This window comes from Pinus tabuliformis, chromosome 8 (genome assembly GCF_031772625.1).
Source record: "Pinus tabuliformis cultivar Carrire ecotype Pingquan chromosome 8, CPIR1, whole genome shotgun sequence".
NCBI lineage: Eukaryota > Viridiplantae > Streptophyta > Pinopsida > Pinales > Pinaceae > Pinus > Pinus tabuliformis.
In genome coordinates, this window is record NC_142294.1 from 801,980,675 (window position 1) to 802,046,204 (window position 65,530).

Genomic DNA, 65,530 nt, shown 5'->3' on the forward strand with positions numbered 1-65,530 from the left:
TGCCCGAAGGTGCCACCAGAATCATCCAATTATTTAACAGTAAAAATAAGTATCAGCTTCAGGAATTGGAAATAGAAGGCAGAACAGAGACAATTTTGGAGGTGAGAAAAGTCCTTTCCAAGAGAAATTTAATGCTAAAATTGGAGGACAAGTGTTAGAATATGCAGGTAGCTATTGATAGATTTATGGATAAGTTTCAAATTTTGAGAGAGAAGGGTTACGCAGTCCCTTAGTAATAAATGACAATCTCATGACACAGCAAGATTACAACAACAAAATTAGAGAGCTAGCAAAAGAATATGTCAATACATCATCAGTCAAGGCATTGCCAATAGGCAAAGTACTCTACCAGACGTTTCAAAACTTGTTTTACCTCTAACATGAGGTAAAACACTTGTTTATTAATAAGCCTAATTTTTCCAAGTACATCGAGGCAGATGAAATATATAGGAGGATGATAAAAATCCAATTACCTGATGCTAAAGCATGGGAGAAATTGACAGATTTACTGTGAGAAATCTGCAGTAAAAAGGATAATGTATAGTAAAAGTAAAACATCCAGGTAAAAAGATGAAGACAAATCAACAAAGTCAAAGTGTATCAGATGAAAGCCTAAAGTAAATGAAGCTTCCAGTGTAAAATATCAAACAACAAAGCAACATAAAGGGCTAAAACCAAACCATAAGGCCAGCAGTACCAAAATAAAAGGGATAGCATGAAGCAGTTCAATAGTTGTCTCTATCTTCTTACAAGAAGATATTTTTATTTCCTAGATTAAATCTCAAATTAGTTTGAGATATTTTGTAATAACTTTTGTATAAATACTTCACAATTTGAACTATACAGTGTGGATTCTATTAGACATCTCTATAGACTTTTTTTATCAAGAAGAACCAGAAGGTTATTGTATCAGTTGATGAGCCAGTAAGCTGGATTAATTAATAAAGATCAGACTATTCCAAGGATTCATGTGTTGAGCGAATATCAGACAAGTATTTTCATGTGTCCTTGTCAATTTCTCAAAGTTATTCATAATCTTATATGTGTTTCAATCTAAATGCTATAACTTGAAATATAGTTCAGAACTTGTTTAAATCACACTTTGTTTTAACAGTTAAGCATTTGAATGTTTTCTTATGATATTTAAATGAAAGAATTCTTAATTGCTCTTTAGTTTAAATTGATTTCATAAATAATCCATATTAAAGGATTCTTAACTGCCCTTTGATTTCGATTACCCATGCCTTTCTCATTCATTATCCGGGTCTGAGAACGCTTAACTGCTCTCTCACCCTGAGTGAAATCCTTTCACCCTTATGTCTCAAACATCTGAAATACATGCTACTATCTTGCCCTTGGAACATCCTCTTTAGTGAGTTTATCCAGCCTTGCTTCCTGATCAGTTGACTCCATAGCCCAATGCTCTAAAAGACATCAATTTATCCATCTGTTTAAAATATCCCACCACCCAATTTCAAACAAAATCAAAACCATTTGAAAAATCATAGCTAGCCTAAAACATCTTAACTAAAACAAAGTTAAATCTTAAAGCGAGAGCCCTCCCTAAGCATCAGGAAAGCTAGGTCCTGATCTCCAAAAGTGGATAGTGGTTACCTTTGGTTTTTCCTTTTTCTTACCTGAAAGGAATTATCGAAGTGATAAAACCACCAAACCCCCCGCCCTTTTTCCTATCCTAGTCCCTGCACTAGTATTTAATAACCCTCCCTTCTTACAATTGGTTCCCTTTCTTTTTCCTCCCAAAACTCATCTTAACTGACCCTATCTTTTGTGCGCCCCCCTCGCTCCCCTTATTCTCATCTCCTTATTTCAACTTCCCTTGTCTCTTTATTATTAACCATAATAACACCTCTTATTAATAACTCCATATTAATCATAAAAAACCCCTCATATTAGTAATACTTCTAATTTAGTATAACTCCCCTTGTCAATTTATTTATCTAGAAAAACCCACATATTAAAAAACAAAGCAGCGTATTAACTTATTATCTATCTTATTAACTACTATAACAATACATTAAGAATATTAATATAAAGATTAACACTAGGATTTTTTATATCTTAAGATGATTAATTAAAATATACTTTTTAAAATTCTTAGATTCATTAATTATATAGGCAGGAGTGTCCTAGTAACTATATAAATTAATTAAAGCATCTCTATTCACATTAATATTATTGATAATAGTATGTTTGGTCATTAGATTATAATAGTAAAATGGAATTATTTATTATTCATTTTAATATTATTGTAATTAGATCATTAAATTGTAAAAATAATATTGAATTTATTATTAAATTATAATAAATATAGTTAGGTTAAGCTTTAATAAGTAATTTACTTTATAAACAAATTTATCATTATTATATTAATATAGAAATAAAATAATTGAAATATTCAATAAATAACCTATTTCAATGTGTTGGTCGGCTCTTTTCTCCCTTTCTCATCCTTCTCGTATTTATCCCTCCATTTTCTCTTTTCTTTACTCCAGGTTTTTTTCCTCATGATGGATCATGGTATTGACTCGAAATGTCAAAGACTCAAAATGAAAACTATGGAAGTTCTAAATTCTCAAAATCAAAATACCCAGAAGTCTCCAACTCTACTATTTACATTATTGATAACAATATGAAAGAAATTATTTTCTCTGTTTTCTTACATATTTTAACATATATTATTGTATGCAAATTCATCCCTGTAGGAAGACTCGAGATTCCTAATTACGAAAGAGTGATATTCAACCTTTTGTCATTATCGAATTGTATATAAAAAATTCCTATAATTCCCAAGAATGAACTAAATGATAGCTACAAGTTATATGAAAAGTTAAATCTTTGGATGACCGAAACCAAACGAAAAGATGCATAAATATGAATTGCAAATTGGTTTGTCATTTCTTTGAAAACTATTTGTACTATTTTGGTTATTTCCTGCTATTATTTGTAACAATGAAAATAGAGAGTACAACCATCTGAGGTTTGACAATTATTTGAGAAAGGAAGAGGAACCTAACACCTTTTCATGAAATGACAGGTCACGAGGGAATAGAAATTAACTGAAGCACTAATATAGCATCTAAAAAAAAGTATTCTAAAGTATCAAGAAACTTGAACTAATTGAGAGAAAATTATCTGTCTCCATAAAGTGCAAATAACGTCAACTTTTAAACCATTTATACAACCAACACTTCAACTCACTCATTTATTATGCAAAAACTTGGATGTGATGTACACATTTTGCAGTTGTCAGACTTATGACAACATGAAAGCCAATAAAATTCCTTGAATATAGAAGATGTTGGTATACATTCCCAACACTTTAGCATTGCGACAGATCGAGTGGAAAATATAGGTTGTGTACCCAGTTCCTTTGCTTTGGGTTCTAGTAAAACATTGTTTTGGCAGAAGAAATTCCATATCAAAATCATGTATTTCTCACAAGACATTGCTACTGATTCTCACCTTAGGGTAGTATCATTCAACTCCCACAGAGAAATAAAAAAGATCCAGTGAAGGAAAATAAATGTACCCATATATGAAAATTAGTATATTAAAATCAACATTATGTTTTACTTCTACTATAACTAAACCCTATCCAAAAGTGGCCAAATTTATTTATTTCAGTCACTATTGAGACATCCCTTATATATAAATGGATTACATGAATTTTTTCATGAAAGGCGAATAAATGGAGTCAAACTTTAATGAGTTTTTGAATGTTGTATCATGTTACCAAACTGATAGTCATAATCTCCCTTCCCAAAACTCAAATATGGGTAGCACAATTTGGTTATGAGTAATACCATTATGATTGAGATGGATCTTTTAAACTTTCATCTTCACATGCTATGGTTTCCACTAAGCTAAATATTAATTTTTGAATTGATTCCCAATAGGCATTGCTCGTCCAACTTTAAACTTGAAACCCCATGAGAAGAATATTTTTTAACAACGTAAACAGGGTTTAAAAAAAGAGAACAATATTGTCAAATCCATTGATTTGAACCAAAATCGTAACAGATCATTCAAATCTTCCTCATGATTCTACCTCCATCATTATAGTATGAAGAAGCATTTGGGTCCCCAATGAACATATGGACAATCTACTCATCATACCCACACACATGTATTGCAACAAAAACCACTGGGGACTTTCCAATATTCCACTGGAGACATAGTTCACTTTCCTGAAATCAATAAATTCTCATATTTCTCCAGAATATTTCAGAAGGAAGCATTTCCAAAGAATTTCCATAAAGCATAACCAAATTTACATCACATTTATTTTCATCAGAGGGATCACTTGCCTGCCCTCTTTGCAGAATAATCATTTGAAACCTGAAAGGTCCCTCAATTTCTGAAAATTCTTTTTTGGTCACCATTTTCCTACTCCTATAACAGACATAAACAAAGGTGTTTGTGTATGGAGAAGTAGGAACAAGTGCATACCAAGCACCAATAGGAATATACATTGAGCAATGAATATCTAGCACACACGTTTCTCTACATCCTGGCACTTCCACAACACATTAGTATAATAGAAAAACACTCAATACAATCATTATTTTATCCTCATGATCACTTACAAGTGCTCTCAAACTAGTTCCCTCAACCTCTGAGTCAGAGTACTCAAAACTTACTCAGGACAATATAGTTGGAGAAGCAGATTTGTAACTACAGGTTCGATAACCGTGCTTTTCTTTTCAGTTCGTGGATAATCTTTTCTTGCTAAACAAACTCAAATCTTGTTGTACATGAGAAAATGGACTCAAAATATGGGTGGATTTAGGTGAAAATATGAAAGCCTCATTCCTTTCCATAATCGAAGAGTTTGAATGAAAATCCAAACATACTTTTACATTACATTGTCAGGGATACGTTTTCTGTAACTTTTCCTCTGGAGAAACTGTAAATGTCTTCTGGAATAGAGCTTCGAAGCTTCCCTATTAGAGCTTTGGCACCAAAGCCCAGCTTTCCCCATGACGCATCTGGTACTCTATGCACATTTTTTACTGCATTTAAACGTAATCCATTAATTGAAAATGCAAGCAAACACACAAGAACCTACAACAAGTTGCTAAAGTTATACTTAGAGTTGGTCCAAAAATTTGAGGCCAAATGCTCGGCCTTCTTGGGCCATTTGTTGAAGTTGTGTAGAACTTACTTTCAACATTTCACGAGGTATATCCTAGACTAAATACACACTTGAAGGGGAAAAATTTTGTTGTCAAAGTAGGAGACGAATGTTATCCCGAAGACAAAAGGGTAGAAGAAGGTTTCCCTTATCATTTTGAAAAGAGTCTCCTATCGGCATAAAAACTGAGGTAATATTATTACTATGAATATCAATAGATGGGAGGGGAAGTCTCAATAGAAAAGCCGTATATTTCACAGAATGTGATACAAATCCTTCATATTTATATTTCAGACAATGCCCTAGTAGTTCTATAAAAGGGTCTAACATCACTATTAAATATTAATCACTCTTATCTACTTTGAATTTTTTCATATGGTTCTCAGGAACTTTGTTAGGTCCCTATAATACTAGTGTATTCCCCCATTATTATTGTTATTGTAGCCATTATTTCTATTGTTCTGCCCATGTTGTTCCTATATTGTTATTATTGTGCCTCATAGAAACCCACTATTGTTATTGTTGTTCCCTTACATTATTACTGTTATTTCAGCTCTAATTATATTGTGACCACTTAGAATTCTATATATAGAACGGATGTTTTTTCATTTGAATCATCCAAGAATTGTTAATGTGTGTAATGTAAATGAGTTTTCCCCCTTGAAGAGACTGATTTTAATGTCGTTGATCTATCTTTTATATCTTTTTGTGAGCTGGTTGCATGACATTTGGAATTAGAATTTTGGATTCTAGGGTTTCGCTGCTTCAAACAGGCCCTCCTGGAATTTTTGCTATAACCTTTTTCTATGAAGCTTTAGAAGCTAAAAAAGAAACCCATTTGAAAGAAAATCGTGATGAATGTCGTTTCAAAATTTCAGATCTTGTCTCACTATATTTTTCAAAGATATGATCCAAGGAAGTTAGGGTTTTTATAGGCTCCCAGATTCCATCTCAAACAGTTGACCTTAGGAGACTCGTCATAACTTTCTCTCTGAGCATCGGATTTGAATTGTGTAAAATGTGACAAAAGGAAGATGGACTATAGTTTGTTGTGTATTGTTTTCAGGTCCGAAGGTCGAAACAGTGACACGTGGAACTCCATACAAGTTCACTCTACTGAACGAGTCTATTATTAGGTCATTGTGCGAGATTGGGCATAACGCTTTCTTGGAGGATCCAATATTGATAAGACTTATGGGGTTGGAAAGAGGACACATAGGGATACCATAGAACGAAATTTCACACCTTGGAGATCCGCCATTACAAAGATACAATAGATTCAATATAGAGCTCCTACAAAGAAAAAAAAAAGGTGTGTATTTTTTTAAAAATTACATAAGTTTTGTTTGAAAAAATAATTTGAATTGATTCAAAGGCACAGTGAAGTATAATACTCATTAATTGATGCCCCAATGAAAGAAAATGGAAACACTAGTAAGAAACCTAAAATTTCTACTATGACGCGTGAAGAAGAAGAAGAAATGCAATATGATATATCAAAATTATGAGACCAAGTGCAACAATTTTCGCTCTCAAAAAGAGTAACCAAAAATGAAATGGAAGCTAAGATGGATGGTTTGAAGAATAGCTTAAAATCAGACATGGAAGGATTTAAGAATGGCATGAAAGCTAATATGGATGACATGAAGGCTAATATGGTTGACATGAAAGATAATATGGAAGATTTTAAGAATGGTTTAAACGTAGACATGGAAGCTTTCAAGGAAGGTTTGACAAGGTTTCTACAAGAAATGCTTCCTAATGGAGAAAAGGTATTAGATGAAACTCATGATGAGAAAAAAGAAATGTTAATGATGATTTCATAGACTCTAACATTGGATCGAAGACCCACCATGTTCTAGAGATTGATATGAGGAATTTTGATGGTAAGGATCCTGTAACATGGATACTACATATGGAGCAATATTTCGATCTCCATAATGTGAAAAACACACAAAAGGTACGCATTGAAACTTTATATTTGGAACCCAATCAGTTTGTATGGTATTGATGGCATTTCTCTCGTAAAAAAATTGTCACTTGGTCAATTTTTATGGAGGAAATGATGGCACAAAGCAACACCTTATTTAGTCAATTGATAAATCTCAAACATAAGGGTTCAATGGTGGAGCACATTGAGGACTTCCAAAAATTGAATATAAGGGTAAACGATATTCCAGAAGAGTATAGGATTTATGTGTTCATAGGGACCTTAAAGGATAACATCCAACATGAGGTTCACCTTTGGGAACCTGATTCATTGGAAAATGCATTCAGGTTGGCAAGAAAAATTGAAAGCAAAACTATGATAAAAAAAAAGCCTACCACTCACAACTATAAAGATGGAAGTTTTGTTGCCCTTAGCCTTCCACAACCTACAAGGTTGACACCACAACAATTGGAATAAAAAAGACAAAAAGGGCTTTGTTATAGTTTTGATAGCAAATACACTAAAGGTCATAAGTGTGCTAAGAAGAAATTATTTTACATAGATTTTGAAGAAGAGGAAGAAAAGGAACAAGAAATGTCAAAAGAAGAAGATATACACCAAGAACCAGCCTTGGAGAAAGAAGAAATGAATCTGACCATACCTTGTAATGCATTGGCAGGAATTACCACTCCTAAAACTCTCAAGATAGAAGGACATATTAGGAAGAAAAATGTAATAGTGTTGATTGATTTGGGTAGTACCCATAATTTCATTCATTTTAAGATAGCTAAGAAATTGAATTTCTTCCTATATCCAGCACTAGAGTGTCAAGTGATGGCTGCAAATGGAGCAACCATAAATTACTCTGGAAAGTGCCATAATATCAAGTTATCCATGGGAGAATATGTATTGAATAGTCCATTGCTTTCCATTCAAATGGGTGGTTAAGATGTTGTACTAGGAGTCTAGTGGCTACAATCTTTGGGTACAATTGCATTTAGTTTTCAAAACTTTTCTTGAATTTTTTTTGGGAAGGAAAGGAATTTGAATTAAGGGGTATCACAGGGAAACCAGGAAATATAATCAGATCTAACAGCATGACAAAGATTCTAAAGAAAGAACAACTAGGAATAATTGCACAATTATGTTCACTAGAGGTTCCCACATAAAAATCATCTATTTCTCCAGATCTGCAAAAAGTCTTGGACAATCATTCCAAGGTATTTGAGACTTCCAAAGGCCTCCCACCTATTCGTGATCATGACCATGCTATTCATTTGATGCTAGGAATTTTTCCTCCAAACATCAGGCCTTACACACATCCCTATGCCCAAAAGATTGAAATTGAACGTATGGTTGCAAAAATGTTAGAGGGTAGTATAATTCAAGCTAGTCAAATTTCTTTCTATACTCTGGTAGTATTGGTGCACAAGAGGGATGGATCATGGCACATGTGTCCGGATTATAGGGAGCTCAACAAACTCACCATTAAATATAAATTTCCCATTATAGTCATTGATGAATTACATAGAGAAATTTACTTCACCAAGTTGGATCTTCGTTCAGGATATCATCAAATCAGAAAGAGTGACCGAAGACATTCTGAAAACAACATTCAAAACTCATGAGGGTCATTATGAATTCTTGGTCATGCCTTTTGGCCTTACCAATGCACCTTCTACATTTCAAGGTTTGATGAATTCCATTTTCAAACCCTTAGAAAATTTGTGTCAGTAGTTTTTGATGATATACTAATCTACAACAAGTCTTGGAAGGATCATGTTCAACATGTTGATAGGTTGGTCAAACTATTGGAGGAGAGACAATTACATGGAAAACCCTCCAAATGTTTCTTTGAAGTACAGGAGGTGGAATATCTGGGTCATATTGTATCTCATGAAGGTGTTAAGGTAGACCCTAGAAAAATTAAAGCCATTAAGGAATGGAAAATTCCCACATCCATAAAGCATATGTGAGGATTTCTCAGGTTGACAGGGTATTGTCACAAGTTTGTTAAGAATTATGGGAGAATAGCAACACCTCTATCAAAATTATTGAATAAAGATGCATTTTCTTGGACTCCAGAAACGATGATGGCCTTCGAACATCTTAGAGAGGAAATGTTCAAAGCATCGGTATTAGCTACACCAGAATTCACAAAAACCTTTATTTTGGAATATGATGCCTCAGGAAATGGAATTGGTGTTGTTTTAATGCAAGAAGGAAGACCCATTTCTTTTGAAAGTCATCCAATCAAAGGAAAGTATTTACACAAACCTATTTATGAGAAGGAAATTTTGGCAATACTACATGCACTTACTAAATGGCGAACTTACCTAATGGGAAGACACTCCAAGGTAAAAATGGATCATGATAGTCTTAAATACTTTTTAGAACAAAGATTATCTTCATAAGAGCAACAAAAATGGGTCACAAATATGTTGGGTTATGAGTTTGAAATCATCTACAAAAAAGGGAAGCAAAATGTTGTGGCAAATGCACTCTCAAGAAAGGATAAGGATGTGGAAGCATTGTTTTGTGCCATTTATATTATCCTAACAGATTGGATAAATGAAGCAAGGGATGAATGGAAGAATGACAAAGAAGTGTGGGAACTCATTCAAAAGTTGCAGCAAGATCCTACTACATCTAACACATTTATATAGAAAAATGATTCACTATGGTACAAAGATCACTTATACCTTTGTAGGAATTCTCAACTCAAACAAAAGATTCTTCTCGAATTACACACCTCTCCGTTAGGAGGTCACTCGAGATTTTAAAAAAATTATCATAGGGTTAAGAAGGATTTGTTTGGGATGCCCTTAAATATGATATTCAAAAGTTTGTGGTGGAATGTTTTGTTTGCCAAAAAAATAAAGTTGAAATAATTAAGACCCCAGATCTATTACAAACTTTATCCATTCCAAGTCAATGTTGTTGATGGGCCTCGATATTGCAACAAGAATGCTACTACTCGCAATTCTACTAGCTTTAATTATCAACCCGGGGTTCGTACAAGCTTAAGAGGTATCGAAACTACATGTGCAGCATACAATTTTTCCTTCCTTTGATGTCATGATGTAATGGAGTGAATGTAATAAAATTATATCCTAAACTAATTGCAAAAAATGAAATGCACGAAATGGAAACCTTAACCTATTGCAAGAAATAAAGTACAAGGAAAGAAACCTATTTTAATTGCATAAAGTAAATCTCATGAAGTAAATGTCAATCACTACATTTCAAAGAGTTTAGGTCCATTAACATAGTTCATTGGATGTGCCAATCATCATTGTATTATCCATTTCATAAATCTACCCATTAGCCCAAATCGCTGAAATGTTTTGCATGGGTAATGAGACAAGTCCTAAGTGGTATTTAGTCTTCCCTAATCATTGATTTAGAGCCTAGGGGTCTTTATTCAACCCTAAGGGACAATAAAAAAACTTATTGAGTGAATTTGGGCAAGTATATACATGTTGGAAGGCTGCTACATGAGATCATGTAGTTACTATAGGAAACTGAAGATTTATTATAGGAAACTGTAATTCACCGAATGATGAAGAAAATAAAATCCATATTGGATGGGACAAATTTTTTTATTGAATTGGATGTCTTAGGTATCCATTCCAAGTGGAATCACTCAAAAATAACTCTATTAACCCATGCTAAAAAATAGCAAAAATTACTAGTGTAAAATCTTAAAATTCGAGAACTAGTGAGCTAGTAAATCTATCAAATTCCTAACATAATCAACTGAAAATGAAATGGGTAATTTCTTTTATTAACTAGAATGTTTTTTTGATCTAATTCAAGTGGAATAAATGTTATTGAACCTCGTTAACATTCTCTAAAAATAGCATAAATTTACTGTTATTTGCCACAAAGGAATTCCAGAAATCTAGATTTGGAAATAAGCAAACGAATCCAAGTAACTCAAGGATTAGTATGACCTTCCAAATCTGTTCCAAGGATGAAATGATGCTTGTGATCCTGAAAAATAACTTACTTCAACCATTTAACCCAATACTACAACAAGAAATCATCAATACTAAATGCAGAAATAGAAAAAAAACAATAAAAAGAGATGCATGTGAATAAGAAGTGAAAGGAAGAAAAGTAAATGATACAAAAGGGCTTTGAGGCTCTTGGGATGGCCAAGCCCAAGGAAACTCAGATTCCTATGAAGGAGACCAATATTTAGAAGTTTAACATGTCACCAATATTCATTATTTCCATCAATACAATTACATCCTTGCAAGAAATGAAAGTGGAGTTGTAAAAATACGAGTTATTTCCACAAGAAGACTAATAAAAATCCACCCCTAGAGGAAAATTTGACTTGGTACTTATAAAAAATGATTATGAATAATTCACCATGAAAGGAGGAATTTTTCCCCACCAAAATACCTTGATTAGTGGATCTGGTTCCCAATACTAGGATGCATTAAATGGTAGGAAAGACATTCCTAGATTTTCTCAATCATTGGAGATCCAAAATTTGTGCCATAATTCCATAATATCTTGTTGATTTATTATTTAATATTGATCCTCTTGTAGTAGGGATTAGGTCCCTATATTATCTCCTCCTCCGAATCTCCATAATCTGCCCAATATTCTCACAATATTCCACAAAAATAATAATATTAGGCATAAATATGCAATTATCCATAAACCTTCCTAATGAACATATTAAAGTTACAAATACATTATCTAATGAAAAAATAGAGTTTAATGTGCTAAGGGATGGTCAGATGGGCCATAATTTATGTCTAATTGAGAGGCCCATCAGTTGGGAGGAGGTTTCAATGGATTTTATCATAGGTCTACTCAAGTCTGAAGGAAAGAGTGTCATGATGGTGGTAGTTGATATACTTACCAAGTATGCACACTTTTGTACATTATCTCATCCATTTAAAGCCAATAGATTTGCTACTGCATTTATGGAAACAATACAAAAGTTACATGGAAACCCAAAGATTATTGTAAGCAATAAAGATCTCATTTTCGCTAGAAATTTTTTGGATGGAATTATTTTCTTGTTTGGGTACTCAATTAGCTCATATCTCATCTTATCATCCCCAATCTGATGGGAAAATTGAGATAGTGAACAAATGTTTCGAAGGATATCTTCGTTGCTTTGTAACTGATAAACATACACAATGGGTCAAGTGGTTGCCTCTGGCTGAATGGTGGTATAACACTTTCTTCCATACTGCAGCAAAAATGACCCCATTTATGGATATCATCCGCCTTCCATCACATCATCTTTAAGAGAAAATTCTAAGATTCAAGCATTGAAATATCACATCAAGCATCAACAAGAAGTTCTTGAACTCTTAAAGGATAACCTCACTTTGGTGCAGAATAGAATGAAAAAACAGGAAGATCAACATCGCAGTGAAAGAATTTTTTATGTAGGTGACTGGGTATTTCTACAACTACAAACATACAAACAAATGTCCCTCAAGTAGGCTAAGAAGGGTAATAAATTATCACCAAAGTATTATGGTTCATACAAGGTGTTGCAAAAGATTGGTACTATTATTGGAGCTTCCTACGTCTTCCCGAGTGCACCCAGTTTTCCATGTTTCATGCTTAAAGAAGGTTATAGGTGACAAGATCCTCGTTCAAACAATATTGACCAAACTTGAGGAGGAAGGAAAAATCATATTGGAACCTGAAGCAGTGACAAAATCAAGAACTCGATAGCTACAAAATCGATCAATTTCAGAGTATCTCATCAAGTGGGAGAAATTACCCGATGTAGATTCCACATGGGAGGATGATAATTTTATACAGAAGCATCCATAGCTAATTAAGCATTGAGGAAAACACTTTTTTGAAGGAAAGGGGCATGTTAGGTCCCTATAACACTAGTGTATTCCCCCATTATTATATTCATTGTATCCCTTATTGTTATTTTTGTGCCCATTTTGTCCCCATATTGTTATTATTGTGCCCCATAGAAGCCCAAAATTGTTATTGTTGTGCCCTTACATTATTAATGGTATGTCGTCTCTGTATTGTGACCCCTTAGACTCATATATATAGAAAGGATGTTTTGTCATTGGTTTCAAGAATTGTTCATTTGTGTAATGTAAAGGAGTTTGCCCCCTCGGAGAGGTTGATTTTGAATTCGTTGATCTATCTTTTCTATATTTATGTGAGCTGGTTGCATAACAAAGTCTTAGTGAAAACATTGAAATTAGATACCTATTGGGTGTATCTAGCTTATCATCTATAGCTCCCTCCATTGAATTTTTATATGAATCTGGTGATCTTAAAGACACTAGGTTAGGTTTAATAAAAAAACTAGTCTTCCTACCCATCTTTTTTTCCCCCATACCATCCTCAATCAATCCATATACAAAAACAAAGAAATTTTTCTGACTTAATGATGCATTAGCCCGAAAGTTGGTTGCTAAATAATGTAGCATGGACTCAATCTTAACTTTTTCTTTTGGTGTAAGTGTTCTATGAATATTTCATCTAATAAGTACTAGCAATGAACTAGCATGCATAGAGAAAGTAATACTCCGAGCAATTAACCACGAAATTTCAAAAGATTTGGTACTCCTTGTCTCCTTCATTTTGAAGGCAATTTTTCAACTTGCTTTTCTTCAACAACTTATCCCATGATATCATTTTCTGAAACTTCTAGAAGTTGTTGCACACAATAATAAATATCTCCAATGTCCAGGGAGGATGAAACTTTCGATAGGATGAAATTGACAGTAATATATCCTAAAACATGCAATTCATAACCCCTTGTTAATATTGTATTTAGTGTTTTTACAATTAATTGCATATACTGCGCTCCTAATTCCTTCGCACATGTAGCTAAGGAAGCACTGGCCTCATCTCTTACAAAATGAGGGTGGCTATTCAACATATTTGCAATATTTTTTATAATACAAGCAAACTTTAATTCCATTGTTTCCAAAGGCATATGTTTCAGTAACTTCAATGAAAAACGACTAACTAAAATATTAACCACATTTGAGTGAGATATCATCAACTTATTTATCTCAGGTAGAACATACATTTGTATACGTTCTTGTATTCTAGGGGAGATAATATGTGTTTTATCATTATTCCTCCTTAATTCCATATATGGCCTATCAAATTTTGTTTAACCACTCTCAATTTGATGATCATTTTTTCAGGTTCTACAGTTGAGGGCATTCCATCAATAAAATGAAACTTATCCTTCATAGAACAAATCAACCGTATAAGTATATTTTTATTATCTTCCTCAGGGAAGCCATCATTTGAAATGCTCTCATCAATAAACTAAATTAAGAGGCCCATATTATGAACAACATACACGCAAGGGTTTATAAGAAATAATTCACAACATTTCCCTCCCTCACAACATTTTGGTGAGTTCATGTAAAATAACATCAGTGGAGCAATCCAAATACTCTAAGCAAATTAAAAATATGTGAGTTGATAGTTTACTCTCAACAAATACGTTGGATATAACATCTTTTTAGCATGGAAAATCTCAGTGGTCATGTGTAATTTCGTGCTTATTAGGCACACATATTTTCACAAGAAGAAGCTTATGAACTCCACAATGCTCTGCTTGTGAACTACGCAATGCCCTTATTTTTCCCCAACTAGTTTCAGGATTAATTTTTTTTTTACAGAATCCCATTCACAATAATAGAAAACAGCCATAAATTTAACAAGATAAATGGCATATACCTAAATCTAATATAACTTTGATATTTATTTCCAGATACTTCAATTAGATGCAGCGAAAGAATGAGTTCTTTTAAGGTTAAATTCATACATAGTAAAAGAAAAGCTAATGTACATAGAAATAATTGTTTTATTTTACATCACTATTGAAATTTCAAAGGAACAAAAAATGTGTCTCAATATAACATACTTGCTAATTGAATTAATTTTGAACTCATGTTGCAGTGGGGCACTCTAAAAGAAGTTGCAAGGTTAGAAATAGTGAAGAAAAAAAAACAATTACGATGAGAAACGGTTTGACCAATATTTCCTTGTTCCAAAAACATTTTTTCCTTCTTCAAGCATGATCCCGATGCAATGAAAAGAGGTTAGAATGTGCCATGCTATTTGACCTGCTCATTTTTTTCATATGGAGTGCACTACTAGTCAGGTCATGTTGTGGTGATGAGCATCCATCAAAAGATGACATAGAAATTAATGATTTCTATTGTTAGAGAGAAGAATCAAAATATGACATAGAACTGAATGACTTCTTTTCTTGGAGAGGAGAATGATGGGGTTAATTCTTAGCTAGACAGGAAAAATTTGCAGGAACCCTAAAATCAACAAGAAAAATAAGGGTTTTGCCTTAAAGAAAATGGGAAAAGAAGCAAAGAAACATGGATTAAGTGTTGTATCAAGAAGACAGGTAAACTAAACTAATTAAACATGGTATTAATATTACAGAGCTTAATCAATACCTTCCATTACGATTTTCCATAAATATTTCCAAGGATGCTTTGCATGCTAGTGGTAGTGCTGGCATAAAACAAATATCAAATAAGATAGCAATAAATGAATGAAATTCTATTAATATCTATGTATACATATTCTCATTCATTGTCCACTTAACACCTACTGCCGAAAGGCAGGCCAACCTATTATTATATCTACATTAGTCCCCATATATTGTAACCCCCCATCATGGTTATAACAAATTATGACACCTTGAGCTAAGTCTAATATCCTAGGAATATAGAGCTAAGTAATTAGTCTTCTGTATCGTCGTTACCTATTGGTACGACAACATTGGGTGTTGATTTCAGGACAATTTTTTCTTTTCACATTCTTGTTGGTTGCTACTAGCCTCATTTTTTTGATTTGATTCTAATTCACCATTACTTGATGATACTCCAATAGACTGGCCAACTTTAGAACATAATTGGGTCTTTTGGGGATGAACTTGTGGAATATGCATAAGGGGCTTATGAGGTGGACCATGTGGAGTCATTGAAGTCGGTGAATTTAGCCGGACAAAGAAAATATTAGGTGTGGTTGGTGTTGGCATTATGATACAAGTGTTGTCCTTGGTGGCAACTCACTCACAGGTCAGTTCAGTTTTGATGAAAGGCAATCCACGGTGTAACAGGTCCATTCAAATGTAATAGGGCATTGGTACAGAAAAACAGGAAGATGGAACTAAAGTATACTAATCATAATGAGGAAGTTGAAGGTAAAGGATGGTGAAAAGTAGTTCAAGTTGTATACTCAGGTCCACTTAGTCAAAATAGCATATACACGCTGGTTCACAAAACAAAAAGATCGTATACGTATACATGCACTTTCAAAAGAAGAAAAACGTGTATATGTTGGAAAATCGAGGAAATTCAAGAGGAGACAATACCAGGGGTCAATACCATGGTATTAGCCCATAATATTGAGCGGAATAAAGACTATTTGATCTTGTCCAAGAATACCACAGGTCCAAAGTGGTTTTGGTCCGAAGCATTGAGAAATGCCTAAAACTATATAAGGAGGAGAAGATCATGAGGTCAGAGTGTGCAAGCGAAAAGGGTTTCTAAGGAATACTTATATTTGAAGTATATTTTATGTTGCGGGGGCTATGTTTGTGATTTGATCTGAAATATTTTTTGCACCTTGAATTCAATGTTGGATGAGGATCATGAGACCTGAAATGACTTATCATTGAATGATCTGATATTGGTTGGGCCAGATTTGATTGTGTACACCTGTTTTATTCTTTAAATGTCATGATATGAGTTTATATGAAGTCTGGAATAGAAGCGAAGTTATGAGTTAATATTTGAATATCTATACACTATTTTGTCTTGGTAAAAGTGTGTGTACATGCAAGTTATACTCTTCCAAGTAGCGTATACAAAATGAAAGCCTATTATTCAAGATATGATTGATATATCTGATCAGTTATGGTGTTTTATTATTGTCTGTCAATGAAGTCTTCTTAGATCTGAATGTAAAACTGAATGCATAAGGAGTTTGATGTTTGATTGATTGATTGTATAAGTGAGAAGGGTGATCTTTGCTACTACCTGTGTAAAGCTCTATAGATTGATAGTAGATGTTCAGTATATTGCTGGTTGGTACAGACTTGATTCAAAAGTTTTTATGTTTCAGTAGTTTTGAAGGTATATGCAGGTTTTATTGTAGGAAGTAGCGTATACACAAAGGTTGGGTTCAGTAAAGTAGCGTATACATTCTAATGCATTATTTTTGAGGTTGAAACTAGTTCTGAATGATAATGTAGGTTTCTGGGTTCAACACAGTGTTCTGGTGACAGTGATCTCATTGTTCATATTATCTTATTATTAATGGATGCAGTTTGAAAGTTCTGATGGGTCCAACATGAAAATTTGATGAAATGAGGCCTTCATGTGTATTGTTGTGTACCAGGAGCATCCAATGTGAAAATTTATGAAATTTGGTCCCCGGAGGAAAAGAGAAGGTCATAGCCTTTTGTAGGTCGGTGCCTACGTACTACTAAACACATTGGCTAGTACAAGAGCTAGGGGGTTGTAGCTACCTTCCAGTAGAAGTTGGAAAATGAGAGAATGTTGTAGCCTTCTATAGGTGGGTTCCTGCATACTAGTATGAGTCTGCACCAATACAAGATTATAAACTGATTTTCTTATTATTAAAAGAAGACAGAGACGATAGAAATGGGTGGTTTTCACCCACATTGGGTTTCCACCTTAAATCTTGGCATTCATGTGTGTTGCTTATGTGTCATGGTTTATTATGTTTTTACTGCACTGTTTAAAATTTACTGATGCACTGGTTAAAGATCAATGCATGATAAATTAACTATATCACATGTTCTCTGGGTATATGTTGGTTTCACTAATCACACTAGCATGTACACGCTAGTTCACTTCACAGAAGTAGCATATATAAATATGTTTTGGAAATGAGAAATATTGATCTGATAATACTGATTCATCCCCCCTTTCAGTATTATTTCCAACAATTGGTATCAGAGCAGATCCTTCAAAAGAAGCTTGATCGCTTGAAGGAAGATCTTTCAAGATGAATAATCACGAAGGCATGGGATATATGAGACCACCAATATTCAATGGGAGCAACTTGGTATATTGGAAAATAAGAACCAGAGCCTATCTACAATCGCTTGGAGCCGATGTTTGGAAAATTGTGGAAGGAGGATATCAATTTCCAGAAGAAATACCTACAAACTCTGCAGGTAAGAAGTTATACAAAACCAATGCCAAAGCTATCAATACATTATTGGGAAGTCTGTCAGAATCAAAATTTGTCAAAGTCATGTAGCTCAAGGTAGCCAAAGAGATATGGGACAAAATCATTCAGAGCTACGAAGGAGACTCTAAGGTAAAATGTAATAAGCTTCAAACTCTTAGAATTCAGTATGAAACTCTTTAGATTCATAGTGATGAGAGTGTTTCTAGTTACTTTTTACGTATAGATGAGATTGTTAGCTGTATGAATAATTTGGGTAAAGAGATAAAAGAAGCTACTTTAGTTGAGAAATTTTTAAGATCTTTGTCTTCTAAATTTGAGTCAAAAGTGTTTGCTATAGAAGAAAAACATGATCTTCAAACTATTATTGTGACTCAACTCCATGGAATCCTAACTTCCTTTGAAATGAGGAAATGAGGTCCATCAAATATGAGAGAAGCTGGCTTTAAAGCTTCAACAAAGGGAAAAGAAAAGGAAGAGCACAATGAACCCGGATACATTTCAGAAGAAGAAGATGAGGTAAATTTTGCCAAAAAGCTTCAATGGGTTTCCAGAAGATTTAGAGGTAAGTTACCATTCAAATGATTTGCTTGTGGTAGAGTTTTCCATTATGCTTCCAAATTTCCTCATAAAGATAAATATGGAAAGGGAAAGGAATATGCAAAAGGAAATAGAAAATAGGTTGTCAATAAAAGGAGTTACTATACGCATGAAGATAGTGATGGTTTATCCAATAGTGATGAAGATGAGAATGAACAAGATTATAGAATACTCATGGCTTATGAAAATTATGATTTTTTGGATTCCTTAGAAGAGGAAGATTTTCTTGAAGAAATCACAAATCTAAAAATCTGCTTAGAAGAAAAGAATATGATGATAGATACGTTGACACACCAAGTCACTGAAAGAGAAAAACACAATGAAAATCTAGAATGTGAAATCATGGGTCTAAGAAAAGAACATGAGAAGACAAAATCTCTTAACCTTAGATTTGCTAAAGGATCTGAAACTTTAAATGAAATCATCAAAGTTCAGCATTCTCTTTTGATAAAGACAGGTCTTGGATATACTGAAGAATCATCTCAATCACAAAATTCGTCAACCTCCACCAGAAGCTATCTTGATGTAGAAAATACCAGTGAATAGTATGTTAATCATCAACAAAGACCTAAAATTATCCATCAAGTAAATCATACTCAATTTACTCCAATGATGAATATCAGTAGAAGCTTCAACAAACAGGTAAACAATGCCAAAAGCTTCTATGATCGCAAAAATTTCTTCAATGGGAAATGTTTTACATGTCATAACTTTGGGCATAAGGTTACTCAATGTGTTGTTTACAAAACCATCATGACTAGAGAAGCACAAAATCAAAGGAGTGTAACAGGAATCAAGAAAAGTTCTTATAATAACTTTTCTCCTCTTGAAAATGAAATAAAATGTTTGATTTGTAACAACTTTGTTCATGAAGAATTTGAATGCAGGAGCAAATTTCAACCAACACTTCAAAAGGAGAAAACATCATTAAATTCCAATATATTGAGAAAGAATGAATCTTAATCAAAAAGATGTGGCACAGCTTTGTATGCACAAGGACAAGAAAATCAGTGGTACATCGACAGCTGATGCTCCAAACACATGACAGGTGATAAAGAGAAACTTCATTCATACAATGATTTAGAAAAGGAAAAGAATGTCTCATTTGGAAATGACACTCCAGTAGTCATTAAAGGTAAAGGTTATGTTTTCTTGAAAGAAAAGGTTAAAGCTGGAAATGTCATGTATGTAGATGTTTTAAAACATAACTTGTTGAGTGTCAGTCAAATGTGTGATCAACGAAATGAAGTTGTGTTTTGATCAAATAGATGTGTGGTTCGCGAGCTTGATACAGGAAATACCGTGATCAAAGGTACAAGAACTCCAAATAATTTATACATACTCAAAGGAGGAAAACAACAATGCTATCTAAGCAAAAAAGATGAAAACTGGCTATGGCACAGAAGATTAGGACATCTAAGCTTTTCTCAGATAAGAAAAGCATGCAGGCTCAAGGCAATTCATGATCTTCCAGATATCAACATCCCAGAAAACACCATATGCAAACCATGTCAAGTCAGTAAGAAAACCAGAGTTCACTTTAGTGAAAAAGAAGGATCAGCAAGTAACCTCTTGACCTCATCCATACTGATTTGTGTGGTCCAACACGGAAAAAGTCACCTCATGGAGAAGAATACTTTATTTTATTTATTGATTATTTTTCCAGGATGTGTTGGATAGGTCTTCTAAAGCATAAAAATGAAGCATTTGAAAAGTTTAAAGCCTTCAAAGCTTTAGTTGAAAATGAATTAGATCAAAAAATCAAATGTCTCAAATCTGATCGAGGGGGAGAATTCATATCAGATGAATTATTTGACTTTTGTGAACAACATGGAATAAAAAGGCAATTCTCCATCACAAGAACTCCTCAACAAAATGGCGTGGTGGAATAATGAATAGAATTGTTCAACAAATGGCTCGAACTATGCTTGATGAATCTGGAACTCCTGCAATCTTCTATGGTGAAGCTACATTTGCTGCTGGGACTACTCTTAACAAAGAAAATGTTTAGGTAAATAGAAATCAAACTCAATATGAACTTTGGTATGGTAAGCCTCCTACTGTAAAAAAATTTAGAGTTTTTTGAAGCAAATGTTTCATCAAAAGGACCGATGAAAAAGTTGGTAAGTTTGAACCTAGAGTAGATGAAGGAATTCTTCTTGGTTATTCATCTAGAAGTAAAGGATACAAATGCTATAATAAGATACTTTGGAAAATTGTTGAAAGCATTGATGTTGTAATTGATGAAGCATGCAGAAATTTGGAACAAATGAAATCAATAGAGGAATATGACAATGAGGAATATGGGGAATGCTTTCCCACATCATATCAAAATGATATAGAAGAAGAAACCAATGAAGCACCAGAAGAAGATACAATAGACAGGGAACCATCCAGGTATGTTCAGAAGAATAATCCAGAATCTCAAATTTTAGGAGAAAAAGGGTCTAGAGTATAGACAAGAAGAACTCTTACAGGGACCTCAAATTATCTAGCATTACTATCCTCCACAGAACCTCGGAATGTAAATGAAGCCTACAAAGATGAATGTTGGGTCAATGCCATGGATGAAGAACTTGACCAAATTGAAAAGAACGATACTTGGGAGTTAGCTCCTAGACCTCATGATAAAAATGTTATAGGAACAAAATGGATTTCTAAGAACAAGCTGAATGAAAATGGAGAAGTTATTAGAAACAAGGCATGACTTGTCTGTAAAGGGTATGCTGAACAAGAAGGTATAGATTTTGAAGAAACTTTTGCACCTATTTCCAGAATTGAATCCATAAGGATGGTTCTTGCTCTTTCTAGTTTTTGAAAATTCAAAGTATATCAAATGGATGTAAAATCAACCTTCCTTAATGGAGAGTTAGAAGAATAAGTTTATATTGAACAACCAGAAGGATTCATTCTTGGGAATGATGCAAAACTTGTATGCAAGCTTAAAAATTATCTCTATGGTCTAGAATAGGCTACAAGGGCTTGGTATTACCGCCTTGACAAATATCTACAACAACAAGGTTTCACAAAAGGTTTTACAGATAGCAATTTATACACAAAGATTGAAAATGATAAACTTCTAATTATTGTTGTTTATGTTGATGATATAATTTTTGGTAGCAATGAAGAATCCATGAGTCATAATTTTGCTTTAGTAATGTAGAAAGAATTTGGAATGTCCTTACTTGGTGAACTTACTTATTTTCTTGGTCTACAAGTACAACAAACAAAAGATGGTATATTTCTTTCACAAACCAAATATCTCAAGTAGATCTTGAAGAAGTATGTAATGGAAGACTGTAAACCAGTATGTACTCCAATGGTAACAGGATGCAGTCCTAGTTCTAACAATGAATCACCAACAATGAACCAACCAACTTACAGATCTATGATTGGAATTTTTCTTTATCTAACAGGTACCATACCTGATATCATGCATGCAGTAGGAATTGTTGGAAGGTTCCAAGAAAATCCAAAGGAATCACATCCTCAAGCGGTAAAAATAATTTTAAAATGTGTTGGGTTGTTGGGGTCTGACCCAGGTTTAGAGTTAATTAGCCAAAAAAATCCCAGTACTACTGGCCCTTTCGACAACAGTCGGTGGAGGGTGGACTGAGGTCTCACTCGTAGTAGTATGGGAGGGTGCTAGAACCAGGTTTCTACACCCTCGAGATGTTTGATGAGTTCAACTAGTCCGTGGTTTGTCCCTATGCACAGGTTGCTTTGCTCACTTTCCTGTTCCTCGTGGCCTGATATACTGCCTTCGCGCATCCCTACCTAGGGGCTGAGCATCATGATCTATGTTATTACCCAAGACCTTGCTTATATACCAATGTTAGTTAATTATCTTGGCCTACTTGAGTGATTTAAGTTATACTTAACCACATAAAACATTCATACAAGTGTGCGCAGTAAATAAACAGTATAATTGAAAATTATGTCAATCATGCATTAAACCAAGAATAGATACACAAAATTATAGCAAAAATTCTCTTTATTGATTATTTCCCCAATTACGGACTTGACTCACCCTACGCACTCAGTTGTAGGGCTCCGTGGACTCAACTGCGGACTACTAGGCCTCTGCGCACTCAGCTGCAGAGCCTTCTCCTACTCTACGACCCAAATACACACTTTACTATGCAACTCAATCACTCAGACTTCTCTTGCTTCCTTCATTATTCCTTGGTTATCTTATACACTTAGAGCCTCACTCTATTTATACAATCCCATGGTCCGCGAACCATGGGTGCGTCTATCTAGCCGACATTACATTACAAAACTAGGGCGGATAACCCTGTGACTTTATTATGACTTTGTGCTCTGCGCTCGCAATTCACGAAGCTTTACAACAAGATTCAGTCAAAACTTGGGCTTTAAGCCCCAAAACACGCCTTGGGGGGATTCCATGCCCAAAAAGTCCCCAACACAAACATTGTGACTCACCCTCAAGTCACTCTATCAATGCGATGATCTTTGCATGGAGTCCCTCCAACTATTCTCGAACTGCGCAGAGGTTAGCAATGCATTAAGTTGTTGCTTGATGGATTTGCTGCATTCATTGTTCTAAGACCTCTGTGTCCGAACTGCTTCTCTGCGTTTGTGCCAGCATCCCCTGCATTTGGTTATAGTCCTGCGCCTTTGTCTGGATCCTTGGAGTGTGAAGACTGTGCTTTTGCCAGCTAGTTAGATAGCCTACCCCCCTTGTAGGGCTTTAAGCGGCTACCATTCACTTTGCCTAGGAAAGGTTCTCCATTTAGTTTGACTAGCTATACTATGCCTCCATCTGTGACCTCTTTAACAATGTATGGTCCCAGCCAATGCATTCTGAACTTTCCCAAGAATTTTTCAAACTTACTATCATACAGCAGCACTAAGTCATTTACCTTGAAGGTGCGCAACTTAATATGGCGATCATGCCAGGAATTTCACACTGCTTTTGTACCTACTAATGAAAACTAGCCAGGAACCATTCCTCCTCGAGTTCTTCCAACTACGCGAGCCTTTCTTCCAGAGCTTCATTGTCCATCATACCTATGAGCGTTGCTACGCACAGACTAGGTATAATATACTTCATTGACATGACAGTTTCCACGCCATAAACTAACCGAAATGGTGCTTGTCTCGTCAATTTCTTGCACGTTGTCCTGTAAGCCCATAGTACTGCAGGTATGTGCAAGTCCTAATCATTTCACTGCACATTGTACACTTTGGTTAGCGCAGTCTCTAGTATTTTGTTGAATGCTTCTACTATCCCATTGGCTTGTGGGTGATACAATGTGCTTTTCTGATGATACACATGGAACTCTTTTGTTACCACGCTGATGGTTTCATTCAGGAAATGTGAACTGCAATCACTCATTAAGATTTTTGGACAGCCAAATCGAGTCAACACATGTTCAAGCAAAAAATTTGTAGCTATAGCGGCCATGTATTCTTTGACTGGCTGCGCTTCTGCCCAATGAGTCAGGTACTGCATCGCGGTGATGATGAATCATGCACACGCTTTTCCCTGGGGTTTGATAGATCCTACAAAGTCGATTGCCTACTTTTCGAAGGGCTGCATCGTCATTTGTGGATTCAAAGGCATCTCATCCCTCCATGATGGTTTACCTGTCCTTTGACATATATCATAGGCCTTACAGTGTGCTTTTGAATCCTGATGAAGAGTTGGTGACCACAGCCCTACACAGAGAATATTTTGCATGGTTTCTCGTCCTGCATAGTGTCCTCCTGCAACGCCCCCATTTGCTTCTACGAGGATTTGACTCTGTTAAAATTTAGGTATGTATCTTCGCAGTATCTCATCATTTCCCATTTTGTATAGGTGTCTTGTGATGACAGAAAATCAGCCGTGCGCAGCACCAGTTCCTTCTTCTGTTGGACGGAGTATTCCTTCGGTGCGGTCCCAGTTGTCATAAAGTGGATTATATCTTCAAAGTGCCCATCTGCGATGTGCACAACAAAGAGCTATCCATTAAGTAATCCTTCTTCCAAACTGGTAGGTTCCTTGCCCGTCTTAATACACGACAGGTGATCCAGTCTTGGGTTCAGGCATCCAGGCTTTACCAGGACTTAAAAGTCATATTCTTGGAACAATAAGAGCCACCTGCATATGCGCCCCCCCAACATAGGTTATGACCAAGTATTTCAATGAAGAATGGTCTGTATTCATCTTGAAATGTCCTCCTAGCAAATAATGCCAGTATTTTTGGAGCACGTACACCATAGAAAACCCCTCGAACTTGGTGGTGGAATAGTTCTTTTCCGCTTTGGACAACTTGTGACTTACAAACGCGATAGGATGATCCAAGCCCTCTCAACCCTCTTGTGTGAGCACTGTGCCCAACACTATGCATGACACATCAACATGGACATGAAATTCCACATCCCATTTTGAGAAGACCAAGCTTGGAGCGGAGGCCAATTTCTCTTTTAGTACATACATACTCTTCATGCAATCATCATTCCAACAGAACGTGACATCCTTTTTCAATAGTTTCTCCATTGGCGGGGTGATCTGGGCATAGCTTTTAATGAACTTCCTGTAGTACCCCATATGTCCCAAGGTAGTGCGCAACTGTTTAACGCTTTGCGGTACTTCCAAATTTAGAATTATGGAAATCTTCGCAGGGTTTACCATTAATCCCTGTTTGCATACCACATGTCCTAACAAGTTCCCAAAGGGAACGAGGAACGTACACCTTTTAAGGCTCAACGCAATTTGGTGCCGTCGGCAAGTATCCAGCATCAAGTGTAAGATCACTACATGGTGCTTGACCAATCCAAATACAGTCCAATCATCCAAGTAGACCTCCATAAATTTGTGGATATACTCTTTGAATGCTGCAACAACTATGAGCGAAAATATGGCCGGTGCATTCTCTAACCCAAACGACATAACGGTGTATTGAAAGCAGCCCCACTTAGTCGTGAAGGTAGTCTTGCTCCTATCTTCCAACACGATTTTGATCTGGTGGTACCCTGAGAACCCATTAGTAAAGGAATATGCTTCTTGCCCACCGACATTTTCCAATACTTCGTCTATGAACAGAGTCGGGAATGGGTCGTGCACATAGGAGTCATTCAATTTCCTAAGGTCCACGCATATTCTTATCTCACCCTTCTTCTTCTTCTCTTGTACTACCATAGTGCTTACCCAATCGGATTCTTCCACTGGCTCAATGATTCCCACTGTGAGCATTTTTTCTAGTTCTACACAAACCTTTTCCTTGTACTTCGGATTCAAGCAGTAATGCCTGTGCTTAATTGGCTTCGCGTTGGGTTTGAGGGTGATCTTCATCATCCCTAAATCACCAACGATTCCCTTTAAGTCCATGATCTTGGCTGGGAATAAGTCTTGGTACTCGCAGAGTAACTCAGTGACCTTATCCATCATGGCATCATCCCAGTAGTCATTGAGCATTGCATACTTCGGTTCAGCCTCCATATCAATGTTTACCTACTTTTCTTTTACCGACACGGTAATTTCAAGGTCTCCAACCAGTGGCCCTTGAACCTCACGATATCCTTCAGTTTCTAGAATGTTAACTTTGCATGTATCTTCATTGTCTTCCTCAATGTTTACATTGTAACACTCCAGCACATAGCTCAGCTGGGTCTCACATTCAAGCTGAAGCACTTCCATTGGCTCCTGAGTCCTGGGGTATTTTAAAGATAGATGCTTTTACTGCTTGCAACGCATCATCAACAATATCCCACCATCAATCCTCAAATGTGAAGGTTAAAAGGAATCCTTTGCGCAAGATATCCCATTCATTTGTGCCATGGTGGAGCTCCATTTCTATATACCAATTCATGGGTATAATATTTAGGGTATGATAGAACATGTGCACCCACTCAGGTTGGGCTCTTCCCCATAGACCTTGGTCCACTTCACGAGGTGTGCTCGTGGGTCATCTCATCCATCATACTTGTCTTTTAACCTCATCTGAGGCTTCCCAAATTGTAGGTGCATCATCCTTCTGCATTTGTGCCAGTCCTCAAAACTTTGCTGGTGCGTACCCCACCACCTTGTGGGCGTAGCACGCAGTACCCATTTCAAAGTGTCGAAACACTGTTGTTCTGGCACTTCTTTTTCAAATTTGTTTAGGAACTCCTTGACTTCACCTAATCCATCATATGTAGGCAAATCCCTTACCTCTCTTGCTACGCAATGCAGCGACCTTGTCATCATGTTACAGTTGAGCGTGGTTACCTCGTGTAACCGGTTCTGCCATCGTTCTATTTCTTCATCACAATCTGATGTGCAGGAGATTTCACGCTCCCAAGATATTCAGCTATCCGCAGTGGGATTTACCTAGTCTTGTTTTTGTGCGATTATCTTGTAGATGCAGTCCAAATTGTCATCGTTGTCGTTGTCGCGCACTAGTTCTGTGTAGTGCGATCCTTCTGTCGAGTCTAAAGGTACCACTACACGTAGTGAATTTTTCTCAAAAATCATCTTGCGCTTCTTTAGATTTATCACTCCATTCATGTCAGTGGCCCAATCTATTCCTAGTAGCACGAGATAGGGATTACTGTCATCGAAAATCTCTATCACTTCGAAATCTGCTAGTGCACTCACACCTTCGATATCTACTGTGATTCCCTAAAATATTCCCATAGGTAGTATCTTTTGTTGGTTCGCCATTTGCAGTTGGATAGGAGACCATTGCAGTGCAGACCTTCCCATGTGCTCCCATGTCTGCTTTGGTAGGACGTTCGCATCTGATCCTAGATGCAAAATCACTTGATCCATTTCATATTCCCCAATCTTCGCGAACAATCTCATCTCCCTTCTTGTTTGCGTCGTGTGCTTCCCGAACTTCCAGACTATGCATGGTTCTCCTAGCGTAGTCCCGACACATCTAGTGATGAGTTCTTGCAGCCCCTTCACAGCTTTTCTATCGCGCAGCAGCTTCATGCATGTCTCCAAGAATGTAGTGAGCATCAATGGGTCCATTTCCAACTCCAGTCTGTCTTTACTGCCTAAAGTGGAGGCATCTGCGAAACTCCTCTTAGCTTCCATGAATGTCTCCTTAGCGCGCTCCAATTAAAATTTTGGTTCCTTTGTTGGAGCCTTGTGAACCCAAGTACTCTCTCCTGACTGCCTACCTTTGTCATCCCCTCATGTGATAGCACTCCGGAGCATGATATTTACATTCGGGTCTTCCTTGCGCACCTCAAACCTCATCATTTGCAGGTTCTGAGTCGGGGGAGGTTGGAGTGCTCCTTTATCATGTAAACTTGCTATCAGTGTGGGATAGTCCTCTGTCTCATGATCAAACTGCGTACAATATAAGCATGATGGTATCATTGGATTTGTACAATCGGGGGCATAATTCCCCTATCCTCCGCAATTATAACATATCAACCATCCTCGACCTCTTCTTGGTCCCATTCAACCTTGACCTCGTCTATGCCCCTGAAATCCAGTGCCTACCATTCCTGCATTTTGATATAGGGGCTGTGTTTCGGGCTGAACTCTGTAGGTAGTTGTCCGATCCAGCATCAGTTCATAACTTCTACAGGTGCGCTCAACATGGCCTATTGACCTGTAGAAATTACGGAACATCTGTTGGGAATTCTGCATATAATTCTCTAATAGATGGTAGTTATCTATAGTGTGCTTCCCTCCTATCTGACAAATCGTGCACCACAATGCAGGCGCCGAGCTTGGTCCTACTTGTGCCTCTGGTCTCAATGGCATTGGTCCTCCTCCCGTGAGGTAATTTGCAAACACTGGGCAATGGTCCTTGTCGTGTCCCTGTCCCTTGCACTTTACGCACCATACCTCGTTGTGCACTTCTAGACGAGCCGTCCTGGCTTGTTTCAAAATTTGCATCTCAAGGCACAAGTTCTTCAACTGCGTGTGAATCTGTTGGGCTCCTAGGATAGGATCTTGTATCGGAGTCTCGTGCAATCTCATCGCGACCTCCAAATCTTCAGCTTGAGTTGTTATCCTCTGTTGTGACAATGCATTCCATAGATGCAGGGTTAACAAGGCTACAAACCATTCACAGTGTTGCCCGTCTGTTAAATTCATGTTCGCTTCACGAATTGTGCACTTCAGTCTTTGATCCAACTCCCATGGGGTTTCGCTTGGTCTCATTGTGATTTCCTTGAATCTAATGATTGACTATGCCTCCGATTTTGGCCAACTGAATTCTTTGTTTAGTGCAGTCTAGATATCCACTATCCCCGCATTCGGATTGTCATTGGATAGCTTAATGTACCAATTCAGCACGCGATCCTTCCAAGCGCTGGCCAACATTACCTTCTTTATATTGTTGTCCATGACACCCTGTGCTTCCCATACCGCTTTTACCACGAACCAAAATTGGTCTGGATCTTCATTCCCTACTCCCTTGAACACTGGTAGCTTTATCGCGTTGGCCATACTGCTTCGTGGTGGTGGCGGAGGTGGTATGGGCAAAGTCGGGGGTGAAGATGGTGAAACTGGTGGTGGTCTGGGCGGGGGTGGTATGCATGGAATTCTCTGCTTTATTAGATTGATCACACTTATTGGTGAAACCTTCACGAGCTCTTCTTCGCCTCCTCAAGGAGGTGATATCAAGGGGCTAGTTTATAGTTCTATGCTACCTTCATTTCTGTAGATATTCCCACTCCGGATAGCCCCAAACATCAATTTATTCGCATAACCCGCTTTACACACAGTAGCAATTTAATCCAAGTGTTCAAAGATTTAACATAATTACCTTGCGATCCCTTGAAGAAGTGTCGTTCTGCCTTGCTATAGCTGACTGAAGTATTTATCGTGAATTCAGTGATGAACCCTCCTATGATCTGATCCATCCAGTGATCGATAGCGCACGCGATCTTATCTTCCGATGCTTCTAGTTTGCGCACCAATTCTAGAGTCCACACAATAGGTTTGTCAAGTTTACACCTTCCTTGGCCATCTTCTAGCTTTGTGATCCACTCGTACAACTCAGTAGGGAAGGATGCAAAGAAAATTTCGTGGATTTCCATATATAAGAAGCAATCCAACCACTCTTCCTTCTATAGTCACGGATTCCTGTTTTCCTGCACCGCGAACTCGTGAATCTTTCTGTCCAACCACTCTTCAATTCCTTTCTTGGTCGGATTCCAATGGTATGACATTAGACATCACTATGCAGATCCCAGTCCCGGCAACAGAACCATTTGTTGGCTTGTTGGGGCCTGACCCAAGTTTAGAGATAATTAGCCAAACAAATCCCAGTACTACTAGCCCTTTCAGCAACAGTCCGTGGAGCATGGACTCAGGTCTCACTCGAAGTAGTATGGGAGGGTGCTAGAACCAAGTTTCCACACCTTGGAGATGTCTGATGAGTTTGACTGGTCCACGGTTTGTCCCTACGCGAAGGTTGGTTTGCGCACTTTCCCGTTCCTCATGGCCTGATATATTGCCTTCGCATAGCCCTACCTAGGGGCTAAGCATCACGCTCTGCGTTATTACCCGATACCTTGCTTAGATTCCAATGTTAGTCAATTATCTTGGCCTACTTGAGTGCTTTAAGTTATACTTGACAACATAAAACATTCATATAGGTGCGCGTAGTAAAAAAACAGTATAATTGCAAATTATGTCAATCATGCATTAAACCAAGAACAGATACACAAAATTATAGCAAAACTTCTCTTTATTGATTCTTTCCTCGATAACAGACTCAACTCGCCCTGCGCACTTAGCTACAGAGACTTCTCCTACTCTACGACCCAAAGACACACTTTACTTTGCGACTCAATCACTCAGACTTCTCATGCTTCCTTCAATATTCCTTGGTTATCTTATACACTTAGAGCGTCACTCTATTTATACAATCCCATGGTCCACAGACCATGGGTTGGTCTATCTAGCCAACATTACATTACAAAACTAGGACGGAAAACCTTGTGTCTCTATTATGGCTTCACGCTCCACGCCCACAATTCGCGGAGCTTTACAATAAGATTCGGTCAAAACTTGGGCTTTAAGCTCCAAAAAATGCCTTGGGGGGATTCCATGCCCAACAAAATATCTTCCAGGAACTCAAGAATTTGGTCTATAGTATCCTAAAGATACAGATATTAGTCTTCATGCTTATACAAATGCAGATTGGGCAGGAAATGTGGATGATCGAAAGAGTATGAGTGGAAGAGAATTCTATATGGGTTCGCGATTGGTGTCTTTGTTCAGCAAGAAACAAAGTTCAATTTCCTTATCTACAATTGATGCAGAATATGTGGTTGTTGCATCTTGCTACACACAAATACTTTGGATGATGCAAAAATTGCAAGACATTCAAATCACATGTACTCCCCCCATCTCCATTCTATGTGATAATACAAGTGCCATCAGTATTTCGAAAAATCCTGTCATGCACTCCAAGACCAAGAAAATACCCATTAAGTACCATTTTCTATTAGAACAAGTGCTTGAACAAAGGGTTAAATTGGAGTATGTTCCCTCCAAAGAACAGGTTGCTGATATATTCACTAAAATGCTTCCTAGACATTTGAATATCTCAAACAAAAGTTGGGAGTACTTGCTGCATCATCATGCTGTTAAATCCAGTTTTGAGAGGAAGGTTATTATATGCATGTTTCATGAAGTATAGTCACGTATACACGTGGGTTTCTATGTTTAAAGGAGCGTATATGCTTTCTTAATAGAAACACAATGGGTCAGCCTCTGATATGGGTGCTCTATTTGGTATTCATGATTATAGTCTGACGATATGCATTGTTCATTGATTTTTATCTAACTAACAAACATGCCTTGATGAATGACTTGTTGAAAATGCATAGGTAGCATAGGTTCAAGGGGAGCATTAACCTTCACACATATTCTGCATTGTTGGCATCATGGTTGCTAACTTTAGCTATGGCTTCAGATACTTATATCATTTATTGCATAAGCCATGTAAAGATCTAGGGTATGATATGACTTCTTCTGTCATAGTCTATGTTTGAATGATTCCTATTAGACATATGATGTAATTTGTATCCCCACTTTGCATGGGATGCATGATGTAATATTTGATGTATTTATGTCATGTATAAACAATTGGTATATCCCAACTTCGTTGGGTGGATGAGTCAAATATGGTGTATCCCGACTTGGTTGGGTGATTGATGTATGTATGAGTCACTGGTCATAGGGAGGTCATACTCAATTAGTTGAGTTATAGAGTCATGTTATTCTCTTGAAAAATATCTCTACAAACTCGACATGTACTTAGGGGGAGCATGGACAACATAATGTATATTAAATGGGGAGAATAGATTGGTCCACCCTTTGCCCTTGATGTCAAAGGGGTGAGTATTTTGGTGTTGCTTGTTATCTCTAATAGTTTCTACAACCTACAAATATCAACACTAGCATGGTTGCCATCAAGTCCAAAGGGGGAGATTGTTGGCATTATGATACAAGTGTTGTCCTTGATGGCAACTCACTCACAGGTTAGTTCAGTTTTGATGAAAGGCAACCCACAGTAGAACAGGTCCATTCAGATGTAACATGTCATTGGTATAGAAGAACAGGAAGATGGAACTAAATTCTACTAATCAAAATGAAGAAGTTGAAGGTAAAGGATGGTGAAAATAATTTTAATATGTATACACAGGTCCACTTATTAAAAATGGAGTATACATGCTGGTTCACAGAACAAAAAGAGTATATATGTATACATGCTCTTTCATAAGAAGAAAATCACGTATATGTTGGAAAATCAAGGAAATTCAAGAGGAGTTAATACCAGGGGTCAATACCATGGTATTAGCCTATAATATTGAGGGGAGTAACGACTATTTGATCCCGTCCAAGAATACCACTGGTCCTAAGTGGTTTTGGTCCGAGTATCGAGAAAGGCCTGAAACTATATAAGGAGGAGAAGATCATAAGGCCAAAGTGTGCAAGTGAAAAGGGTTTCTAAGGAATACTTCTATCTAAATTATATTTTATGTTGCAGGGGCTATGTTTGTGATTTGATCTGAAATAATTTTTGCACCTTGAATTCAATGTTGGATCAAGATCATGAGACCTGAAATGACTTATCATTGAATGATATGATATTGGTCGGGCCAGATCTACTTGTGTACACTTGTTTTATTCTTTAAGTGTCACGATCTGAGTTTGTCTAAGGTCTGGAATAGCAGTGAAGTTATGAGTTAATATTGGCATATCTATACGCTGGTTTGTCTTGATAAAAGTGCATGTACATGCAGGTTCCACTCTTCCAAGTAGCGTATACAAAATAAAATCCTATTGTTCAAGATCTGATTGATCTATCTGATCAGTTCTAGTGTTTTACTATTGTTTGTCAATGAAGTCTTCTTAGATCTGAATGTAAAACTGAATCATAAGGAGTTTGATATTTGATTGATTGATTGTATAAGTGAGAAGGGTGATCTCTATTACTTCTTGTGTAAAGCTTTGTAAATTGACAGTAGATATTCAATATATTGCTAGTTGGTATAGACTTGATTCATAAGTTTTATGTTTCAGTAGTTTTGAAGGTATACGTAGGTTTGATTAAAGGAAGTAGCGTATACACGCAGGTTGGGTTCATTAAAGTAGCATATACACTCTGATGCATGATTTTTAAGGTTGCAACTGGTTCTGAATGATAATGCAGGTTTCTGGGTTCAAAACAGTGTTCTGGTGACAATGATCTGATTGTTCATATTAACTGATTATTGATTGATGTAGTTTGAAAGTTCTTATGGGTCCAATTTGAAAATTTGATGAAACGATGCGTTCATATATATTATTGTGTACTAGGAGCGTCCAGTCTGAAAATTTATGAAATGTGGTCCTTGGAGGAAGAGAGAAGGTCGTAGCCTTTTGTAGGCCGACACCTACGTACTAGTAAACACATTGGCTAGTACAAGAGCTACGGGGTCGTAGCTCCCTTCCAGTAGAAGCTGGAAAACGAGAGAAGGTTGTAGCCTTCTACAGGTGGGTGCCTACGTACTAGTATGAGTCTGCACTAGTACAATATTGTAAACGCATTTTCTTATTATTAAAAGAAGATAGAGACGGTAGCAACAGGTGGTTTTCACCCACATTGGGTTTCAAACTTAAATCTTAGTGTTCATGTGTGTTGCTTATGTGTGATGGTTTATTATGTTCTTACTACAATGTTTAATAAGTTACTTATGCATTGGTTAAAGATCAACACATGATAAATTAGCTAAATCACATGTTCTTTGGGTATACGGTGGTTTCACTAATCCCAATAGCATGTACACGCTAGTTCACTTCACAGAAGTAGCATATATAAATCTGTTTGGAAACTGAAAAATATTGATCTGATAATACCAATTCACCCCCCCTCTCAGTATTATTTCCAACAGTTGGTCTACTGTGACTATTTCTTGGCACTGGTGTTGACATTACAAAATTTTGAGGTGATAAATCTGTCATCTTTGTAGACATTGAACTTCCATTTTTAGTCGCTAGCATGATTGCATGTGCCTGCAATGAAAACCAAGAATTTTATATTAAATTCAGTAGAGCCTTTTATAGAGAGTCCAAGTGAACAGATAGCATAAACTACCTAAATAGTAAATAGCCATAAAGATGAACAAACATCTCAACTATCCACAAATAGAGTTCTAGGTCCCTACTCTTTATTATTAGCACGTAATACAACCAAAGAGTAGAAAGTCCAAGTGACTAGAAGGAAGAAACTATCTAAATAGAAAATACTCATTAAAGGTGAAGAAACATCTCAAAGACACATGGATAGAGTTCCAGGTCCCTACTTTATTATTAGCATATAACAAAGCAAAAGATTTGGGTATTCCAACAGGATGGGATTTTAGGAAATAGAAATTTTTTAAAACGTTGAGTCTTTTAATTCATGCTAAGTGCATTTCAATGCACTTAGGCCATACTGTGATGGATTCCCCTTGTTTTTTTCATGATCAACCAGTGGGAATCCAACAAAGGCCTCTGCACCTCCTCCAAGATCAAATATTTTATAGGACTTTTATAGAATGTGATGCTTTTCCATCATTCTCCCAAATGGTACACTACAACGAACAATGGAAATGAAACTTGCTGAAAATGATTCACTTTTATTTATATTCATGGTAAGATCTAACAATAACCACATTTGTATCAGATTATGTGAAATATATTAATCAAACAACAAACATACCTCAACACTGAACAAGCTTGATATTTTCCCAGGTTCATTTTTTATTCAAATGTTATATCCATCTTAATTAAAAGACCTATATTTTGTGTAAGAGATTATGAGTAAATGAATATTAGGGACCTAAGAATGTTATCACTAATTACCAATCACCCCACACAAAGCACCAGACCAAATATACTTTAATTATCAAATTTGAACGAGTTTAATTTATTAACTTTCCTAATCTTGTTATAGCTTCTAGGCCCCAAAGAATGCATACCTTGTCTGGAGGAATGTTATCATACACATTTTTTGTGTCAACATAGAATATTGTCAGCTAAGCCTTAGCTATTTTTCTAGGTAAATTAGAATCGATCCTGCAAGTACAAGTTAAGAAGAATGTGTCGTATTATAGAATAAAATAAAACCTAGAAAAGAGAAATAAGAAACAAATCCAAACCAGCCTGAAGTCTGTTTATTTATGATAATGCTTTTGCAAACCCACTCAAGCATAGCATTACATTGAACCTGCCTTTGCATGGATAAGTTGTATTACCTCATCGGTGTGGTACCAACTGAAGAGGAAACAACACCACACAAGACAGAAGGTTGTATCGTAAAGGGAATGCTTGAATTAAGTTTTCCACCCAGAGAAGTTATTGAATCTTGTCCCTTAAAAGAAGCAGGAGAGCTGAAATGCTCCCTAAAATTAGTTGGAGAGAGGGAGGCCTTTTCTCTAGGAAAAGCACCAGCTTGTTCAATGGAAGGATTAGAAAAGGTTGTATCATAAAAGACTTTTCTCTAAAAGGATGAAGGAGGCACTTCAAAAGCTATCTGTCTTAGAAAATTGAAGTTTATTTTTCTAGGGATTTGCACGTAAATTTGAAATGCATACTGATGAACTTGATTTTTTGTTAAAACAACTAATTCACAAAATGATAATGATTTCAGGGGAATACAACTATAAATCTCAACATGCATTGGCTGACATCCAATTCCAATATAAAATTCTAGTGATCCAATATAACGTTGTTGGATAAACTTGTTAGTAACAAGAGAATTGGGAAATAATTTTCTTAAGACAATAAATCGAATGGTGGAAATTCCATCTAGAAAATTTGAAAATTTTCAATGTTAAATAGACTAACAAACTATAAGTCAAACTTCTCATGATCTAGAGATGTTGAAGTAGACAGACCTACGGAAAACAGGTTGATCCCCCACATTTTCTCTTTGGAGACAAGCATGGAATTAAAGTCCCAAAATGGAGGGATGCTATCCATATTTACTTATCATAAGGATGACCTTGGATTGCAAAACATGTAGGAAACACTCAAACGAAATTCCAGAAGGAGCACCATGATTACAGGGAAATGATCAATCTAAAGCTAGAAATTTAGAGTAAATGTATAGCTATGTTAGTTCCAAGAAAACATGTTCCATATGCCATGGAAATATTGTGCATATATTTTAAAGTAGGAAATACAAATTCAAAGTATATGCATAGGTTAGTTCCAAGAAAACATGTACCATACGACATGGTATTATTGTGCATATCTTTAATATGATGCATGCTACTACACACCTAACACAAAATTAATAATGAGCAGTAAGGATCAACATATTTGTAATTAAGTTGAGTCGAAAATAATTACTTGAGATGCAGATGTACTTCTATGATTTCATTTGAAAGTATTTACAGTTGCCATTGGCTGAAGACCCAAGGCAACAAGCTGGTTGAACTTCCTTTTTTCAGGTTTCTCATCCTGATAACTTTTGAAAGACATGAACTTCTACAACGTAACAACTTTGGTCCGATAAGTCCATTGCATATTTGTGTTTGACATGGATACTACAAGAGGAAGATCACATTTATCTTTTATGTCACTTTTTAGAGTATAAACATCAATTCAAATTAACTTGGTTTGATTCAATAAGGCCACTGCGAGCTATGTGAAGAATGCATATTATTTCTTATATCATCTACATCATTTCAAAGTGTATCTATTTTAATTTGAAGTTGTAACCTAAACGATGTTAACATGGAATCCCAAGCACAATGCAAGGCCATACAGTGAGATTAATTAGTTCTTTAGCACATAAATCAAGATTTTTTGGTCTTCAAAAAATATTATAAATTGTTTTGATCAAAATATTATTCAATGCAATCCTAGGGAAAACCAGTTATACCAACATTTTAAAGAAGATCCAAGCACTGATTTTTGTGGAAAATGATACTGTGGTCAAGAAGTTGTCCTATAGTGAAATGATGGGCAATAATTTGTGGCCATCAAGGATTTCTATGGATAGATAAACTGAAAAATATGTGAGCTATGATAGGAAAGACACTAGAGTGTGCAATAAATGTGCTACTAGGAACTCAAGATGATATTTGAAGTCTATTTCACAAAATGATGAGTTGCAGTACAAGTAGACCTTCACCCAAAAGAATGGCACTCTTCCTGTCAAATTCTACCCACCTTTTGGCCTGAAAAGCTAAAACATATAGGAAACTCCCCAGACACAGTTCTATATTTTCCACAAAGAAATCCTTTTATGAACAAGTAATCACTATTTTTAACTCCATAATATTCAATAGTCCCAAGAAGAAATTGTTGAATTTGATGGACATACTAATGAAAGGAAAAACCACAAATTTGGCAACCCAAAATATTACAAAGGTAAATGGGGCTTTAGTGCACTGGTGTAGTCTTAGAGTGCTAAGCCATCCATTGAGGTTCTATTATTGGTGTGTTATACCCCAACAAATGACATGTCTTAATAAAGAGATGAGGTCAGGTCCAACTCCAACAATTTTGATATAATAGTTACCCCTCACACCTAGCTCCTAAGCCAAAGGACAATTTCCCCTCACACGTGGCTCCTATGCCAAAGGAACTATGTATTGTACACTTAAACTCTCCACCTTCTTAAAGTAGATTCCAAAAAATAAAAACTACAAAGCATTGAGACAACCTCTTCTATAAATTCCCAACTGGATTCAACGCATCCTCCCATCTCCAGCCAAGAAAACTATATCTCAACACCTTACTATTATTTATTATTATCTATAACTATTCCCAAAAATAATGGTTATTCATAAGGGCTCCGATATTATCTTTAAACCAAAAATATATCTATAATAATAGATAATAAGGAAACCTTAACACAACTCATAAAAAAATAAAAACCTTCATATGGGTAAACTTATCTATCCAGGTATTCTGAGTTGATCCATTCCACATACCTCGATGAATAGAGTCCTTTGTCTAAACCAATTATATGAATAAAATAAAAAACAATGAAGTAACTCTAGGAAGGATATGAATCAGTACTTACCCTTAACAAATCCATTTGCATTTCCAACTTTAGAAATAGCCTCACTTAACCCACAAAAACTGCTTGATGAAATCTGTGGTTTAGTACTTTTCTCAACTTTCTAAAAGAGATTTAGGCTCACAATTTTTTATCTTTCACCATGTGGTTTTTCATTGGTACTCATCATCTCAACTTCAATTTCATTACCATTGCATCTACTGAATCCCATAAAATCTCTTTCTATTCTGCTATCCATATATCCCCAAAATGATCTATCGACTTCAATGAGCTTTGATACCCAAAATCCTAGGGTGTCCTGAATAGGATATTGTGCTTCTCTGAATTAAAATTAATTCCTGTAGCTAAGGCCCTCTTCATTTCCCATTAAAACCATGTGGGTATTTCACACAGATTCTGTGAGCACCACAACTAGAGAATAAGTCACGGGAGGACCAATATTGATAAAAAAACAATGCCTAAAACAAAGTCTTTGAAGAAATTTGAGCACACCTTCCGAAATTGACACCCAACACAGGGAGAAAATCAACGGAGATGCCAAAACTACAACTGCAACAAATTGATGATCTCGTCCTTTTGAAAACTTCTCAAGGAACAATTTGTTCATTGACCATCAAGACACTTGTTTATTGGCAGGAAGCTCAATGATGAGGAGGATTGTTTATATAAATTTATACAGGCTAATCAAACTACAAACCCTGAGAACCTAGGACCCTAGCCTCGATTTCCAATAATGGTAGAGGGTGAAAGAACCCCTAACTAGTGCCATTCCTGAAAATCAGGGGTGATTGGAAGAAAATCCAACTTGAAAACCATGCTAATTGGGGATTGGAATGTTTATCGGCTTATTTTTTCATGGATAAATATTAATAATGATTTATTCTTAAAATATTTTTTGGGCTAACTATAGAAAATGAGTGTAATATAAAAAATTCGCCCCTATAAAACATAAAATCCCTTAATTTTCTCCCTTGGGCTAAGATTCACCTCTAAGATTTTCTATGATCTTAGTTAGTTGAAGGACCACCTCCCCATACCATAACCTCATTAGGGGCATGAATGGAACAATAATAAGGAAAATATTTCTCTAATACCACTAACTTGAATTATATTGAGAATGAAAAAAAATAGAGAAAAAGATTTAGAATAACATAAGGATATTGCAAAGAGCACAATAACATACTGAAACCCAAACTCCATTAAAGAATGAAAGAGTGAAAATACTATAATATGAAAAACAATAGAAACTTTTTATAATAGTGCTAGTTGGTATCCAAGGAAAGATTTCTTTGTGATACTCATACTCAAAAACCCATTCACAAGAAGTTGAAACCTTTTTAACATAAATTATAAAATCCTAAGAGGTAAAAACCCCAAAGTATAAAACCATAACCCTAGGAGATGATGTGTTTTTTCATACTATGGGATGACCAAAGTTTTGACAAGTAAAAGAATGCTAAGTTAGGATAAACAAACAATGTGAAGAGTCAAAAACACTTTGCTAAGGAAGAAAGATGTTTCTTTAGTGACATGAGGCATTAGATATGAATATATTGTGTAAGCATCCAAAGGCATCCAAGGAAGACTTTTTACTGTTTTATTATTTGGATGCCCTACCTTGATTTTAAAATACCTCACCTCCTACACAAGATTTTGGTCTTAAGGTCCAATCTCCTTCCATTATCCATGTAAATACCATCATAATTGAAATAAACCAATTAAAAATAAAATAAAATAAATAAATACCCTAACCTAAATTTAGCTTAATATAGGCTTATATTGTATTCTCCTTTGTCCAAGTTGAATCACAAATTATACTAGGTTGAAATGTTTTAAGGCTTCGCAAGGATAATGAGAGAATTTAATATATATTATGTCTTATATTGATTGCACAATATAACTCCTAAAAGGATTAATAATTATTCTGGTGATATGATATATTTAGATTTATTTCCCTTTTCGGATTACAAGATCAACTATGGAGGAATAATCATACATAAATGAATGCAAGATGAATGTCAAGTGAATCATGGATAATTGGGATTATGTTAATAATTATCCATGATAATTTAGTTGGAGGAATTAGTCTCATTTGATACTTTTGCATAGAATAATTTTGAATGGTAAATATGTTTAATTATAATGCAATGACATAGTATATCTCCTTATTAGAATAGAGGGAATCTTGATCCTTTCCCCTTTATTTTTGGTGGGTTAGTGTTATTCATTGCATGAAGGAAGGAAGATATCCAAATGAAATTTTCATCTTTTTACATGGTAAAAATTGGTGTGGAATTTGGGTTTATGATATAAAGCTATATCCATTCCATATTCATTAAATTTCATTAACAAAATGTATATTTATTTATTTATGTTTATAATTTTGTGTAATAAGTATTCTCCAGTTTGAAACTCTCACCAAGTGTAGATATTGTGGAATGGGGAAGATTAAGTCAATATGGAGGATGGTAAGTGTTAAACATACACTAGAAAACAGACTAAGTATGGGAGTGCAATTTAGATGACATGGAAATTCAGCACGAAAATTGAGAGCTTGATTATGAGCAGTGCAAATTAAATTACCTGAAAATGTAGAGGTAAGAAATTAGGGGAATTTTGAGGTCTAAAATGGGCCTCCAATGGAAAGTGATAAAATAATAATAAAAATAATAAAATAAGGGATTATTAATTTTTAAATAAAATGAAAGGAAATTACTTTCTTTATTGTATTTGCAACTTATCTCCCTATAGGTTTATTAAAATGTCAAGTGTAGAAAATTATTGGATACAAAATAAATTTCGCATCCAATGAGTACCTACTTTGCATACTTCTAGGCAGAACCACACCAAAAAAAATTGAAAATACATGAAAAAAAATGTGTCAACACATTTTTTTCATGTATTTTCAAATGTTTTTCAATGTGGCTCTACCCAAAAGTATGTAGAATGGGTTCTCATTGGACACAAAATTTAAATCTGCATGGAATGGTTGTCTACACTTGAAAATTTTAGTAAACGTATATGGAGATAGGCCAGAAATAACACTTTTTCATGTATTTTCAATTTCTTTCGACTCTACCTAGAAGTATGTAGAGCAAGTACTCATTAAATGTGGATTTTATTTCTGAATCCAGTAGTTGTATACAATTGATATTTGAGTAAATATATAAGGCGATAAGCCGAAATATAATTAAAGAAACAATTTTCTTCTTTTCCCTCCAAAATATTTATCCCTGAGGATGAAATCATCATCTTGTATACTATTGCTTCTTTTAAAGTTAATTTTGTTAATATATATTTTGTTTTGAATTTCATTTTTTATGCCAAAATTCCCCAAGTGGGTAAGTTTTGCAACTTCACATAAGGTGAGGCCATATTAAAATATTAATTGTTTTGGATGATAATCCAAATCTTTTGACTTTGATGTCATTAGTAAATAATAAAATTTATGGTGAATGAAGCGAAAAAAGTGGGTAATAAATTATTACTTATTTTTATTTTGAATTTGGCTCAATTGTTTAAAATAGCCATGAAATCATAAAATAATTAATATTTCGGGGGAAATGGTCCCACAAGGAATTTCTCCCACAATTGTAAATGATATTTTCAAAGATTTTACATAAAATATCTTGCTCAAACTAATATAAAAATAATAATGTTAAACTATGAAAAAGGTAAAAATCCTTGCAAATAAGTGACTAAAAAGGAATTAATTCATGAGGAAGATAAGGGATAACATTACAAGGTTCAGTGACTTTAGGCATTGACAAGGAAACAACCATGAGGTGACATGTGGCACTAGTTTCCGCATCATCTGCGACATGTTATATGTATAGGCATTCTGACATGATGCTAGTATAAAAATATTGTAATATCCATATCATATGGTCATAGATTCAGAATGGGGTAAATTTTACATTTTAAAAATTTCTTCATGAATAGAAGATGGTGAAGGCATCATAGTGTTGTTTGAAATGAGTGAAATAAAGTGAAAATCCTCATAAGTTTGGTTTGAAATTAGTGAAAGAAATTCAAAAGCCTCATAAGTGTAGTTTGAAATCAATGAAATCAGTGAAAATTTATAACTCCCACTTCCTTAAAGTGACTTAGGGGTTTGGGTGTGTTAAAGATCTAGAAGAGTTGTTAAAGAAATGATACATATGCGCAAGCATCTCACCATCGGGAGCACTAGTTCCTTTTGTGAAAAATAAGAACGAAATATTGAGGTCGTGTATTGACTTTAGATAACCAATGATGCCACGATAAATAATAAATGCCCTCTACCTAGAATTTATGATCTCTTTAATAAACTAAAAGGAACAAAGGTATTTTCAGAGATACACTTGAGATTAGGATATCACTAGGTTAGAATTAAGGATGAAAACATTTGTAAGAAAAATTTTAGAACAAAATATGGGTGTTATGAATTTGTAGTGGTGCCTTTTGGATTGACTAATGCACCATTTATATTTATGTTCTCAATGAATGACATATTCATAAAATATTTGAATATGTTTGTCATTATTTTCATGGATGGCATACTTGTCTATTCTAAGTTAGTGGAAGAACATAACATCACTTAATATTTGTGCTACAATGGGTAAGGGATCATAATGATATGCCATTCTAAGAAAGTGCCTTTTTTAAAAAGATAAGATTCACTATTTGGGACACATTATTCAAGGGAAGGGATATCAATGGATCCAGAAAAGATTGAAGCCATCACAATATGGCTAGCAATAAAGATATTTTCATAAATTAGATCCTTCATGGGACTTGCAAGTTATTATAGGAGATTTATTAAATGGTTTCTCGGGATTTCTCATGCCATAATTTCCTTACAAACTAATGGAACTAATATTTAATGGAAAACACAGTGTGAAAAAAAAATTCATATATTGAAAGAGTTACTTACTAGTGCACCTATTTTAGAAATTGTCGATCCAAATGAAATTTTGTGTATACATGTAAGGAAGGACTTGGTGGAGTTCTTACCTAAAATGGACATATAATTAGTTATGAATCCATTTGATATGAATTGGATATTATTTTTTATCTATCTATATGCTTTCAAAGTGGAAAAGATTGGAGGAACCATCTTGCAAAGTCATTCTAGCAATGGGTTTTTGTTTGGAGAATTGGGGTTTGTATGAAAGCATTACGTGTCTTGCAAGTTGATATACCTTGTTGACCACCATGGTACAAGAGGATGCCACATTATCCCCCCTTACTCATGCAAATGGGGCTAGCCACGGGTGCAATTTCAAGATGAATCTAGAAGGTCTAAAATTGTAACTCTATTTTAGGTTTGAGAAAGTTAAAACTTACCTCTAGTTTGTTATCGAGCTATATTAAATAACAAGCCACCAAAAGGACTAGGGATTCCATTTTTTTCTATTTATTTTGTTCCATAGTTGAGTAGAGTAATCAATATTTGGAAGTTAGAGAATATAAAATAGGAGGTTAAGGTTCTATGGTAGCCTTATTAGTCACCAGTCTCAGATAACTCCATAGAGAGTACCTCTTCCTTTGTACTTGCATATTTCCATACTAGGAAAAGAGAGTAGAAGCCTCACCTTCTAGTTGGATTTTCTCCCATATAGGTTTCCCAAGGTAAAATTTATGTCTATTTTGGATGGTGTGTGTGTGTATTTATCTGTGTTCTTTTTTTATCTAATTTAGGTTATTTTATTCATTAAAGAATAAAATCATCTATTAAAAATATTGATATCTAAAGGAAAATTAACTTTTATTGTATAAATTTAAGCTACTTTATCAGATCTATTGCGATGAATAGTTCTAGTGGAATATACACAAGAATTTATAAATATTTAAATGATTAAAGAAAATGTGATAAATTATTCGATACATATTTTGGAACTTACTTCCATAGTGCATGCATTGAAAATATGGTGTAATTAATTAATAGGGAATAAATTTGAATTGAGGATAGATCATAAGGTTTTGAAATATTTGTTTAAACAACTGAATTTAAATGTTAGACAAACAATATGGCTACAGTTTTTAAGTGAATATGACTTTGAAGTCAAAAATATCAAGGGGAGGAAGAATGAAGCTATGGATGCACTTAGCTAAAGAGTAAATTCCATGCATGTCACAACCATTAGTATACATGCATCAAATTTAAAGTGCAACAATTTAGAGATGGATATTGCAAACCTACATTATATACAAGTAAAAGAGGGATTATAATAGGAAGATGTAAATTAGAAATTTAGAGAGTATTAGATAAAGGAAAATGAAATACTTATGCATAAAAATAGAGTGTATGTTCCCAATTTTGAAGAATTTAGGAAGCTAGTGTTAAAGGAAATGCATAGTGTCCCATATGCAGGACATCTTAGTTACCAAAAAATAATTGTAGCAATAAGAACACAATACTATTGTCCAGGGATGAAAACATATGCAACTGATTATATTGTCAAGTGTATGGGTTTTCAAAGAGTTAAGGTTGAGCATAGACACCAAACATGTTTGCTACAATTGTTGCCAACTCCATAGTGGAAAAGGGAAGTGGTAACCATTGATTCTATTAGTAATTTAAGAAATGTGATTCAATGATGGTTTTGGTGGATAATTGAAAAAGGTTGGTCATTTTATTTCAGTAAAACTAAGTCAAAAGTAAACTAATATTGTCACAAAGTACACATGAATAAAATTTCTAAGTTGCATAGAATACCTTAAATAATTGTTTTAAACAAAGATCCAAAGTTTAATTCAAAGTTTTGGAGAGGATTGTTTAAATGGTTTGGTACAAATATGAATTTTAGTACAACATATCATATAGAATTATACGGGAAATCATAGAGAGACAACCAAGTGATTGAGGACATATTAAGAATATATGTGATGGATAAGCCATCCAAGTGAAAATATTATTTACATTTGATTGAGATCTCCTATAATAATGGGTATTAGGTATCATTGAAGATGAGCCTATTTGAAGCTCCATATGGTAGAAAATGTAATACTCTAGTGAGTTGGGACAATCCAATAGATGAAACAACAAATAAATACCTGGGTTAGAATTGCTCAAGGATATGGAAGAGAAAATGGTTAAATTAAGCACAATTTAAGGGTTTCTCAAGATATATAGAAAATTTATGTAGATAAGAATAGGAAATATAGGGAACTTAAAGTGGGAGAGCATGGATTTTAAAAAGTGAAGCCAAAGAAATGTTCCTTGAAGTTTGAAGTTGTACTAACCTAGTAGCTAGATTTTGTGGTCCATTTCAAATATATAGGACTAGTTGCTTACATTTTTGTATTTCCTACTTCCATGAATGTGCATAATGTGTTTCATGCATCTTTGTTGAAAACCAAGGTGCATGATCCTAATCATGTGATTGATTGGATTTTGATTCAAGTGGAGAGAGAACGATACTTCTAGGTGCAACCAATGTGTATAATGGATAACATGGTTACATTGCTATAAAACAAAGCCATCATGCGAGTGAAATTCCAATGGACTAGCTACAACATTGAATAATTGACATGGGAGCTAAAAGATGTAATGTGGGAGGCATACCCATAATATTTTTTGAATTTTCGATAAAATTTTGTATACTTGCATGATGATTTGTAATGAGGATGGTGAAAACATAAGGGGGAGAAAAACGTAATACCCCATTTTTATCCCTAAATGAATAATGTATGCTTGTACATGATGAAAGACCAAAGGCCCTAATAATATAATAGTTTTTTATGAAAGACCAAAGACCCTAATAATATAATAGTTTTTGGATATTATTAATAAAAATACATCATCCATTGTTGATGAACAAGGATAAGAGTTATAGGGGATGTGATTCCATGAGGGTGGGGTAGCTAGAGAGGATAGACTAAATTTTATCATATTTTGTTAATCTCATATTTAAATTAGTTGAGAAAAGGAGTGACATGATATTCTTATTTGGAATTCCACACAACACTTTGTGAGTATTCATATATTAACCCTATTTTTGGATGGTTAGGGGGATTCCTCATCCATTCTTTCTCTTTCATTCTAGTTCTTGCTTTCGAGAGACAAGAGTTATATAAGAGAGAGCGATTTCTATTTGGATATGTGTTAAGATTAGTTATTGTTAAGCATGTGAGGATTCTTGAGTGTGTGGATGCATTAGCATCATTGAGGAAACTTTTCATGGATGAGAATATTTGGATCTTCCAACATTGAGATTTCCTTACCAATGCACTAGAGCCCTAGAAGAAAATGGAATAACCTCAGGGACTACATTATGAAGAAGTGAATTCCTTTCCTTGGTTTGTGTAGGCTGAAGGGGAAAGAGAACGAGAAGTTGAAATGGCTATGTGACTACTTGAGTAAGCTATGATAACATGGGATCTTTTTGTGGCTCTGTAAGCTAGGATAGCATGATATTTATGACTACTTGTGTGAGAGTAAAAGTTAGCCTAGTCTCTTGTCCTTATGGATTCATAGGCTCAGATGGGGGGTTCCCTATTGTTGAGAGATTTCTAGTAAAGTAAATGGTGAGGTAGAATGTTTGATTTCTATAACCAAACATTGAAACCTATTAAAAAAAATAAGTGTTCTCTATTAATCGTATTCATACTCTATTCACCATACCCTTTCCTACTATTATTTTTAATTATATTTGTTAATGTTATGCATTATGTCATGAATAACGTATTTCATGGTTAATGCACATATTCTTGATGGTTTGCATGAGTTTCTTTTTTGCAACATATTTCTTGATTCATGTACATCATATTACAGCTTGTAAATTAGTTCAGTAACATGAGTTCTTGATGTACCCTATGATTTGGGTAGGATAAATTGGTATTAGAGATGACGTTTTACCATGACATGAATCAAACCATATATGGATTTGTTTCCTTGATGCACAAAATTTAAAGTCAAAAAAATGAAATGAAATAACTATGGAGGTACCTTGACTATTATTGAATGGACACTACTCAAGGATTTTCTAGGGAGCTTGAAAAACTATTGTGTGCAAGAAATTTGAAAATACAAGCTCTTCTTTAGCATATTATCTCAAAAATAAAATACATATAAAGGAATTTTGAGTTCTCTATCAATATTGATTTCTTAACAATAATCACTAGCCTTTTAGGGATAGCCCCTAACTTCTACTTATGTTAAGAGGTTATATCAATCAACCCTTCTATAACAACCTTGCCTTTTTACCCCTATTTTTGTATGTGTGATCATAAATATGAAAGCCAACATGGAAGCCATGACTCGATGGGATAAATATTATGAATAATTAAAGTATTAAATTATTTTCTTGAAAATTAATTAAATGCCTTCCTGGAGGGAGGGACACACGAATCCAAGTTTGGGGAAGAGTAGAGAAGTGGAGGAGAGAGCCCCTCACCCTCGAAGATGGAGGAGGTGACACAACCAACAATGAAAAATTTTAATGATGGAAATAATCTGAAAGTTTATCAAAATTGGCAAATCTCAATAGTCCTTTATATGAAAACCATAAAATTTGTGTTGATATGTTTGTAAAAGTATTCAAAATTATAATGATCTTGTATATAGTCTCTATAAAATTTTGGAATTTTGAAGGTAAAATAATTTTATATTATAAAATTTGCACGAATCATTTAAAAAAATGGAAATTGTTGAATCTTTCTTTTGGAAAACTCATGGAAAATTAGCCCACCTGTGAATATTAGCCCCTAAAATTTTCCTTGCAACCTATCAAACCTCCACTAAAAATAATGTAAAAGATGGCATGGGAGAGTGGAGAAGTAGAGGATGATGCCCCTGACCCTTGAATATGGAGGAAGTGGCACAACCAATTAAACCACTTCCTGACATATAGTAAGAAATGTGATTAGACAGTGGTGGGAAGTGCCCATAGTATTATTTCCCTTCGAAAGGTAGAAAAAGGGGTCAACACTCTCTTAGATAAATGAAGAGATCCAAGGAAGGAAATAGAAAGAAAAAGAGAGACATCATCCAAAGTTGAGAAAACAACAATGAAGGAGGACACAATAGAAGTAGAACTTGGTCCGAGAGAGAATTCCTTAAAAGTTGGGGATGGAGTGCATAAAGTAGAGATGGAGTTTGTGGTTGAGCCATATGCTCAGATATTATGAGTTGAAGCTTAATCCTAGAAGAGTTCATGAAAGAAAATCCCCTCATTTAAAGGAGAAATAAAGAAGGTTGAAGAGGCAGAATCATGACTGTTGGGATTAATGAAATACTTCAAAGTCCATGACTACTATGAAAACATGAAGGCTAGGGTAGCCATTTTTATTTTGAAATTCAAAACTAGTATATGGTGGGAAAATTTGAGAAATTTTAATGAAATTATAGAAAACAAACTATGATGGAGAAAATTTTAAAAATATTTCTATGAAGAGTACCTGTGTGAGAGGTACTATGATAACAAAGTTAAGGAGATCCATGAACATAAGCTAGGGAAGCTTACCTTGGATGCTTATACCAATAGAATTTTGGAGTTGTTATGGTATGTCCCATATATCGAGGACAAGAAGGTGAGGATATAGAGATACACCAGTAGGCTATTGTAGTCCTAGCAAAATAGGATTGAGTTTGATGAGCTAAGGACGTTATAGGAAACCATTTGAAAGGATAAGTATTGATATGATCAGTCCAAACATAGGTTGAATTCTAAGCAGACTGGAAGAAGAAGGATAGAAATGGTTTCAAAGGAAAAGGGCCAAAATCCCTAAGACACAAGCAAGGAGGGAAATATGTTAAGTTCACCATGTTAGATGTGGAGCCTGATTATCTTCATGATTCAGAGGTCTTGTTTCAGTCATGTTTGGATCCCAATCCCTGATGGGGGGGGTCTTTCCCCCCCACTATTGCAATCTTGGGGGTCTCGGGGGGGGGACTGCATGTTTGGAGCCCCCTGCCCCGGTGGGGGTTCGGTGGAAACACCGCTGAAGCTAAAAAGAAATGACAAATTTCCTTGTAAAATATTGTAATTTCATAATCAATCTCGGTCATTCATTAGGCAGATGATATTAGAATAGAAGTTATGTTATAAGGTTTTTTTCCCTAGAAGGAAACACTCGGTTTATATGAGGGAATTGTATTGCGACTGTGGATTATTATTTTGAGTGAGAAAGAGAGAAGATATTGTGTAAGAGTGAAGAGGAAATTACAATGGATATATTTTAGGTTGTATATCTTCATTTTGCTAGATAATATAAAAGGAAGGATTGGTTGTTTCTCCATGGACATGGTCCAAATTGGGTGAACCATGTATATCTGTGTCTCTCTTGTTCTATGCATTTCTATATTTATGTTTCCAAAATATTTTTTGTATTTCATTGCTCTTTTAACTAGTTTCTAACAATTGTTATCAGAGCCGAAGGTTTATTTTTCTGATAAACTCATAAGAGAGAAGGGTTTCTAGTTCGAGTCGGAGCAATGGAAGAAGATGGAAGGTTTAGCATCTAGAAATTTAACATCCAAAACTACCAGCTGTGGAAGTGTTGAAGCCTTGAAATTCATTGTGACAACATGGGGGATAACCACCCGGTCCGGACCTTAAAATCATCTCCCTTTCCATTTAGTATAATGGCTGTGACTGGGGATAATTGGACCAGTTTCCCAAATAGGATTGATTTGATAATGTTGTTGGGATGATTTAAGATATAACAGATAATGATTCAACTAAGTATAATCTAATCTAAATAATCAACACATGCATATATCTTAATCTAACATTATCTGACTATAAATATACCCGGGAATAAACTAAAAATATGTGATCTACAGAGATGTCTCAAAGCAATTGGTAATAAAGATCATTCAACTACCAAAAGAAATAAAATTGTTCAAGATAATTGTTTTGGATAAATAGTTAGAAAAAACAATTGAGAAAACTATATGGCATATAATAATTGTTTACGTATTCAATACATAATCAGAGCTAAAACATCATACAAAAGTGCAATAATGAAGAACTATAACTCGTATTTTCATACATAAGATAATCAAAGAAAGAATATTGCTAATGCATAAATAAAACACGATCATATGATAAAAGTACCATATATGAAAGGTCCTACTCACGGGTTCAAAAATATTGATCCAATTTCATCTAATCAAATACACTCCAAGAGTATAGAAGTGTAATTTTAGTAGAGCATGTTCGATATTCAAAGAAAAATAGATCTTGTTCCAATAATTTCATCAAAACCCCCCCAAGAATATCGAATTGTAATGTCTTGAAAAGTGTTTTTGATAAAATTATGGACACCTCTCTAAATGCATGAGAGGGGTTTAAATACTAAAATACATGCCTCAAAAATAGATTATTACAAAAAAAGTTGTGGAGGTTTCAAACAACCTTCCTCAGAGCAAGCAAAAATAAAACTAAAAATTTAATTAAACTTTTGATAAGCTCCTTTCAACTTGGACTATCTTAGTAGACTAACTTGATCTTTGAGATTGCAAATGTCGATCATCAGTTTGAGCTGAGCCAGTTGGTCGATTGTGGATTTTAACGGTCCTGCAAATATGGCATCTGATAGCGCTGTCACAATTTTTTGTGTAGAGGTAGTTAAACATCGCAGAGTCATCCACTTGCTATGTGGTTTTACCAAATACTGCCAGTATGTCTCCTAATCCAGTTTGGTCAGATGTTTAATTGCTTCCTCCTTGGTCTGAGCTTTATGCTTCCACTATTGTTCCAATTGTTTGATATCTACGAGAGAACCTAGTATGCACTCTTTGACAAGGTTGGCACTGTGGAGGTTTTCATTAATGGATTCAATTATACTTCTTGTTGCACCTGTTGTTGTCACTATAGCCCTTTATGCTTGCTTTAACCGTGTATCCCAATCTGTAAATAGAATGTCTCTCTGGGATTCTTCTATTTTTGGTAGATCAGCCTTTCTTCCCTCATCAAACTCCTGCCAGGTAATAAATTCAGAAATCGTTTATGGATTTCTTCATATTCAAACCTCATATCAATCACTTGGTTTGTCAATTTATCACTTGTCTCACAATAAGGATTGATTTGTGAGATTTTCTGGCAGAACATTTCTTGTTGCTATATTAATAGGGAATTTAGCTTGATTGATTCTTTGATGAACTCATCTATTTGACGGTTATCTTTAAATCTATCCACCATGGCCTACATTTGGCGAATATACGAGTCCTTTTCTAGTATGCTTACTTGGTTTTGTAACCTCATTTTCTTGAATTCCCTCTGAAGATCAGCTACCTTCTATTCTACTTTCTGATTGGCTCTTTCTATTCTAATGGTTGTTCAATCAAAATAATTCTCTGTTCTTTTTATTTTAGTAGCAGTCGGACTTTCGTTGCTTTATCAATGGTTGTTGTGGCATAAGATCCTGCAAACTGCGACAATTTCGTAAGGTTTTCTGATGGGTCAACAGGAGTATCTTTCCACACAACATCCATGGATTCATTCTCTAGAGTTGCAACAGACGTGGTGTCTAATTTCCTCTTCTTTCATTGTCTTTTTACTACAGCCTTATGAGTAGGACTGTAGAATACATCTAATGGAGTTATCTCTTTAATTCTGAAGACAATTTTAGAAGTGGGAAAAGTCAGAATAACCTCAATATCTTGAGTGCTTGTAGCCCCTTGCTCTATTGTCTTTGGATTTTCTTTGTGATGAGTTTGTTTGGGGGTCTGAAATTCAGATGTTTCCTCAAAATTTGTGCCTCTTTGGAGCTTCTTATTGAATTGCTCCCATTCCTTGTCTATGTCAATGACTGGAATATTCCCTCTTTGAGCTGAAGTGGAACCGACATCTGTCTGTTTCTTAGCCAAGGCCTATTCATCCATTTCCTAAGTATTTCCTTTTGGTGTCTTTCTCAGAATCTTTATTAGGATTTCCTTCTCCATTCTGAGATTGTTGTTTTTATTGTTCCGACTCGTGAGTTGATTTCTCTTGTGTTTCCTTATAAGAATTTTCCTTTGAACTTCCCTCCATGCTCATGTTAGGAGTCGGTTCTCTTACTGGTTCAATTTGTAATAGGTCCAATTGGACCTTTAACAATATTTTATTCCTATATACATGAAAAGGATTAATATCATTTGGGCTTAACTGAAATGATTCCAAATGTAGAACCTGTGTGAATGTTTCGGCTCCTTAAAAGATGTCATCAAAGGCATTATCTTCATGAGTGAACTATTTGACTTTAACCATAGTGGTAAAGTCTTTAACAACTTAATTTGAGTCATATTGTCACCCTGGAACTATGGCCAATTTTAGAGACATAATAATCTCTAATTATTTTACTGTGTTCCCATAGTCATGTAGCGCGAAAGTGCCACATTGTAATGGGAAGGCTAGCCAAATGGCTTTCTTTTGTTCCCTCAGGGATTTGGTTAAACCAGCCTCCCCTATTTTCTGGTAAGATATCTCTCTAGCCAATAACTTGTTTAGAGCATAATATGGGAGGACATGTGGATCAGTAATGCTCCAAAAAACTCTGATATAAGTGAATGTTTCTTCACTGAACCATCTTGCGACTGAAAATATGTCAATATTGGCTTCTTCAAAAATACTGGGGGCTGTTCTATCAAAAATGGTTTTATGGATAGGCAACATAATACCTTGGCAGGTTTTGTAAAAATGGGCATTGAATTTGGATTCCCACAAGATTTTATGGTGTACATGGATGGGGAGAGGGTTCTCTACAGTCCACTTCCAACCCATGTTCGGAAATTGAGAAAAGAAACAAATGGCATCCATTACATAACCACTCATATAAAAAGGGGGAATATCTCTTGAGGAAATATTTCTCTTTTGGCTATATTCCCTAATATCCATAGCTAAATTTTTTGATAAAATCTCACTCCAGTTCATAATCATCACGTTAACTGCTACATCAATTAATGGAAGCAACTCTATGGAAAATTTTGTACTATCATCTTTACCAAATAACATACACATCATCGTAGCTATGAAATTATGTGGGGACGAGAGGGATGCAATTGGATACATACTAGATTTCTCCTGTTTGAATTTGCTTGAGCCTGACCTCCAGGTTTGTGTAACATCCAACGGGTCCTCGTTCTCTTTGGCAAAATGCTCCAGGAAATCTTTGTCATAGAGCTTTTGAGGCTCTGGTAGATGGTACATCTGGTGCAAGTTGTCTGGTGTGAAAGACCCCATGACCTCATGTCTCCCATTCTTGAAAGTTTTGTCTGAGATATTCACATTATCAATCACCCATTTTACCATATCTATGTATGGTAATATCTTAGGTCTTGCTGCTATTCTATGTAAAAATGAACATGCTGCCTCAAAGTAGGAAGCGTCAAATGATTCTTTTGCATCAATTGTTGCCTTCATTTCCAGTGGCCTGGGTTTCTCTTCTTCCAGTAGGTTATACATAGCTTCCCATGATGTGGTTCCTTTGTCTTTGTTGCAGGTGGTATCAGAGAAGAGTGGCTTCATGTCTGACTTCTCAGACGCAGTAGATTTTCCCTTCTTTGCCATCTTCTCAAACGTTGTTTCCTTCGGAGGTTCCCTGAAATTGAGAAATGGATATTATCGGATAAACACAACGTGAAAATGACAATGAAAATTCAATGATATTGTTAATTCTGAAAGGTGACAAGGAAGAATCTTTATTTAAAAATGCATATGAAAGATATCAAATCACGTCGAGCCGTTTTAAACATAAATTGCATTAAAACTTATTAAATACGCACCAATATCTTTTATTATGGCCTTTATTATTCATTTAAGTCATCACATTGCAAACGTGTAAGGAAAAAAATTTAAGTTGATGAGTTTTAAAGTGCAAAATTCCGATTATGCGATTGCGATAAAGATTATCACAATATCGCAACATCGCACTTTAGGTTATGCGTTATATGGAAGAACTAGTTATCTCTGACAATTTTTTGAAACTTCTAAAACTTCCAAAATAGTGATAGTTCATAAAATAGGAATCACATGAAATTTAAGATAAGTAACATTTCTCTGAATAAGAAAAAAAATTCACCTAATTATCAGCCACCTGATATTATCTTCAAAATGAAAATTCCTTTGTCTACATCAATCTTTACTTGGTTTAAAGATGAAGCAGGGGGCTCTTGCAGATTAGCTTTTAGATAGACTCATTTGTCACAAGTGCAGCCTCTGTTGCCAGCATGTATCAATAGCCTCGACAGGGTTACCTTTTAGCCATCAATGATTCGATATCACATCCAAATACGAGTGCAATTTTTAAAGATAAATTTAGACTCGTATACTTATTCTCTTATCTTTCTCTTTTAAATAGTTTATTTTTCTTCTAAAAAATTTCCTTTTTCCTACTTAAAAGTCATTATCTTGGTTTGGTGGCCAAAAATTGACAATGCCATTCACTGGTTGTAATTGAACTGAACAAGCTAGCTCATTATGAGACCCGTTGTCTTTTGATTAAAATAATCTCAAGCCATTCCATGTTTTTATATGCAGTATTGGTAATGTTAGTTTATTATTTCCCTATGAACATGGTAAAACAGCTTTTGATGAGACCTCTTATCTTTTAAGTTTTAGTATATTTTAGAATTACACTCTAAAAAGAGAAAATTTTACTAATGGGGAGAATCATTGACTCCTTAAGATTTTCTAGATGACAATTATAGAGTTAAAGGTGCTTATCTGTAGAGAGTCTTTTCTTTGTTAAAGATACTTTTCTTGACTGATAATAGAACAAAGGTTTCTTTATAAGTTGGGGTTTAAAAAAGGATAAATGATTTTGGTGGAAAACAAGAAAATTTCAGAGAAATATAACTGAGCTTATTTCTCAAATGTCATAATTATCTTCTTTACAATATCTACTTATACAAGCGAAACATCAAAATATAATAGATGTTTTTTATTGAAAGGCTAAGAATAAATGTTATTTAACTTTTATTTTCCTAGGAAAAGTAAAGGCAATAGTGTACAAGGGATAGAAGAGGTTATCTTCTATGAAAAATATTTCTTCAAAATCTTCCCATTCATAGAAAAAGAATCTCTCTTGCCTGATATATCTTGCAATAGAAACGTTGATGGGCCAATTTGTTCTACAATCTGAAATGGGCAAAGCCACATTCTTTGGAATTTGGTATGCTTACCTTTTTCCTCATGTGCTTTATCCCACTTCAGTATAAGGTCTCCAAGTTGAAAAGATTTAGGACTTACAGAATTTGCATCAAATGAAGATTTGACTAATTGTTGATGATGTGCATGTATGATCATGGCTTTATCTCTTTCTTCTTCGAGTTTGAGGATTTGCGATTGCCTTAATTGCATGGAAGAGGAATGATCTTCTTCAATAAATTGAACCAGGGCTAGAGAGGGAATAGCTACATTTGTAGGAGGAACAACCTCTTTCCCATAGACCAAATTAAAAGGAGAAGTTCCTATTGAGGCCTTTTGTGTTATTCGATCTACCCATAGAGCAAATGTTAAAGATCTATGCCAACTTTTTTTGACTTTCATCAATAGCTTGTTTGGTTATCCTTATGAGATTTTTATTCGTTGATTTTGCTAAACCATTTCCTTGAGGACAATAATTAGCATCAAATTTAAGATTGAAACCTCTTTTAAGAGAAATTTTTTCATAGCATTGCCTATGAAATAGGTTGCATTGTCAAACATGAGAGCAGTTGGTAGGCCAAATATGGTAATAATAAATTGATCAATAAATTCAATGATGCTTTTAGAATTGGCTACCCTGAGTGGAATTGATTCCACCCACTTAGTGAAGTAATCAGTTGTTGTAATGATATATCTATGCTGCTTTGAAGAGTGAGGAATGACCTCACCTATTACGTCCAGTCCCCATTGTCAAATGGTTGCTCAATGTTGACTAGTTGTAATGATAATGCAAGATTCCTTTGTTTTCCAACATTTGTTTGACAAATTTTTCATTTCCTTACATATTCGTGTGCATCTTTGAATAAGGTTGGCCAATAATAGCCGACATGTAGGATTTTATGCGTTGTTGTGTCTCCTCCAAAATGTCCAGCAGCTGGTCCATCATGGAGTTCCTGCAAAACTTTTCCTGCCTCATATTTTTCAAGGTACCTAAGTAGAACAAAATCATAATTCTTCCTAAACAAAACATCATTGATGATCTCATATTTCTTAGATTTTAATCTCAAAGCCCTTTTTATTTTGTAATTGAGCTGCATAGGAGCATATCCATTTTTCAAATAAAAGATGATATCAACATATTTACATTCAGTAACATTGAGGCTTACCTCACATATTTGTATATCATCACCTGAATCTTTTGGTGATGGTAGTGTTATGACCTGGATTGAACCTCAAGTTGGAGGAAGGCAATGCTAGGGTAACCATAAACCACGCTTAGACAAGTAGCTAGCCCTACCAGGCCAGGAGAGGGCTCTCTCCATAAGGATCTTAGCCGAGATGACTGGATCAAGAAAATGATATTAGGCTAGGTATAGTAGCACAAGGTTTGATTTGGTTTTGAAGGGTTTTACTGGATTAGGAGGAGCCAAATAGTTAGGGCAAGGAAATTAGGTCACAATTGCAGGGTTTTGATGGGGCAAGGTAGGCACAAGGCTCAATACTCTAGGGTTTGATGGGTGAGGTGATTCAAGACATGTGAGGAGCTAGAAAGAGCATGTAAGCAACATGGATCCTTCCTAAGTTGAAGAAAACATGGACTGTGAATATTTTCCCAAAACAGAGCATAAATATTATGGGTTCTGCCTATCAACATGAAAACATCCACTTAAAGAGTATGAAATGATGAAATGGAGTCAACAATACATTTTAACACATGGAAAAACTGAATTGAACATCATACCACATGGATCACAAAGAAATAACTGCAACTTTTCATTAATCTCTTGCTAAAACTAATACAAAATGATGTCTACTCAAAGCACAAGCATCCAGCTGAGTCCAACCTTTTAAAATGAGAAAGAAGAAGAAGATATAGACATTGATTCAACCTCCTCCATCCTCAAGTGTTGAATCCCTAATATGAGGAGCTAATCTAAGAAAAATTCATCAAGAAACTGGAATCTAGGCATCCTAACAACTTGCCTCTAAAAGTGAGGAAACTAATTCATTTGTCGTCAAGATGACTTTTAATCTAATGAATCTACATTATAGTACTTATTATCCATCATATTTACATTCCTAGTCATCATTTACATTGGTAAAAACCATCTATGAGAGGAAACCCAAAATTACAGTCAAGGCACAGTGAAATGGACACTCAGCATAATTTTTTTCCTATGCGAAGTGCCCAAGCTCTATGTGCAACACTTTTTGCAGGGCCATTTTGGAGGACTTCCCTTTGTCCAAACTGGGCCTAAAATAGCTTTTTGGAAATATATTCAGGTCTACTTTCTGGAACATCTTGAATTTTTTCATTTGGAGTTCATTTGACCCCTCAAAAACGGATTCTCCCGGGACTGCTTCTGTGGCTCAAAAAGAGCACAGAAAGGTCATTTTTTGGGTGTTTTTTAACCTTTTGGTTGACCAGTTTTTCTCCAAAAGCTTATCAAATGCACATGGTGCATGTAATCATCATTATGAATCCAAAAATTCTGACCATTTTCTCATTGGATACCCCTAGGAAAAGCGCAGCGCCAGTGGCATTGCGCATAGAGCCAAAATTTCTGTGTCAAAAACTACTAAATTATTCAAAAATGCAAAAATTCTCAAAATTGCTCAGGATTTGTGCGAGACCACCACCACCAAGTGTCTAGGTCAAGAAAGGAAGCTTTAGAAAGAAACCTAAGCCTATCACCCTCCTTTTTGCCTTTGAGTGCTTGTTTTAGCCTTGTCTTCATTTGCTTGACTCTTATGTTACAATTCTTGTTCCGAGTCTTTTTCTCTGTCCCTGTTCATCATCCGGCTATACATAATCTCCATAGGCCTTATCAAGATGAAACTTGGCCTTCTCATCCTCCCTCTTTGCCTTGATGTACTTGGTTTGCATCAATTCTTGCTTGACCTCTAGCTGCTTGTTCTCTTGCTCATAAAAGGGGATGATATTTGGCCCTTTGTAGACTGGTCTCAAGCTTCCTGATTTTAGCATCCTTTGCTTTCATGTCAGCCTAAGTGATTTTATCTTTCTCCTCATAATCTTTATCCTCTTTATCCATGTTTTTGAGTTTGAAGCTTTAGAAACCCTAGAGAAGGTAATCAGGAAGTGGGAGTTATGGTGGATAGGGATAGGGGAAGGGGAGAGGAGTTTGAGTGATGTAGGATGAGATATGTATGATGTGAGAGTGAGAAGGATGGGGTATTTTTTAATAGGGACTATTTAGTAAATAGGGGTTTAAGGATTTTTTGGGGGGGATAAGGGTATAGCGGATAGGTGGAGAGATTTGACAAGAGAATGTGGGAATAAGGGATACAGTAAGTAGGGAGGGTTTTTAGACAACCTAGGGTTTAAAAAATTTAATAGAAAACCAACTTAAAAATCTTGAAATGAGTGCCGGGAGGATAGTTCAAGAAGTGTACTTACTTGTTTAGAGGTTCTAGGTGGAAAAAGAGCAATTTTGATGGTTGATAGGGTGGTTTTGGTGCTTGCTAGCCCTATGCGCAGCACCTTGTACAGCTGCACAGCGCTCCGGCTCTATACGCAGTGCCGTGCAAAAATGCACTGGAAAACAGGCCCTATGTGTAGCACCTTGTACAGGTGCATAATGCTCCAGCTCTATGCGCAGTTCCATGCAAAAATGCACTGGAAAACAGGCTCTATGCGTAGCGCTCTATCTCTATGTGCAGCACTCCCTGCTCTATGCGTAGCGCCTCCTGCTCTATGTATAATGCCTTGTTGCAGGCCACCTTTTGAGGCTTTTCCGGTGTCCAAATTGTGCCCATGATAGCTCGTTTGAAAGGTACATCTCTTGGCTACACAATGGACATATCAAGAACTGAAAATGATCAATGATATCCCTTAAAAGTCAATTCTCCCAAGACTGGTCAAAACGTGGAGAATGAGGGTGCAAAAATGAAGTGCTCTCTTGCAGGAAATTTTTGGAGGTCTTCCTCAACTCCAAATTGAGTGCATGATAGCTCATTGGAAAGCTATGTTTGTCTAGTTATCATTTGACTCATCAATAAAGTCATTTGGAGACTCTAGATAGAAGAAAAAAGTTATTTTTCCAAAGTCACACGAGAAGTGCAACAACTCTCTTGTAGAAACTGTATTTTTTTCATTTCTCTAAAACCATGACACATGTGTAAAAAGAGGAGGTTTTTCATCCTTGGCCTAAAATTGACAAAAAAAATCTCTCACTTTTTCCAAATTCATCCCTGTTTGGTCTAAAACATAGTTTGAAGAAAAAACGTCCATATGTGTGGCAAATGATTTGTCCCTTGGAATAACTTATTAAAAAATGATGGAGACATGATGTGTATGAGTTGGAATGGCCTCATAATTTTTGAAATGACATCCCTTATACCTCATATACTTAGATGTCTCTGATTCAATAGCCAACCCTAGCTCAATGCGTGAGGAAATTAAGGTTAAGTGCTAGTGGAAAATGATGATTTGGACACCCTTGGGAAAAGACAACTCCCTTTGGCATGCACTTAACCCTTTGAAACTTTACCCTTTCACTTGACTATTTCCTTTGACAAATTGATCTTTTGAAGGTTTGGCATCTTTGGAACACTGATTTAATAGCTTGGGATGGTGAAATTATTACATTTGAAAGACATAAAATTACATAATGAAATAATCATTTCTCTTTACAAATCATCTTCACATGGTGAAGGGATGTTATTTGATCACCCTTTACTTGCTGGTATTATGCAATGGAATGGAACCTTGGCAACCCTAATGAACTAATGAAACCTTGAAAAACCCTAAATACCTAATGAGACCTTGAAGGACTGAATTTCAAGATGACATAATGACCTCATGATTGATACAAATGACATGATAAAAATAACTTTATGGATGATTTACAATCAACAAGATATGAAACTATGCTAGAAAGTAATCACGTTTAGGGAAGAGTGATGCTTTTGGACTAGGACTACCATCACTAACTAATTTTTTTGCGTGACCTAGTGGAATGATAAAAAATTCTGAATGGGACCCTTAAAATGATATGAAAAGAGGATTTTTTATCACTGATGGAAACATGAAAATACTGACACTAACATCAGCCTTATTGGGGATGGCAGCTCCTTGGAGGTGTCAAGAACACTGTAGACTAAGTGCCTAACCATGTGGGCCAATACGGTCAAAAACTTAAATTGAAATGCAGGACTAAATGCTGACAATTTCAAATGACACAAATTGACTCAAAACTGACTTGACATTGACTGAAAAAATGACTCAAGACTTACTTAATTGAAACCAGTACTTACAAAACCTATTAGTGGAAACAGACCATCGAGATTTGAGGGCTTTAAACACTGATGACAACCACCTACCTACTGAATAAATATGTAAAATCATGTGAAGTGAACCTTCCAATGTAACCAATCCAGCAGATGGCTATTCACTAAAATTATGCTCTCACTTTCCCCGAGTAGGCAGAACAATGTACTGTAGGCAACTCACAATAACAACTGAAACTAAGGCCTATGCTAACAAACCAGACAACCTTCACCTTCTGCAATGCTTTCAAAAGAATCTCAAAGGGATCTTGAAAATCCTAAAGCACTAGCTTGTCTTGAGATCTAGCAGCAAAAATACAAGTACTCCCTTCATTTTGATTTGAAAGAATAGTTGGTTGCTAATTGATAGGAAGGCATAGAGAAGTATAAGCTTCTGCTATTTGAGTGTTCGCTGTAAATTCCTCGAGCATGAGAAATTCTGACTCGGTTTCTGGCATAATGTCTCTCTCAGGCTCATACTCCTCAATTTCATAGTCTAAGTCATTCTTAAATAGAAAACATTCTTCAAGATTATCAAACATGACAGCCCTATCATTTTCATGAAAGAAAGCAGTATCTGTTCCGTGATCTATAAATCTAATTTCAAGATTGTCCTCATTTCCAAAAGTTGAAGAAGCTTCAGTAACACCTTCTTGACGATATGAACACTAAAAACCTGCATTATCTTGGGCTGTAACATGACCTTTCAGGAATTGATCTTTGTCATCTTCAGATATAGGAGATAGTACCTTTTATTTTCTTTTGCTAAAACAATAATTGTCTTCTTTCCCTCCTAAAGTTTGACAAGGATGTTGAATATCTTCATTAATTTCAAGCAAAGGAGTATATAAATTTTCATCAGACTGTTGATTCATTCATGTGCCTGTTGACTATCAAAATGCAAAATCCCTTCATGTTGAAGCAAAGAGGAAGCTACTGTATGATGAATACGATCTTGTGTATTGAAGTGACTAGCTTTTTGAGAATGTTGTTGAAGGGAAAAACCAGAGAAGACTTCAATGATTTCTTCATCATCACGATCTAAATCTAGATCCGAAATAGCCAACTTGACTTTATCACAATTTGAAATTGGAACTTGATTTTCCTACATACTGTCTTCTACTATGAGTAGATCTGAAATAAGACCTTGTTTTCCATCATTTTCAATTGTACTAAGATCTTGAACCTGCTGAAAAATTTCCTGAGTATCTTGATAAGTATCCTCTAAGCTCTCTTTATGCTGCTAAAATGGATTTTCATACTGGGCTTCCATGATCTCATCGTCCATGAAGTCATCATCTTCATAAACTTTATCAACATTTTCAATAAAACTATAAACATGTTTACAACAGTTCTTAGCTAATATTAAGGATGGACAAGATTCTTTATACCTTTCAAAGAACATGGTATGAAAATCCTTTAAATAGTAAATACAAGTAGGTGGAAAACTTTCATACCAAGATCAGGCTTCACCTTCCAGAGTGGCCATGAATATCTTCATCAAGCAGTCTTCAAGAAAATCAACCTTCAACTTGCGAGTATGCATGTGAAATCTAACCAGATGTAAAGCAGTATTCCTATCATCATCTTTAAAATAGGCAAATTCCTTTGCCAATCTAACTTAGGAATTTTATTTGGGAAACCTAGAATGTTATCTCGGTTCATGGGAGAATACCTTCGAGCCAACAAATCCATTTTGATAACAATGAATTCACCAAGAAATTATTCATGCTACTAGTTCTTGAAGAGTGTAGTTGCCATAAAAATTCTGAACCTTGGGATTTTTCGACACTAGAGTCGCTAAGTGAATGATTTCAGCCTTCGCATGCATCTGATGTTCTTCACCATCAACAATCAAATCTAAAATTTGATGATATTCCCCGGAGAATATGAAACCTTTCACTCGTTCCCCAATATGGTCACCACTATGTTATCACCTGGATTGAACCTCAGGCTGAAGGAAGGCAATGCCAAGGTAACCAAAAACCACGCTTAGCCAAGTAGCTAGCCCTACTAGGCTAGGTGAAGGCTCTCTGCATAAGGATCTCAGCTAAGATGACTGGATCGAGAAAATTATATTAGGCCACGTATAGTAGCACAAGGTTTGATTTGATTTTGAAGGGTTTTGTTGGATCAGGAGGAGCCAAACAGTTAGGGCAAGAAAATTAGGTCAAAATTGCAGGGTTTCGATGGGGCAAGTTATGCATAAGGCTCAACACTGTAGGTTTTGATGGGTGAGGTGATTCTAGACAAGTGAGGAGCTAGACAGAGCATGTAAGCAACATGGATCCTTCCTAACTAGAGAAAACATAGACTGTGAATATTTTCCCAAAATAGAGCATAAATATTATGGGTTCTGCCTATAAACTTGAAAACATCCACTTAAAGAGTATGAAATGATGAAATGGAGTTAACAATACATTTTAACACATGAAAAAATAAGAAAAAATGAACTGAACATCATACCACATGGATCCCAAAGAAATAGCTACAACTCTTCATTAATCTCCTGCTAAAACTGATACAAAATGATGTCTACTCAAAGCATAAGAATCCAGCTGAGTCAAGCACTTTATAATCAGAAAGAAGAAGAATATATAGACATTGATTCAACCTCCTCCCATCCTCAGGGGCTTAATCCCTAAGATGAGGAGCTAATCTAACCAAAATGGAACAAGAAATTGGAATCTAGGCATCCTAACAACTTGCCTCTAAAAGTCAGGAAACTGATTCATTTGTCCTCAAGATGACTTTTAATATAATGACTCTACCTTCTAGTACTTATTATCCATCCTATTTACATGCCTATTCATCATTTACATCAGTAAAACACCATCTATGAGAGGAAACCCAAAATTACAGCAAGGCACAGTGAAATGGACACTCAGCACAATTTTTGTCTTATGCACATTGCCCAAGATCTATGCGCATCACTTTTTGCAGGGCCATTTTGGAGGCCTTTCCAATGTCCTAACTGGGCCCAAAATAGCTTGTTGGAAATATATTCAAGTCTACTTTCCATAACATCTTGAATTTTTGCATTTGGAGTTCATTTGACCCCTCAAAAACGAATTCTCCCGAGATTGCTTCTGTGGCTCAAACAGAGGGCAGAAAGGTCATTTTTTGGGTGTTTTATGACCTTTTGGTTGACCAATTTTACTCCAAAAGCTTAGCAAATGCACAAGGTGTATGTAATCATCATTTTGAATTCAAAAATTTTGACCATTTCCTCATTGGATGCCCCTAGGGAAAGCATAGAGCCAAAATTTATATATCAAAAACTGTTAACGTCTTCAAAAATGCAAAAATTTTCAAAACTTGCTCAAAATTTGTGGGAGACCACCACCATCAAGTATCTGGGTCAGCCAAGGAATCTTCAGCAAGAAACCTAAGCCTATCACCCTCCTTTTTTCCTTTTAGTGCTTGTTTTAGCCTTGTCTTCATTTGCTTGACTCTTATGTTACAAATCTTGTTCCGGGTCTTTTCTCTGTCCCTGTTCATCATCCGACTCTCCATAATCTCCATAAGCCTCATCAAGCTAAAACTTGGCCTACTCAGCCCCCCTCTTTGCCATGATGTACTTGGTTTGCATAAATTCCTGCTTGACCTCTAGCTGCTTGTTCTCTTGCTCATAAAAGGAGATGATATATTTGGCCCTTTGTAAACTGGTCTCAAGCTTCCTGATTTTGGCATCCTTTGCTTTCAAGGCAGCCTGAGTGATTTTATCTTTCTCCTCATAATCTTTATCCTCTTTATCCATGTTTTTGAGTTTGAAGCTTTAGAAACCCTAGAGAAGGTAATCAGGAAATGGGAGTTATGGTGAATAGGGATAGGGGATGGGGAGAGGAGTTTGTGTGATGTAGGATGAGATATGTATGATGTGAGAGTGAAAAAGATGGGGTATTTTTAATAGGGACTATTTAGTAAATAGGGGTTTAAGTATTTTGTTTTGGGGGATTAGGGTATAGGGGATAGGTGGAAATATTTGATAACAGAATGTAGGAATAAGGGATATGGTAAGGAGGGAGGGCTTTTAGACAACCTAGGGTTTGAAAATTTTAATAGCAAACCAACTTAAAAATCTTGAAATGAGTGTCAGGAGGATAGTTCAAGGAGTGTACTTACTTGTTTAGAGGTTCTAGGTGGAAAAAGAGCAATTTGGATGGTTGATATGGTGGTTTTGGTCCTTGATGGTCCTATGCGAAATGCCTTGTATAGGTATGCAACACTCCGTCTCTATGCATAGCACCATGCAAAAATGCACTAGAAAATAGGCCCTATGTGTAGCGCTCTGTCTCTATGCACAACGCTTTGTCTCTATGTGGAGCGCTCCCTCTATGCGCAACGCCTCCTGCTCTATGTGCAGCCCCTTTTTGTAGGCCACTTTTGGAGGCTTTCCCGGTGTGCAAATTGAGCCCATGATAGTGCATTGGAAATATCTCTTTCTTGGATACACAATGGACCTATCAAGCACTAAAAATGATCAATTATAGCCCCTGAAATGTCAATTCTCCCAAGAATAGTAAAAAATTACAGAGTGAGGGTGCAAAAATGAAGTGTTCTCTTACAGGAAACTTTTGGAGGTCTTACTCAACTCCAAATTGAGTGAATTATAACTCATTGGAAAGATAGTTTTGTCTAGTTATCATTTGATGCATCAAGAAAGTCATTTGGAGAGTCTAGATAGAAGAAAAAAATGATTTTTCCAAAGTCACTCCAGAAGTACAACAACTCTCTTGTAGCAACTGTATTCTTGTCATTTCTCTAAAACCATGACACCTGTGTAAAAAGTGAAGGAGTTTTTTTCATA

At 35.5% G+C, this 65,530-nt stretch overlaps 1 pseudogene; it reads right to left on the reverse strand.

Moving 5' to 3' along the window:
* Positions 1 to 15,077: 15,077 nt before the first annotated feature.
* LOC149238010 (uncharacterized) lies at positions 15,078 to 53,853 on the reverse strand (annotated as a pseudogene).
* Positions 53,854 to 65,530: the final 11,677 nt, after the last annotated feature.